This window comes from Bidens hawaiensis, unplaced genomic scaffold, assembly GCF_021521415.1.
Source record: "Bidens hawaiensis isolate Kalapana, Puna unplaced genomic scaffold, B.hawaiensis_p1.1 tig00018836_1, whole genome shotgun sequence".
NCBI classification, from domain to species: Eukaryota; Viridiplantae; Streptophyta; class Magnoliopsida; order Asterales; family Asteraceae; genus Bidens; species Bidens hawaiensis.
In genome coordinates this window covers 318,984-385,132 of record NW_027492860.1, presented here as the reverse complement: position 1 = coordinate 385,132, position 66,149 = coordinate 318,984, and the positions used below count along the sequence as shown (strand labels likewise).

The 66,149-nt window shown below is 34.8% G+C and overlaps 4 protein-coding genes and 3 pseudogenes across 6 annotated transcripts in view; 4 read left to right on the top strand and 3 right to left on the bottom strand.

Annotated features, from left to right (window-relative positions):
- The first annotated feature begins 6,993 nt into the window (after positions 1–6,993).
- LOC143557134 (serine carboxypeptidase 1-like) lies at positions 6,994–12,503 on the top strand. Its single transcript, XM_077046279.1, has 14 exons — positions 6,994–7,187; positions 7,753–7,898; positions 8,490–8,557; positions 8,671–8,793; positions 9,086–9,188; positions 9,265–9,302; positions 9,386–9,487; positions 9,994–10,074; positions 10,168–10,413; positions 11,162–11,227; positions 11,312–11,433; positions 11,640–11,753; positions 11,847–11,892; positions 12,414–12,503. The coding sequence occupies exons 1-14, from the start codon at positions 7,060–7,062 to the stop codon at positions 12,495–12,497; spliced, it is 1,467 nt and encodes a 488-aa protein (XP_076902394.1). The 5' UTR covers positions 6,994–7,059; the 3' UTR covers positions 12,498–12,503.
- A 431-nt stretch (positions 12,504–12,934) lies between these two features.
- On the top strand, positions 12,935–13,402 carry LOC143557124 (calmodulin-like protein 3 pseudogene; annotated as a pseudogene).
- A 2,683-nt stretch (positions 13,403–16,085) lies between these two features.
- Positions 16,086–26,261, bottom strand: LOC143557138 (glutamate receptor 1.2-like; annotated as a pseudogene).
- A 5,398-nt stretch (positions 26,262–31,659) lies between these two features.
- On the bottom strand, positions 31,660–34,930 carry LOC143557137 (glutamate receptor 1.3-like). The gene is made up of 5 exons (XM_077046281.1): positions 34,409–34,930; positions 33,031–34,184; positions 32,658–32,958; positions 32,194–32,579; positions 31,660–31,995 (listed from the first exon to the last, which is right to left on the bottom strand). Exons 1-5 carry the CDS (start codon positions 34,704–34,706, stop codon positions 31,660–31,662), a joined length of 2,475 nt encoding a protein of 824 aa, XP_076902396.1. The 5' UTR covers positions 34,707–34,930.
- Positions 34,931–36,058: 1,128 nt separating this feature from the next.
- LOC143557132 (FRIGIDA-like protein 3) lies at positions 36,059–39,250 on the bottom strand. Its single transcript, XM_077046277.1, has 3 exons — positions 38,221–39,250; positions 37,951–38,123; positions 36,059–36,684 (listed from the first exon to the last, which is right to left on the bottom strand). Exons 1-3 carry the CDS (start codon positions 39,245–39,247, stop codon positions 36,283–36,285), a joined length of 1,602 nt encoding a protein of 533 aa, XP_076902392.1. The 5' UTR covers positions 39,248–39,250; the 3' UTR covers positions 36,059–36,282.
- A 19,341-nt stretch (positions 39,251–58,591) lies between these two features.
- LOC143557131 (probably inactive leucine-rich repeat receptor-like protein kinase At5g48380) lies at positions 58,592–62,331 on the top strand. Of its 2 annotated transcripts, XM_077046276.1 has the most exons (3): positions 58,592–58,732; positions 59,969–60,728; positions 61,249–62,331. In XM_077046276.1, the coding sequence occupies exons 1-3, from the start codon at positions 58,707–58,709 to the stop codon at positions 62,257–62,259; spliced, it is 1,797 nt and encodes a 598-aa protein (XP_076902391.1). In that variant the 5' UTR covers positions 58,592–58,706; the 3' UTR covers positions 62,260–62,331. The 2 variants fall into 2 exon arrangements, with proteins under 2 accessions (XP_076902391.1, XP_076902390.1); XM_077046275.1 differs by lacking the exon at positions 58,592–58,732 and having other exon boundaries at positions 59,868–60,728.
- Positions 62,332–64,076: 1,745 nt separating this feature from the next.
- Positions 64,077–66,149, top strand: part of LOC143557123 (acyl-coenzyme A thioesterase 2, chloroplastic-like) — a 4,396-nt pseudogene continuing 2,323 nt past the window's right edge. Inside the window, exons 1-3 of the transcript XR_013139515.1 lie at positions 64,077–64,474; positions 65,444–65,621; positions 66,062–66,149. The exon at positions 66,062–66,149 is cut by the window's right edge and continues 382 nt beyond it. The product of XR_013139515.1 is annotated as an acyl-coenzyme A thioesterase 2, chloroplastic-like (transcript). The remainder of the gene's footprint in view (positions 64,475–65,443; positions 65,622–66,061) is intronic.

The window sequence follows — 66,149 nt, the reverse complement described above, 5'->3', positions numbered from 1 at the left end:
TTTTGGAGGTTGTATGCATTAAAAATAGACTCTGGGGTACTTTTAACTTGTTTGACATATTCTACTTTCAGCTAATTTTTTTGTTTGATTGATGTGACCTTCAAGTAAAATGGGTCAAAATTGTCATCTTTAGTTATTTTCTTGCAAGCTAATATAGATTTTCTCCATTTATTCACTCCACTCTATGTAAAGTTTCTTGAATTTGACTATCGGAGTCAACTATAGAGTTTGGTGACTTGACTTTGAAACATTAATTTATTATTCACAAAAAAAAATAATAAAAAATTGAATATTTAGTTCTTTACAAAATAAATTAAAAATGAAAGCAACTAATTCGTGTTGGTCTCAATTTGGGAAGCACTAGGTTTGACTTTTGGGACTCGGGTCAAAACAAGCACACGTGACTCGTTATCTTCACATAATCACATTCGATGATAGTTATAATTTAACTCACAATTTTACGTGATTTAACAGGTTTTCCTGAAGCATAGCCGCTATTCTGGTGTATCTTGATAATGCTGGATTATGGAACCTTAGAACACAAAACTTAGAGTCATGGTACCTTGGTCAAGAGTTTATTTGAGTATGGTCATTGGTCAACCTCGAGATTTCTGAAACAACCGCTTCCTTTGCCCGAGAATACCATATACTGTGGACCACTTTCATCCTTACAAAAGTAAGATATTAAAACAAAAATCTTTTTCATAAATGGGCGGGCCGGGTTGGTTTGGTAATGGTAAAAAAAGTACCTTTTTTGGACGGGTTGGGCACTTGGTTGACCGAAAACATTATTTGCATAAAGTTTTGACCTTTTTATAAGTACTTAGTATGCTGAATATAATTATAACTATTATATTTGTATAATTGCTATGAGCTGGTTGGGTTGACGCGAAACATTTTTTGTCCAAAATGATTAAATTTTTATAAATTATTAAGTGTGTTGTATCTGCTCACTATAGTAATATAACTATTTTGCTAAAACATTGTAGTTCACATGTATTAAAGATGGTCTTGGCAACTTTTGACCCCTTTGACCTTATTTTTTTTAACTTGAATTTTATGAATACTTAGTATGTTGAATATAATTACCATATTAGCTAAATTTTTGGAAAATATTTAGTGTGTTAAGTATGATTAGAAATATACTTTGGTCTCCTTTTGACCAATTTTTCTAACCACCTTATGTTTTTTATAAATGGAATACAGGAGCAATGAGTTAATTTTTTCGGGTCATCTTCGGCTTCTGTTTTAAATACAACGGTCTTTATAGCCAAGGGCGAAGCTTTATAGAGACCAGGGGTGACCCCGGTCACTGCCGTTTTTTCGGTTAGTAGGTAAATTTTACGATTTTTGTCCGAAAATTTTTATAGGCATTGAGCGTGGTCACCCCCGAGGTATCTCTCCAAAAAAACTACCGGTCACCACTGAACTTTTTTTTTATAATATCCAAGCGTTTTATTTTTTTTATATATATAAAACCTTGTATTTTTATAAACAAATACTAGTCGAATACTAAAAGGTTTGTTTTTATAAAACTCATTGAAGGGGGATATTAATTTGCAATAATGATACACTTGTTTAAACAATAAAAAAAATGGGATTGTCATTGGGTTAGGGTTTGGAAACCATCTACCATTTATTCAGTTCAGAACTCAAATTCACTGCCTTACCGAGTCATTGGAGACCACCGGCCACCACTAAGCACACACTGTCGTTCGCCGTTGTCGGCCACCATCCTGGAGACCACTAGCCACCACACACAGGACAACGCCTTCAACCTTGGAGACACCACACACGCCGCAACATTGAGCAACCGCACCCTTACTCTCGCATTATCATGAATATTTTAGGTCTTTGCTGGTTATAAAATTATCTAGTTTTATTATTATTTTTTATTATAAGAACAATAATTTGCATGAATGAAGAAAAATTAGATATTTAGATATCATATTGTTTAACCCGACCCAAACCGAATTAACGACCCGAACCAAATCACCACCCGAACCGAACCGAAAATTTTTAGGTCCGTGACTTCGGTCACCGCTGTTACTAAGCTCAAGCTTCGCCACTGTTTATATCATTCATCATCGTGTTCATTGGAGCTTTCACGAGGTGACACATCATCAAGAATTAAGTTTTGGCACATTTATAGGGAAGTTTAGATCAAATTGTTTTATGAATGCTGCAAACTATGTATTCTTTTAATTAGATGATAGAAAGTTCATTTCTTGGTGAGAAGTCATAATTGCCCGTGTAAATAGGGGTGTTTGGCATCGCTATTTGTTCATTGCTCTGTTTGAGTCTTTTTGTGATTTGTGATTTGGCCATGTTTGTGTTGTTAGCAATCTTGGAGTTGTATATTGTGCATTGATATGTGTATGAATAACTTGGTTCACTTAAACTGCATTTGAATGGTTTGCAATAGAAGATAAGTTAATGAATCAAGAAAGCATAGTGCAATCATCATAGAAGAAGAAAAAAGTTGGTCTCTTTTTGGAAAAGAAAAAATAATTGTGGAGATGCATGCTTCTTTAAAAGAAAAGCAACAGCAATATTTGAATATCATTTTCTTCTAAGTGAATTAGGTTACAACTTTGGTGTAAAATATCATGTTTTTAAAGGCTTTTGTTTTTAGTGTGAGGGTATTTTGGTAATTGGACCTCCAATTTATTTATGTAAAGTTATAAATTCAAATATAGTAGGCATAAATATCTTCATTGTATTTGTAAATGCACAAAGAAACCCGTTCCTTAACCCTACCCGAATCAGTTTGAACCCAGTACAATGGAAACCGGTTTTTGACCCAATAGAACCCGTAGGTTCCAAACTAATTTATAATCCTCTTTATTGAAACTTGAAACCGGCTAACTTGAACCGACGTAGTCAAGAACCCGAACTTGTTTTGACTTTTTTGTTGACCAACCAACCTATTTTGAAATTTTTGTTAACTAACTCAAATCAACTTTGGCTTTGGAACTGGTTTTGCGCACCTAATTGTAACGATTTATAGACGAGTGAACATGCTAATTGCAGCGATTTTTAGATATTCACAAGTGAACAACATTGTTCAATCCACAATCACATTTTTGGATTGGATGCATATATGTTTGCAATTACATTTACATGTGTAAATGCTTCAAGTATGCATTACACATATTATGTTTATAAATAATGCATTAAACAATTGTTTCACTAGTAATTAAATCCCAGTAATTAAAATATATACATGTGTATGATCCATATGGGCATGTAAATGAATCCACAAAACAACGAAACTAAACAAATTGTATGTGATGCTAAAGCTTTGTATAAACATATTTTGAATAACATGCGGTGGCGAAGCTTGGATGAAATCGTGGGAGAGGCGGGGCTCAAAATTTCAGACTAGAACATATAAATTTATATTACATATAAAAATTTTCGAACAAAAACGCGTTAATTGTACTACTCAGCAACCAAAGGGGGGGGGGGTTACTTCACATTGATAACATGTGTGAAAAAAAAAAAGGTTTAAGGGGGAACGGGGAACCACGTATATACTTCGCTATTGATATTTGATAACATGCACATGTTTAATAAGATTATACAATTAAGAGCCATACATGTATTTTTCTGCTAATATTCTGTAATCCCTTTATTTGTCACAACATGCAAATGTGTTAAGGCGTATAGCATGAGTCTCCAAATTTGATCTTTGTACGTTTCTATAGGAAATGATATGAAGTGAACTACATGTGAAAACCTTGTAATTTCTTCAAATTGTAGGAATAAGTTAACACATGCAATCCAGTGGGACATTATAAGGCTATTTGTTACAGGGGTATGAAATGAAAATAGAAAAAAAAATAAAATAAAATAAAGTGATGATACGTATATATCATGTATACAAGTGCTGTGGTAATCTGAAACTAGATTAATGTCTTGTGTAACACACCAGTAAAAAATATAAAAATTGTCAAATATACATCTATGAATTACATAATAAATATTATAATTTTATAAATTATAAGGTATTACATAATGAATAGGTAATTACATACTTCCTAAAATACACATATTAGTAAGAATAATTTGTATTTGTATTTTAAAAGAAATCAAAATGGAAAATTGTAAACATATACCTATTAGGAAAAAGAAAAGGTTAGAATCAAGTCATCATTGTTGAGTTGGTAAGTCACAAACATTTTAAAAGTAATGTAGTAAGTTTGAATCCCATTAACAAAATATTTTTCATTTTTACAATTTTACGTTTTAACTAAACCAAAATAAATAATGAAATGAAATTTGTTAAATTGGAAACTTGTAGACTTGGTATCATATGGATGGTCTAGTTGAATGATATGGACATAGGTTTTCTTTTATAATAGTATAAAAAAGGTTAGATTAGATGTGAGCATGTTTTTAATTATTCGTTAACCATTGTTTTTAGTAAAATATTTATTTTATAATATAAGTTATAACTAAATATTTAAAATAATTTTATATGTGATAGGAAAAGAGAATGCTCATTTACTAAATTACAAACATTAAAAAAAACTTACCAAACAAATCCCTAAAATTCCTATACATGGTATTTTAGACGCTATCTCAAATATTTCACAATCAAATGGAGAATTTGATCAGTGTTAGTACTAAGTACTTTCATGTCCGAGTTCCTTTGCCTCTCTTTCTTCATCTCGACAAGTTACGGCATCTTTCCTTTCAGCTTGTTCACGCTTTCTTTTAGTATTCGGTATTGTATGAGTATGGCGTCATATCCGTTATTCCTCCTGCACGAACGAATTGATTCTTGGTCGATTTCAAACTCATCATCGGTGTCAATTGTCATTGAGGCTGATTTGTGCACTGACATCTAAGCTACAACCAAAAGTTACAATCTAGCAACAAGTTCAAAGTTACAATCTAGCAATTAGTACATGTCTGTACCAAAAGGGATCAAAACACATGTATAAATAATTGATTTTTGTAACTAATTATAATTATAGCTGGGTTGGTAATTAAGTTACTACATCGTACCACTTCATTTAAAAAAAAATCCAAAGTTACACATTTATAATGTTCATCTGAAACCAATTTAAATATATAAACTAATACAAACGGTATAAAACACATATAAGATTTGTTTTAAATTAGGAAAAAAAAAATCTCTAGGCTGTCTCTTTTACTCTCCAACTACATATATTAGTATCCAACTTTCTTTTTGAAGTCTCCTAACCTTTTTATTCTCTAACTTCTTGCTGTATGCTAATAAAATTTTTCACGTCTCTCAAAAAGGAAAGAAAACATTTCATAACTCAAGCGCTACACATACCATCTATTTTAATTGGTTGTACCCTTAAATATGTGTTACTTAAATTGGAGGAAAGTTAACGGACAAACTAAAAAAGTGTACCAATTTTACGGAATAAGTAGTGCAACTATGTAATTACATCGTAGCGTAATTACATTACAGTATAATTACATTATGTTGTATATATATATAATTACACTACTTCATTTTTACAATTAGTACGCTAATTTAACTTGTATTTGATCCAAACTCATTTAAATTGTTAGATCCTTTAGATCATTTATTTTGCAACCACAAATACAAAGGAATCATTAAACATAAGGATGGAGGGTGTGGTACTATAAGGTTGTTCACTATGAATGGGGCTTTAAAGCCTCTTTACAGTGTCATGTCATAGCCACGTATTTTTGTTGCCCTTCTCCATAACGTCCCTTTGTGGTTTGTTATCCCATTATACACACACACATACATATATATGTATGTGCTTGTGTGTGTGAGAGAGAGAGAAACGTTGGATGCCCCCCCCCCCCCACTGAAAGTCGCCTGGTCTTCACAACACCCCCTTCTGCCGCCCACCCTTTACCGCCTCTCGGCGGTGCCCCCCCCCCCCCCCCACCCACCCACACACACACACACCCCACCCCCATACAGCCCATAATGAACAGTTTAACGGTACCCAAGGCACCCTAAGCCCAACCAATTCTGTACTGCCATGTCATTGTTACCTTTAACTACCCTGAACTACCCTAAAGGCCGGCGGCACATCATTGAACTACCCTAAAGATTTTTAATTTTAATTATAAATAACTAATAAATTATAAATTTAAAAACTAAAAATTAAATAAAAATGCATACATTATAAATTTAAAAACACATAATAATTAAAACAACATTTTATTCAGTAAAACATAGATAAAAATGTTATTCCCAATTCCATCAGTTTTTGACTTTTGCTATGAGTTCAAACGAGTCGTTATCGCGAGCGTTAATTTATCCAATCATATGTCGCCATTTCGAACACACTTGGTGTTGTGTACGATCGCTTGATCCTCCCTCAGAAACAAAATAGTTCCATACTCGTGGTCGAAAACCCAACGCTCATTGCTCCATGCGGTTCATGTCTTCGGAAACATAGAGCCAAGCCTTAGCTAACGCTACTTCTTCTTCATAGCTCCATCTTCATGACGCAATTCGTTAGGGATTTGGTTGATCCATGTAAAAATTGTTTGAATTTGAAGAGAGTAAAAAACATTGTTGTAAAATAGCGTTTGGTTATTCATAAAGGAGAAAAAGAAAAATCTAGCCGTTCAACGACTAAATAACAACCAAATGGAATAAAAGTTTGGTTATTCATAAAGGAGAAAAAGAAATATCTAGCCGTTCAACGACTAAATAACAATCAAATGGAATAAAAGTACTCGGGGAATACTACCTTTGGGGCTATATCCTCAGAGACAATCTTGGAGTTGGCGGTGTTCCCCTCGGGGGTACCCGCCCCCCCCCCCCCCCCCCCCTTACCCTACTGGGCCCTAAAATGAGGACTATCTTTGAGTAAATTTCAAATTAGTCTTGATGCTAAGAGTCAATGCTTAACCCATTTCTCCACTTAATCCCCTTTTGTCCTTCACTTGGCTTGTAAGCCAACACCAAGACAAATTTCACTCTGTATATATATTCATCAGTCATCACACATTCCCACAACACAGATTCAAGAATCTTTCACCCATCCATTTTTTTCTTGGAACCCCAAAAACCATTATTATCAAAACATGTACAAGATTATTCTTTTAATTTCTTTATCATTAACCCTTTTCTTAGCACACTCCGCCCCTGAAAATGCTGCAATTACTCAACTTCCTGGGTTTAATGGAACTCTGCCCTCCAAACACTATGCTGGGTAACCTTGTTCTTCACTTTCTTCTTGATGTTTTCATGCAAGATTTGATTTTTATTGATGGGTTTGCTCTAATTGTGTGTTATCTTTTCTTCGTTGACTTGCTTGTTGATTGTTTCATGTAAAGATTTGATTTTTATTGATGGGTTTGTTGTAATTATGTATTATCTTCACTTGCTTGTTGATTGTTTCATGTAAAGATTTGATTTTTATTGATGGGTTTGCTGTAATTATGTATTATCTTTACTTTGTTGACTTGCTTGCTGATTGTTTCATGTAATGGTTTGATTTTATTGATGGGCTTGCTGTAATTATGTATTATGTTTACTTTGTTGACTTGCATGTTGATTGTTTCATGTAAAGAATTGATTTTTATTGATGGGCTTGCTGTAATTATGTATTATTTTTACTTTCTTGACTTGCTTGTTGATTATTTCATGAAAAGATTTGATTTGATTTTTATTAATGGGTTTGTAGTTATGAATTATCTTTACTTCCTTGACTTGTTAGATTTTATTTCTATTTATGGGTTTGTTTTAATTTTATATGATCTTTATTGGGTTTGCAGGTATGTGACAATTGATGCAAACCATGGCAAGAAGATGTATTATTATTTTGTTTTGTCGGAAAGAAACCCTTCTCAAGATCCGGTTGTTCTTTGGCTCAATGGTGGTCCTGGTTGCTCTAGTTTTGATGGGTTTGTTTATGAACATGGTATGCTTTAGTTTATGTACTGTTTTATTGAATCTTTTGTGTTTTTCATAAAAATTTTATTAATTTTTTCTTTTTAGTTGGCACCAATTAGGCAAATAACAAAGGGAACTTGCTTGTAATCTTGAATTGATGTCAAAATTGACTTGATTCCGGTATAGAAAATGGTTGAATATAGGGGTATGTGGATGCGCCTTTTGAAAGTGACCGTTGATATTTCAAGAATCAGAATAAGATGATAAGATAATCTGTTGTGGGTTAGGTAGAACATTTTACATTTAGCTCAATAATCAAGTTTAATTAACCAAATCAATCACAAATTTAATATAAATAATAAACTATCAACAATTAGTGGTTTTTATATATTTATGTTAATTATTTATTTTTATTTATTTAATATTATGTAAGGGTAGTTTCGTATTTAATGTCTATTTTATGATTACATATATGTAAATTGGTTAATCAAAGAGGCCCAAATCCATATATAGGATCAGGATATGTGTTTGTGTATATTATTGGGTACCTGCCTATGAGTTGTTCACTTATTCCTGGATTATTTAGTTGGTCTAAGAACAAGTCAATGGTGTTTTGCAGGACCGTTTAATTTTGAAAAAACCGGAGGCTTTCCCAAGCTTCATCTCAATCCATATACATGGACCAAGGTTTATAATTTATATATGATGATATTTTTGAGTTGTTATAACCAGTATTACATAAGTTTGATCATTAGCAAGAATACTAATCTTGGTTGCCATTTATATTCGAATTTGTTTAGGTTTCGAATGTGATATATTTGGACTCTCCAGCAGGAGTTGGAATGTCTTATTCGGAGAATAAAACCGACTATGTAACTAGGGATACACAAACAGCTTTAGACTCGCACAAATTTCTTCTTGAGGTATTCTTGAGAAAAAGGATTAAAATAAATTAAACACAAAATGCACGGATGTTATTTTCTATATCAGTTTTATACCAGTTTTATACCCTTTTAAAATCTAATTTGCAAACATTCGTTTCCATTTTACAAACCATCTCAACAAATTTTTTTAACGGCAAAAATTAAACATTTCAACTTTTTTTTCACCAAAATGTTGTATTTATAGTTTATTTATTAATTATATATGTAATATGTACATGCTAAATCATAATTGTTCAATTAACATATGGGCATTTTGGTTTTTGGATTTTAGTGGTTTAAGTTATATCCCGAATTTCTTTCAAATCCATTTTTCATTGCTGGAGAGTCATATGCTGGAGTTTACGTCCCTACACTATCTTATGAAGTGGTGAAAGGTAAATCATCTCATATTAAACCCGAAGTAACACACATTTGAGAAAATTACTAAAATACCCTTCTTGATATTTTCAGGACTTGATGCTGGTGATAAACCTACTCTTAACTTTAAGGTGCATCCTCAATAAATAAACTGCCTGAATGATTATTTGATTATTACAACTTAAATCAATAGTTTTAATGTAAGAAAATTTAGGGATACATGGTGGGAAATGGAGTTACAGATGAAGTGTTTGATGGCAATGCGCTTGTTCCATTTGCACACGGGATGGGCCTTATTTCAGATGAACTTTATCAGGTACACTTCGACTTTTGAGGTCAAATCTGTTAATTTCCAAGTTCAACATAATCATATCAATATTGTTACATAATGTGATAATCTCAATCCAATTATTCCTTTTTTGGCAAATGGTTTAGAAGTCAATAATTAAATATAGTTCCATTAAGAGTCGTATAGCTTTCATATTAGATTTGAAGCTAAGAAGTGGCCCGTTTGACTTAACTGGTCAATCAGTGTATACTTTTCCTATCCGTTGGATCTTTTACTTTAAAGGTGAAATCTTGTATTTTCAAGATTTTAATTATAATAAAGTACGATCTTTGACTTTCAAGGTAAAATATTTGACCTTTAAGTTTCTACTTCCAAAATGATCTTTGTAAATTTTTGTATATTTCAAACCACAATGATCTTTGTAAATAATTGTCACAAACCTTACGATACCAAATTTTGAGGCTTTTCGTCCATTTGACTTGAAAAGTCAAACTGTATCTTTATGAACAGAGGTTGACCGTAAACACATGCAGGAAGTTACCACAGAGTGCGAAGGCAACTATTACGAGCCCACAAACAGTGATTGTGAAAGCAAGCTTGCGAAAGTCGACGGGGTAATCTTCCTGCCTTTTATTATTTCTCATACAGTTAACTTGAGTTATTAAATTATATCCTTACTTATCTTGAATTTGTTCTTGTAAATCCAGGATGTTGATGGCATAAACATTTATGACATTTTAGAACCATGTTATCATGGTGATAGTTCAAGTAAAATTAGACTTGGAACGCCAAACTTGCCAGCTAGTTTCAGAATATTGGGTGAGACCGAAAGACCCCTTCCGGTTCGAACCAGAATGTTTGGGCGGGCCTGGCCTTTTCGGGCCCCGGTTAAGCCCGGTTATGTGCCTTCTTGGCCCGAGCTTCTCAATAGTGAAGAAAACGTTCCGTGTACAGTAAGTCATTTTTTCCCCAAATCAAGTCAATCTTGATTGTATTTTATTGATAACGAGTCGAACAGTTTAATGGTCACTGAAAGTTGAAATTATATTCAAGCACACAAAAAAAATAATAATAATAGTATCATTTTTTTAACTAATTACAATCTTGATTGTATTTTTATTGATAACAAGTCAAATGGATCAAACGGTTTAAAGGCCATTGAAACTATATTCAAGCACCTTAAAAATAATAATAACATTAATAATATTAATATCATTTTTTTTGAAAGTAAGTCAATCTTGATTGCATTTTAATAATAGCAGGCCAAGCAGTTTAAAGGCCGTTTAAACTATATTCAAGCACATTAAAAATAATAATATTTACGTCATTTAAAAAAAAATTATGTCAATCTTGCTCAAATTTTATCAGTAACAGGTCAAACTGTTTCAAGGTGGTTGAAACTATATTCAAGTGCGTTAAAATTAATAAAATATTACTAGATATATCATTTTCTTTATAACTTATGTAAATCTGGATTGTATTTTATTGATAACTGTTCAAACAGTTTAAAGGTCATTGAAACTATATTCAAGCACTTTAAAAAAATAACAGTAATAATAAAATAATTTATTTTTTAAATTATGCCAATCAACGGATCAAACATTGTTGGCACTTTATTAAAGATTTAGTATTTACAGTCTTGTAAATTGCTTTATTTAATAAAATAAAACCAATCTTATATCTGTATATATATTTTTGTAGGATGATGAAGTGGCAACCATATGGCTAAACAATGAAGCAGTCCGGAAGGCGATTCATGCTGACCCGGTAAGATATAATATATTTCTAATTTTGTGAAGCTATACACCAACTAAATTCTTGACAAAAAATAAAATTTAAATGATTACTCAGATTAGTGTGGCGGGAAATTGGGAGTTATGTACCGATAAGATAAAATATTATAGTGATGCCGGAAGCATGATCCCGTACCATAAAAACCTAACCGCTCGTGGTTATCGGGCCCTTATTTTCAGGTATACTTGTTTATTATTTAATCATAAACACTCTTATTTATAGATTTTTTTTCTGCACTAGCACGTCAACGTTAATTTAAGTAATTGTTGTAGATGTGCCAATTTTGGCCCGTTGACTTATAAACGGGCTGATTTGGTTAATAATATTTGTAACTGGTCAAACGGGTAATAAATAGTTAAATTATAATAATTTTATGCTTGTGCAGTGGGGATCATGATATGTGTGTTCCTTTCACCGGAAGTCAAGCGTGGACACGATCGTTAGGTTATGAAGTTATTGATGAGTGGAGGAAGTGGCTGGTTGATGGTCAAGTCTCGGGGTATGTTTTTATTTTTTTTAAAATAAAAATATAAAAACGTTACTTTTTATTATGATGTCTATATTTATGCACAAATGTTTCTTGTGTTTGTAGATTTATACAAGGATACGACAAGAATCTCACGTTTCTTACTGTTAAGGTATGCCATATGTATGATATCGGATTGATGCTTCAAGACATGCACTTTAATGCGGTTTTATTTGTGTTTTAAGACATTAGCTTGGAAAAGAATTTCCAAGAATGTGGAAATCATTTAAAGTGAATTTTTTGGTGGTGGTGGGGGGGGGGGGGGGTGGCTCTCCATGAAAAAAAAATCCTGGGACTTCTAAAGCATTATTGTATATTGGATTACTAGGATAATCAACGTACATTTAGTGGAGGGGTTTTCAGTACAAAACCAATTTTAAGTAGAGAACTGTGAAAACTACATAAGTACCGTGTACATATTGATTCAAATATGTTACATAAGACATGCTAAGTAAGTCACTATGTACGAGTGTTGATGCAGCTCTTATGGTTTCTACAATTTTGAACTGGTTATGTTTTAAGTACGCCCTATATACATGCATATACTTAAACCTAGGAATTAGGCTATAATACCATTTAAGCTATTTTTTCGTGTGTTTGATAGAATTTGGTTTTATGTTAACGCTGATGTAGGGATCGGGTCATACGGTGCCGGAGTACAAGCCTAAGGAAGCGTTGGTGTTTTACAGTCGTTGGCTGGAGGGAAAGACGATATAAGAAAATAACACGTGTTTGTCACGTTTTATTATGTACTTGTTAATTTAAGAATAATTTTGCCATAGAAATAAGAAAGAAAATGCCATGGTGATAAACTTAAATAGCAAATATGTTGTGGCATTTACATTGTTGCCTTGGTGTTTGGTTCCTTTTTACATTATTAACCAAGTTACTATTTTTAGGAAGTCCACAAATAGTCCCTCATGTATCCTCTCCTAATTTTTCTCCCAACCACAAGCCCCTTCAATTACTCCATTTTCTCCTCAATAAGCCCTCCATTTCACCATTGTTACTATTTTTTGCATATTTCATTTTCTTTCTCATTATGCCTCCATCATGATTTCATAGCCATGTTCTTATATTAATCATTCCATTTTCCTTCCTATCGTACGTAAAAACCACAAAACATTTGATTCGGTTGATTAACATATGTGCTATTTCCGTAAAACATGGATCCAGCAGAGCTACGCCGTGTTTTTCAGATGTTTGATCGCAATGGTGATGGCAAGATCACAAAACAAGAGCTTGCAAAGTCTTTAGAGAACCTTGGTATATACATACCGGATGATGATCTTGCACAAATGATTGAGAAGATAGACGTCAACAAAGACGGGTTTGTGGACATGGAGGAGTTTGGTGAACTTTATCAGACAATATTGGGCGAGAGGGATGAAGAAGAGGATATGAGAGAGGCGTTTAATGTGTTTGACCAAAATAGGGACGGGTTTATCACTGTTGAAGAGTTGAGGTCTGTTTTGGGATCGCTCGGGTTAAGGCAGGGTCGATCCGTTGAGGAGTGTAGGCTTATGATCAAAAAGGTTGATGAAGATGGTGATGGAATGGTGAATTACAAAGAATTCAAGCTAATGATGAAGGCTGGTGGGTTTGCTGGTTTAGAAACTTGATTTTCATTCAAGTCTTATTTCATTTTCTTATTTCATATATTATTTAATTATCCTTCTATTTGAATGTTGCATAGATGCTTAACATCGTTCACAAAGTAGATATTTGGTCTAATGTAGTTTTTGTCTTATTTTGATGTAAATTACACCAGATGTATTCTTTTGTTTTTGTATCACTCATATTTTTCTAAAGTTTTGTGTTATTTTTGTGTAAATTGCACGAAATGTATCGAAAATTTTTTTGTAGTACCCGTGTTTTTATAAATTCTTTAGTAATATATTTAAACAATTTCACTAGTTAATTAATATACTGTCTCAAATTTCAAAATGTTAACGTAGTGACAGTTTTTAAAAAGATTTACCATTTACAAAACCAAACTTATATTTTGATATCAAGTTGTGAGCAAATACACAAACGAAAAGAGCTTTACATATACCAAAAACACAAATAAAATGAGCTTTAATATCAAGCTAATCCATCCTAAGGTTCTATCTATTACACCACATATGCTATGAATGCATAGGTGTTACATTTTTGGGTAGAACATCCATACAACATTAGTCCTCACGAGGACATGTTGATGGTTAAGTGACGTGTCCTGAAATTCTGTATGTGCAGATTGAAATGTATTTATCCTAAAAAATTTAATAATTATCATTAAAATAATAATAATAATAATAATAATAATAATAATAATAAAATCTACACAATATCAAATGCACCGGTTTTTGTGCACTAGCTTTTCAATTGATTCTTTGAACATCTACACAACATCAGAGATTTAATACCGTTGTTAAAATTAACATAACAAACACTACAATAATTTATATCATCTTGAAATATCCGAATGACTAATACGAAAAGTATAAAGGTGACATGAAAGATCTCAATGAGCGGTTATGGTGGAGATCTAAAGTTCAAGGGACAATCTAGTTTTCTTTTTCTTGGAGTTCAAGTTTATTTTGTATTTATCTTAACGTTTAAGATAAACATTGTTTAGTATTTATATTTATAATTAAATAATTTCCTAGTTTGAGTAGGATTAAGATTGTGAGTGCTAAATAAGCCCATCGGTAGTTTTATTTATAATTGTGTTCCGTTCTCGTTTATTATTAATAAAAAGAGTCGCATAAGGTTTATGCAAATCGGGTTTAGGTTTCTTGATTCACTTGATCGAATAAGTTCAACATAACCCACAATGTACTATAGTTTATGTTGGGTAGGCTTGTTCTAGAAGTCACTGATCAGCTTGAGCTCCATCGCCACTTCCTTGCCCTTGGTGCTCAAATAGCTGAAGAGGTACGGGTTCATTCTAATAAATGGGAAACACCAAATCCATTCTTTATGGTAAACAAATCAAGTGCTCTTGGGGCAGTACACCGATTGCTATGCTGTTGGTAGCAAAGACTGATCAAGATTTTGAAGGAATAAATGTGAAACAGCAAGGAGAGGCGTGCAATCAAGATTTTCAAGTTTGTGAAGAAAAATGAAAAGAATAACAAGACAAAACAATACAAATGAAATTAGCTCATTAATCTTAGAGCATCCAATATCTTAAGGTTTAGATAATAGATCCATGTAACTGAAAAAAACGCCATGCAATTTACATCCATAAGTTGATAGATTTGATCTAAAAGGATCCGCTACACGTTAAACAAATAAATTGGTCTCTATATCATAATGACATTTCGAAATAATATATTCCTCAAAGTGGCCACTAAATTTCGTTGCATGACGAAAGCAATGATCCAATCGACCTCCAGTTTTGCACGAAGTAAGTAAATCTCGGATATCAATAGGGCCAACGCTGAAGAGCTTCCACTAACAATAGATGATATAGTGACAACTCCATCAATCACATTCCCTCCACCCATGGCTATAAATACCTTGATCATCACTATGAGGTATTCATTCACACTTCACATAATACATCAATCACTTCTGTATTTTCTCTCTTTATAAGACTGTACTTATTTTTACGCCGGAGGGTGGTTACGGGAAGACCCCTCATCTTGTCCGTCCCGTAAAGAGACTCACGGTGGTCGGTTTTGCAGGAGTTTATCAGGATCCAATTGGAGATTTGATTCAGCCTTACGTCAGATTCATTTCATAACCCGTACTTGATGGAAATATAGATCCGATCCTTACGGGATTAAATCCGTGTTTCTTCAATGATGCATTGTTTTTGTTATACTTTCAGTATGTATCCAAAAGATATTTTGCTTATATGTTTATATGCATCTTTTACATATGGTCTGTTGTGTTTATAAATGCTTGATGGGCTAAGGCTAAGGTGAAAGAAGGATAGTTGGGCTTATGCATGGTATGGGCTTATGGTTCCGTTGGATTGAGCTGAAGATTCGTGTGATGGGCCACAACTTAATAAAAAGATACTTCGACTAATTCATTTAACCAGAGCGTTACAAGAACACTTGATTTGCTGCTTTCATCTTCTACCTTTTTTCAGGGTTTCAACATTCTTAATGAAACTCATCTTAGTAGCACTCGTTTTTGTGTAATTGATGTTCGCATTAGTTTCGAGATTATTTGTTGATTGAATCTGTAATTCGCAATATACCATTTGTATTCATTGATTCTTGTTAGTTGATGAATAAACGTTTTTCGGTTTGCGGTCATACAGTGTCATTTACTGTTTGTGACAAGTTATATATAATCTAGGGTGGATCAAGTTAGGATATAGTATATGAGTAATACATATGGGAACACAAAGCGAAGTAAGTATACGAGAGGTATGAAAGCCAAGACAGCCACACCAAGATAATATAAACCACGGAAATTGTGAAGGGTTAGAACCGTTAGTTTCCCTAAGTGAGAATCTTCAGGTACAAAAGATGAATCTTTCTTGAACCATTTCTGCTCCAACTTCTTCAGTTCCCCTTCTTCTCTTAGTTTTGAAATTTCCCTTGATATATCTGGCACCAATGGTGATCCTTTTGGAAAGACCTGAAATAAATTAAAGAAAGGATAACTAGTAATTTTATTTTACTGTCTAATATGCAAATGCTTGTTTATTTAAACATTAAAAGTTGATTACAAGATAATCAACTCAAATTTTTTATAATAAGAAATATATCGATCATGATCAATATTGTAGCAATGAAACGGACTTACAAAGCCAAGCCCATTAGTGCTGGGTTCATAAGAGACCATACGGTAGGCACTACCATACTTGTGAGGAATAGCTTAATATATGGGAACTCGTCCATAATAGCAGCAACGCCATCTCTTTCTAACGCCCTTGCGTATTCTTGTAATGAGTTGTAGGGTAGAAGAGAAGGGTCCTTAAAATTCGAGTTGTTAACAATAACTCCTTCAATGAAAGAACCAGCATGGTATCCTATCTCAATCCCTCTTCGTGTTAACTGAATTTGCTCAACAGTTAACATGGAACTCAAAGCCGCGTTATAGCATGTAACCATCATAAGGACTATGAATAGCCACACGATAACCAAAAGCCTTGACAAATTACTTGAAAACTCCGCTCCTGGGAATCAGATGATAAATGTTAAAGAAGGGTACCCGAGGTCCATGGCATGCGATATTGAAATTTTAGAAACAGAGAGAGAGAGAGTTTACTATGACTAAAGGTAAGAGTAGAGAAAGAGAGCCAGAGGACTGGTCCAACAACTTCTTGCCATGGACCTCGGAATGCTGGGTTTATAGGATATTCTATAATCCATATTGTAGCTCCGATTATGAAAAAGGAGCAAGTAGTTGCAATCCACATACGTGCATCCAAGGGCTCCAAAAACCACCACATTTTTCTCAGATTGGGTTCATCTCTAGCTACCGTCGCAACGCCTAACTCAGTGTAAGGAATTGTGCAGTCAACATATAAGGATCTATTGGCAGTAATCGTGGTATCCCCTACAACTGCATCGTAATTCTGAAGACAAAGATCAACTAGTTATTCCTTTTCTCCAAGTGTATGGAACAATATGCTTGTAAATTTTATAATTGACTGTTCGATGTCTCTACCTAATTAAGGTGATATATTATGCATTATTTACTCTACAAAGTTTGATTATCAACTATAATAAAACTCGTAGATAGATTAACTTAAGTAAGATGCCATTTTGATGGTTAAACTCCTACCAATCACATAATTAACGAACTGTTGAGTAGTTGACATTTGACAAACTAATTCAAAGAATTTATATATAAAATTAATAAAAACATTAACTTGCAAAAATTTGGATTGTTAATATCTTGAATTTGTAAATCATGTTCTAATTTCTTGCTTATGGACCAAAAATTTGGTGGCAAATTATAGATTTAGGGGGTTTCCATGGTGGGCCAGATGATATCAAGAAAGCCAGATTTGATATTTTTATGGCTGCATTTTGGAGAATATGGAAGTACCAGAATGACAACGTCGGGGTTTCAGAATTGTAGAAGACATTAAGGAGAGGAGTCTTTTCTTTGGGTGACTAATAAGTGGAACTCAAAATGTATGGATTGGGATAGGTGGCGTGCATTCTCATTATTCTGGTAATTATCATGTTTGTTGTTTTTGGCTGTGCCTAGCATTTTTGCTCGTGTTTTGTCGTTTGTGTTTATATATAATTTTCAGTTAAAAAATGAATCATACCTGAAGATAGACCTCATATATAAGTTGATTATAAGTTTCTGAATTCGGTCTTTTATTTGCGACGGAAAATGGAACAAACTCGTATGGTACTTTATATGAATAACGCTTTAATGGCAGCATCAAAGACGTCTATGCAGAACCCCTTGGCAAGCGTTGCATTGGTTTGAGGATCGTTTTCTACAGTTAAGAATTCTTCAAATCCAACAAGTATCGGAACACCAATTCGTAGCTTTTTGCGTGTTTGCAACATTCGACGTCTTGGAGGGATCAGAGATCCTCCAGGCCAGATTATGCCTTCAAGACCATTTATGGAATACGGTTGTTGATGAGTTGGTTTAGACTTTAGATACACGGTGATGCCATCGTCTTCCGTCCAAAACCCGACTCTTTTCTCTCCTTTCCCAATCACATTTACTATTTCCAATAGCTTAGCAACGGATTTCCTGTTTACAAGATGAAACTCACCACTCAACCCCTTGAATTTAACATTAAGCAACTCTTTTAGAAATCGCATTCCACTTTCTGTTGCTTGGATATTTGTGAAATCCATTGCCTTCATTACATCAACCTTCTTTCCATCTTTATAAGGTCTAATTTCAGCTCTTTCAACAGCGGTTGCTAGTGCAATAGTTGCATCATATGCCAATACGTTCAAGATATTGGGGCTGCTTAAGATAGATTCTTTCCTCAATCTTCTGGAAAAGTTACGAAGTTGATTTGATGTAGAAAGGAATAATTCGTTGCCCTTCATTCTGTCAAACCATTTACATAAATACAGGATATGTCCCATCTATTTAGGGAAAATACTAACTAATCAATATTCTCTATAATTAGCCGATTTACATTCTAATTATACATATATCAATTAGATCCCCCGCAGTCGAAGATGGAGGTTCACGAAGGCTGAGACTGGTACGAAAATCTTCAAATAGGACTTTTGGAAGACCCTTCGTAAAGATGTCGGCAATCTGGTAACGAGACGGGACATGTAAAACGCGCACGAGACCTCGTTGAACTTGTTCACGAACGAAATGGATATCAAGCTCTATGTGTTTAGTTCTTTGATGCTGAACTGGGCTACCCGATAGATAAATGGAACTCAAGTTATCACAATACACTAAGGAAGCATATGTAAGAGGGCGATGTAGTTCCAGAAGAAGGTTCCGAATCCAGCAGATTTCGGCAACTACATTTGCAATACCCCTGTATTCGGCTTCGGCACTCGATCGCGAGATGGTTGATTGGCGTTTCGAGGACCAAGCTAGCAAGTTATTGCCGAAGTATACGCAATATCCCGATGTCAATCTACGAGTGTCGGGACACCCTGCCCAGTCGGCATCAGTGTAGGCCCGTAAAGAGGTCGATGTGAGCAGTCCAAGAGTGAGCCCGAGATGAGAAGTGCCCCGAAGATATCGTACGATACGTTTCAAACTGTCCCAATGCGGAAGGCGTGGGGAATACATATGCATGCAAACCTGTTGAACCGCGTAAGAGACGTCCAGTCTCGTGAAGGTGAGATACTGGAGTGCTCCGGCCAAGCTTCTGTATAGAGACGGGTCTTCGAACTCAGGTCCGGTTGCCGGAAGCTTTCCTTTAGTGTCAACCGGGGTCGTAACTGGTCTGCATGAGGTCATGTCGGCTCGATTTATTATGTCTTGTGCATAGTTCTGCTGTGAAAGGAACATTGTGTTACCCGTTCGTTTTACCGATATCCCCAAAAAGTAGCTGAGCGGTCCCAAATCTTTCATTGCAAATTCCGAGCTCAGATGATCCATTAGGTTCAGACGGAGTTTCTTAGACGATGTCGTGAGAAGAATGTCGTCGACATATAGTAATAAATATGCGGTGTCGGAACCATGATGGTAAGTGAAAAGCGAGTTGTCACTTCGGCTTTGGTTGAATCCCAACTTGAGAACAAATTCGGTGAACCGTTGATACCAAGCTCGGGGGCCTGTTTCAGCCCGTATAGAGACTTTTTAAGCAAGCAAACATGATCTGGGAACCTGTTATCTCGAAAACCCATAGGTTGGTGCATATACACCGTTTTGTTTAAGTTCCCGTGAAGAAATGCATTGGTGACATTGAGTTGGTGCATAGCCCACGACTGAGATAATGCAATAGAAAGAACCGTGCCCATAGTGGCCGGTTTGATAACCGGGCTAAATGTTTCACCGCAATCGATACCAACCTGCTGACTCCGTCCATCACACACCAAGCGCGCCTTGTAGCGCTCCAATGACCCGTCTGATCTAAATTTATGCGTGAATAACCACATGCATCGTATAATGTTCATGTTTGGTTGGTGTGGGACTAACTCCCACGTCTTGTTTTTAATAAGGGCATCGTACTCGTTGTGCATGGCGTTTCGCCAAACTGGTGTAGACAAGGCAATTTTCGGTGATTTGGGCAGGGGTTCGATGTGAGTGGAGTGAAGGTTGAAATGGGTTTTTGGTTTAGAGATCCCATCCATGGCTCGCATGCGCATGGTGTGAGTAGGAGGGGGGCGTAGGAGGTGTTGGGGAGTGCGGGTATATGGGTTGGCTGGGTACGGTGTTGGTGGGTACGGGTTTGGAGCGGCGGGAGTAAGTAAGGATGGGTGGGGATGGAGTAACCGATTGAGGGTTTGTGACGTGTGGACCCTGATCATTTGGATTGTGAACGGGGGTCCGAGGAGGATGGTGATGGGCAGATGGCAGGTTGTTAGAGTGTGGGCTGGGAGTGGGACCGTGTGTTGGGGTGATGGGTGGGGTTGGTGGGTCGGCTGAATCAGCAGGAGGTAGCGTTTGAGAGGGTGGTGTGTGAGGAGTGTTATCGATGTTTGACCATATGGTGGGGTGTGGTGGTTCGGACAGGAAGGTGTATGGATCCGATGTCGTGTTAGGAGTTTTGCCGTAAGGGAAGACGACTTCATCAAAGATTACATGACGGGACGTAATCACTTGACGGGTTTTGAGATCAAGACATCGGTACCCGCGATGATTGGGTGGATAACCAAGGAACACACATGCATTCGACCGGTGTTCAAGTTTATGTATCGCGGTGGATGGTGTGAGTGGGTAGCAAAGACACCCAAACACTCGAAGATGAGTGTAAGATGGCTGACGGTTATATAGGACATTGGTGGGGTTGTTGAGATTATTAGGTTTTTTTGGTAGAATATTTAGGAGATATGTGGTTGTTTCAAGAGCATAATTCCAATAGGTGTTGGGTAGGTTGGATTGTACAAGAAGGGTGCGAACCATGTTGTTGATGGTGCGGATTTTGCGTTCCGCTTTACCATTTTGTGAAGATGTGTGAGGGCACGATAGACGAAATGTCATACCGTGTAGGTTAAAGAATTGATGAAACGGATTATTGATGTATTCTTTTCCATTATCGCATTGTAATTGCTTGATGCGTTTGTTGAATTGTGTGTTAATCAGGTTATAAAAGTGTTGAAATATTGAGAAAACCTATGATTTCCTACTTATTGGGAATGTCCGTAGAAAATCCGAAAAATCATCAATAAATAAAACATAGTAGCGGTGACCCCCGGAACTCAAGATTGGTGAGGTCCAAAGATCACTGTGAACAATCTCAAATGGCAAATAAGTACGATTGCAAGAATTAATAAAAGGGAGTTTGACACTTTTCCCAAAAACACACAGTTCGCAGACACGTTTATTAGACTTTGAAAAAGAAATAAAGGAGGATTTCTTGAGAGACTGCAAAGGACATGAGCCAGGGTGACCAAGACGTTGATGCCACAGTGTTTGTGTGATCGCCACATTTGCTGATGGAGACTTGATTTTCGATAGCATTTGTGGCGTCAGAAGATACAAATCACCGGTACTGTTGCATCGGAGGATAGGGGTCCGCGTCTTGAGGTCCTTCACAGAAAAACCAAAAGGGTCAAATGTAACAGAAACCCAATTATCTGTGATTAAACGTCTAACAGATAAGAGATTATGGATTAAATTAGGTGCGTAAAGTACATTGGTTAATTTGAGGGGCGGAAACGGTGGGGTAATGTTTGATTGCCTTGTCCAACAACAGGAACCGTAGTCCCGTTTCCAACGATAATATTACGATGATTGCCATTATTAAAGTAAGACGTGAAGTTACCTGGTTGGTTAGTTATGTGGGTAGTTGCTCCGCTATCCATGGCCCATGGAGTATCCGGTGGATTGAGTGACATTGTATATAGGGCCTGTTCAATGTCGGTCGGGGCATAACTCGCTGCGTAGGCCTGATTAGGTCGTGGACCGAGGATACCCGGGTTTTGATTAGCAGTGGACCGAGGGGTGGTTGGATACGGGCATGGTGGTTGGGCAGACCATTGATTTGCTTGTGAACCTTGTCCCCAAGAAGGCTGAAACACCCATTGACCTTGAACCGAAGAGAAAGGATTTGAAGGCTGTTGAGGGTTGCGGCTAGGTGGCCCACGGCTGCCATAGCGGCCACGGCCACGACCACGGGACCTGCCTCGGCCTCTGCCGCGGTCAGCATGAGAGTCAGCCGTGGATTGCTGGTCCGACCGGTGGTTTTGGGTCTCGAGTTTCTGAGACGTTGTGGCGTGAAGAGCAGCCCCGGCAGTCTGTGATGCGTGCAGTGTCATGTTGGTCTTCCGATCGTATTCACGCATGAGCTTGGAGCGTGCCTCGTGGAACGAGGGTAGTGGCTGAAGGTTGGAGATCAACATAGCAATCCCTTCGTATTGCTCGTTAACCCGGTGACGAGTTGTTGTACCATCTTTTCATCCGTGAGGGGTGCCTGCACGTTAGCAAGTTGGTCACATATTACCTTAACCTCCTGGCAATAGGCTACCATGCTATCAAATTTGTCTAGACGGGTATTGTTGAGTTTTTGGTTAAGGTAGATGGCTCTAGATGATTTGTTGTCTTGGAATAAAGTCTTGAGGGTGGTCCAAGCTTCGCGGGCAGTAGTGTTCGGCTTAAGAATGGTGTTGAGAAGGTCAAGGAGATGGTGCCATAGATCCATTGAAGGACTATGGCATCCAACCGATCCCAAAGATCAGCAGCCGCGACTTCGTCGGGTTTTGCAGGTGAGGATGTGGCGGCAGGGGTGGGTTTTGGGAGGAGGTGATCGTAGACTTGATAAGCCCGGCAGTATATCTTGAACAATTCCGACCACGATGTATATTGGCCGGTTTCGTTGTCGAGGATGATCGGGACGACGTTTTTGATGTTGGAAACGGTGATTGCGGGGTGTAATTTAGAATCCATTGCAGATGCTTTAGAGGGAGGATCGTGATAATAGTGGTGGTATACCGCCAGCGAGAGAGATGGGCGGCGGTGTATTTAGGCTAATGATACCATGTAGAATGGAATAATTCGTTGTCCTTCGTTCTGTCAAACCATTTACATAAATACAGGATATGTCCCATCTATTTAGGGAAAATACTAACTAATCAATATTCTCTATAATTAGCCGATTTACATTCTAATTATACATATATCTATTAGGATAAGGCATCTCAAACCTAGAACTCCTTGAAATGATTCAAGAACCTCCTCGTCTAACTCCACAGGATCAAAGAAGTTCATAGTCTTATCTGTTACTATCCAAGCATATCCTGTGGTCATCAGTCCCACTCTTTTTGCATACGTCAATATGCGAAACGCTAACAAATGAGAGACGTAAATGATAAACACCATTTCTTGCAAGTTCGATAGCTTACGAAACTATTTGATCACTGGTTGCTAATGAAGAAATTGCACTCTTATAAGATATCTGAACATTTTTTTCTTGGAAAGAATCAATAATATATGGCACGCTTTCTCTTGCAAATTCACTGTCCTCATGAACAAGGATGACATCAGCCCATCTAAATGATTCAGCAATCGTTGCTAGACCCTTCCACTGGATGGTCTCATCTTGTGCCGTTTGAAGCAAGTAATGATGTGCAGCTGAGTTCAATGACGGGCTTGCAGTTAATGAAATAACTGGAACTTTGGTTTTGTCTCCCAAAATGCTAAAGAACTTTCCTTGGAGTGGTGTTTCTGGTCCAATGATTGCTTGCACTTTAAGATTTTCGAGAAGATCAAATGCTGTAATGTGCAAATGAGCAAGCTCAGATACAAAGAAATGTGTAGAGTTCAGTTGCTATTACTATTAGGATGTAGGCTTCAAAAATGGTTGTGACATTAAATAATAATAATTAGTAGTTGTCAAAAAACCTACCACAAAATATAGTGTTTGGATGTGCTTACTATTCTTGAAGTGTTACAATGTGTATAGTGTTTGACATATCAAATTTCGATTATATACCATGGGAAATAAACATGAATAAATTAAAGGTGACTAATTAATTTTACACTATACCATGTGATAATTAGCGTTGTTGCAGCTAATACCAAACAAATTATTCAGATAAAAGCATGTTACCTAAACTCAAAACCTATGCAGTTAATGCGGAAAAATAATGGATATCGGTTGAGGACCGATACATGAGATATCGGTTTTCACGGTGAGATATCGGTAATTTTAATATCATGCATAATTTTTTATATATATAATTTTTATAAGCAGATAATGTTAATTTTATACTTTTTTATGTTAAAATATATAAGTTTGAAGGCAAAAATGTAAACTAGTGAAGATAGAGGGGTTAATTATTATGAGACACAAACTAATTATATATCTTTTATGTAAACTAGAGAAAGAGAGAGGGGTTAAATGTCAAATTCTAAACTTATTTTAACCTAAAAACTAAAAATCTATGTTCTTAGTAATTGCAGCGCCTCTCTCAATTTTTTTCATCCATCCTGGCCAACTTCTTCATTGTTTCCGGCAGATTTTGCAGCGCCGACGTCGGAATTTGCCGTCTAAATCCCCGTGTTGCGGATATCTAGTCACCAAGACCAACCTTATAGGGGAAATCGTAGCCATACCAATGAACCATGTAAGTAAAAACATCGAAAATGGCCTAACCGAGAAACTCGGTGATATAACCGATATTATGAAGCAAAATATCGGCGATATATCGGTCATTATCGCCGATATTATCGGAACCAATATTACAACCGATATCTTGCACCGATATTATAGTAGAGGTTCGATAACCGATATATCAACAATATATCACCGATATATCGCCGATATTAACTGCATAGCTCAAAACTAGCATTTTTTTTTAGTAGTAGGGGTTTGTAGAAAAGCAAAGTGTTTCTAGGCATGGGCATTGGAAAACTAATCAAATATATGTAGCTGGTCTGCTATCTTAAGTATGGACTTTAACCCTCACCATTTAAAAGATGAAATATTATCCAATATCTTGGTACCGTTAGCCTAAAGGACCTTTGGTATTCAATTTCTGAATTATATCCCTTTTGTAAATATTTTATTTAACACGACTTATATTTTTAATTTAGATAATCATTTACATTTTGCCGTATAAGTTGATATTCAATTCCATTTTGCAATGTTTCTAGGCACCACTTTGTAAGCGGAATGAAATTTTCAATTACTAAAATAGCCTACACAAAGAGTCACATTTTTAATAGTTAGAAAACAACTTTGATATTGATATATGTGGTTTTAACCTGTTTCTCGTTTCTCAGTTTCTGTGAGCCAAGAAGCAGGTCCAAAAGCACATTTTTGAGGTATATATATAAAACTAAAAAAAAAGAAGTTAAGATATTAGATTGTTATTGCAATAATATAAATTTTGTAATCAAGTTATAGCCCATTTCCCTTTAGAAAAAAAAACATCTCTTTTTAAAAGAATGAAAACCCTTTAAATGAAAGGAGTTTCATTATTTAAGTAATAATCCATTCCATTAATACATGATAGCCAAACATATTTTAATTTATTCCTTTAGAATGATTCATTTCATTTCATCTCTCATTTTTTTATACCAAACGCTACCTAATACTTGTTATAATCAAGTGTAATTATAAGATGGAATGAGAATTAAATTAAGAAATAATTGGGAAGTGTGGTGGCCTAGCACACAAGAAAGTCGTTCCAAAAAAATTGTAAGAGAACTGACCATCTGATATAGCGCGTAAATCATTTCCTATCGAATCTCTTGTGTGCAACACTAACCTCGTCTTGTACTCGTCGTGTAAAGAGTAAAAATCTGAAATTGCCATGCGAATGCTGCTATGAACCATCTGCCCAAACAATGATGTCATATCAAGAATGACCCCTATAGGTATCTCATGCTTACTGCTAGAACTCATATTGACTACTGGTGATGGATTTGAAACCCGTGTAATTGATAGGGTATGTTTATAATGAGCATTACAAATGAAAAACTTATATGTTTTCTGTAACTCATGAGCTCCATTCTATGAAAATGTGTTTCTCGAACTGCAGCTAACCTATCATTAAAGTCAATCTACAAAAAGTCAACTAGCCATGCTAACAACTCAGACGTGAACAACAAACATGCATGACCGCTCATTACAAAGCTTTGACTTTTATAACGTGAATCCATTATAATAAGAAACTAGATCACGTACAATTTGCTTGACTTAATCACACAAATCAAATAACATTGAGTAGATTATGGTTTTGTTCATTGTGTTTTGCCGTCTTTTACCAATTGATATAGTCCGAGAAAAAATTTTGATCCCTAGTTCTAACTCAATTTCATTTTTTAGTTAAATAAGGCTATGTGTCTCTCGTATATATTAGGGCATTGTATTTCTTTTTTTAGTTTTCTTCAATCAATCCATTGTGTATATATTCTTTTTCATTTTTCAAAAATACTATACTTGATGTATAATTTTAGTATTTTTATATTCTTCAAAATATTTAGCTATTATAAATACTATATATGCTTATAAGATATATATTTCGATGTCAATGGATCCTTTTATTTTACAATAAAAATATAAATCTTAAAAAAAAATTATGAGTACTAAGTAATTTGTTTAAAAAAAACACCTCTTGTTGATGATATTTTCTTGAAACACTACATCATCAACACTAAAATAGTTGTCTTGAATAATTACTTATTATCAACATCAAGATTATCACCATGACCACCATCGAAATCATGATAAACATTGTCATAAATATAATCTTGAACTGAATCAATGTTGTCAGCGATATCAACAACATTATCTTGAGCAACGTTTAAATCACTTTGAGCAAACTTGTCATGACGATCAAATTCATTATCCCCCTTTTTAGTAGCATCTCCTTAAGAGTGGGTTGGTTGTCGGGTACACGGTGCAGGGTTGTTTGTGGACTTGTTTAATTTACATCATATTATTGGGTCTAATACCTGCGAGCTTACTAGCTAACTTAATAGTTGACGCATTTAAGCTTGCTTTTTAGGCACAAGTTAAATGTGGCACATGGATAGGATTAGGCTTGATGCATATTTTGAAGACTGTTTTTCGCATTAATTAGACCAAGACCGCATTTGTTATGTTGTTTGTCATGGCATTAATTAGTTTTACTCTTCTTTTATATGCTTTCCAGGCTCCTATATATGCATAGGAGGCTTTGAATTGTGTTCACTTTATAAATCCTAGTGTGATCATCAATTTACACATATCTTGATTAACAATATACATGCTTTGATAGAATTCTAAAAGCACGGAATGCACATTAAAATAAATAAACTGATCAATAAGTTTTCCAAATAGTTCTCCATATCCTAATGGCATCTCCACGTAGGAAAGTAGCCACTAAATTTGGTCGCATGACGATGGAAATGGTTCTATGGACATCCAGTTTTGCATAAAGAAAAGAAATTACATGAATCATAAGGGCCAGAGATAAAGAGATCCCGTTAATAATGAGCATGTAAAACTTGAAGCAACACCAAAGTATTATTTTCGTTCTTGCAGTTTGACAAATAACGCGAATTCTTGCAAATTACATCCAAATCACTAACTCCGTTAAATTGAATCGTTAAATCAGAGGTAGACATGTCTTTTCATTCTTTCTTTATTATATGAGTACAGTGCCAAAACTATCCTTGAAGTTTGGTCACATTTGCGAATTTGGTTCAAAATTTTTTTTTTCGCAATTAGACCCTCGATGTTTTCTAACCGTTGCCAATTTCGTCCAAATTGTTAACTCAATCTAAATTCAACGTTAACTCAGGGGTGTTACTGTCCTTTTACATGTTTGTTTACATTATTATTATTATTATTATTATTATTATTATTATTACTACTACACTGCGCTAAACTCATATGACTAAAAATAAAGAAGAATAAACAAAAGGATACTATATTAAATTCAAACATAGGAATCGCGAGATGCTATATGTGTCATCAAACAAACACATAATAATAATAATAATAATAATAATAATAATAATAATAATAATAATAATCTAAACAAACAAGTAAAAGGAAAGTAACATCTGAGTTAACGTTGAATTTAAACCGAGTTAACAATTTGAAAGACATTGGCAACTATTGGGAAAAATCGAGGGTCTAATTGCGAAAAAAAATATTTTTGGCCAAAATTCGCAAATGAGACGAAACCTTGGGGACGATTTTGGCACTTTACTCATATAATAAAGAAAGAGTGAAAAGACATGTCTACCCCTGACTTAACGATTAAATTTAACAGGGTAAGTGATTTGGATGTAATTGACAAAAATTGGAAAAGCGTGGATGGTCCATATGCAAAAAATAAACTTTTTGGAGTAAATTCACATTATTTATCAAACCACAAGAACGAAAATGACATTTTACTCGAAAAGAAATGACAGGAATCATAAGGGCCAGAGATAAAGAGATCCCGCTAATAATGAACATGTAAAACTTGGAGCAACACCAACTTTTAATTTAGCAATTAAAAACTAAATTAACAATTAAAAACGATAATCTTATAATTTAGCAAGAGCATTGACTTCCAAGAATCTACAACAAATATGACAGCATTTAAAGTCAAATAACCGAAACTAATTTAGCTAGGGCTCCTTTTGGCAGCTACAAGTGATTCAAATTCGCTTTCAATTCGACAAGAACATCTATAATCGAAAGATCATGCCTTTTACAAGCATTCCTCTAACATGACCGTACATGTTACAAGTTTCCGTTGGTAGTCCATGGGTAGCTTAGAGAACAATAAAATTAAATTAATCTTTTTGTATTAGCGGCGGATTTTTGTTCGCTAATTTAGAAGGGAAAAACATATTTTTTTATTTTTGAATTACAGATGGATTTTCTATAGGTAAATTTGTAGTCCGTAATTACTGACTGATATTTCTAGTCGATAGTTTTCGGTCGGCACAATTTTCTTGCAGTGTGAGCTTCCTTAATCTTTAAATGATCAGAAGATGTGGAAGATTTGAACTATGTTTGTTAGGTCAAAGTTACCTATGCTCACCATCATCGCAGGCCAAACAATAATTGAACCAAGCACTGGCACAATAAAGGAGGCGAAGGCCTTTCCATTTTTACAAATTCATTTTATGAATGATAAAAAAAATATATGTTGTTGGTGAGAACCAAACGCATTACTTAATCTTTAAATGATCAGATGATGTGAAAGATTTGAACTATGTTTGTTAGGTCAAAGTTACCTATGCTCACCATCATCGCAGGCCAAACAATAATTGAACCAAGCACTGGCGCAATAAAGGAGGCGAAGGCCTTCCATTTTTACAAATTCATTTTATGAATGATAAAAAAAAATATATATGTTGCTGGTGAGAATCAAACGCGTTACTTTGTTTTTAAATTAGATGTCTATGCCTTACCAACTCAACTATGATGAATTGATGGTAACCTTCTTTTTTTCTTAATTGGTATAGATTCACAACCTTTCATTTTGATTTCTAATACAAATACAAATTATTTTTACTAATCTATGTATTTTAGAAAATTATTTGTATATTATGAATTCTTAAGGTATGTTATTATACATGTTATTAAATTTACCTTTTTGGTTGTATTTTTTAACCTCCCGTGTATCACACGGGCTCTATCCTATTTGACACTATATCCAAGCCAGGAGACGACGAAGTAGAAGAAGAACTAGATGTCATTCCAAATAGAACTTGATTGAACAAAAGTAAACTGAATAAAATAAATACCAACTGGTATAATACTTGATTATATGATCGAACGCTTCAATTGATATAAGTAACTTCAAATGCACTTAAGCATAGATGTCTCAACATTACATAAACAAGTTAATCGTTTCCTATTTATTGATATCGAACCGGCATCATCAAAGGGATGTGACATTTCAAACTCATCCGCTTAAGCGCTTGATATGAGGTAGCTCGAATTCAATAAAATTCAGATAGACTTAATTCGGTTGACCCAGTTCGTTTGTTGCCGCCCCCCCCCCCCCCCCCCACGAAAAAAAAATACAGTATAATGTTTTACCTATGCTCACCATCATCGCAGGCCAAACAATAATTGAACCAAGCACTGGCGCAATAAAGGAGGTGAAGGCCTTTCCATTTTTACAAATTCATTTTATGAATGATAAAAAAAATATATGTTGTTGGTGAGAACCAAACGCATTACTTAATCTTTAAATGATCAGATGATGTGAAAGATTTGAACCATGTTTGTTAGGTCAAAGTTACCTATGCTCACCATCATCGCAGGCCAAACAATAATTGAACCAAGCACTGGCGCAATAAAGGAGGCGAAGGCCTTCCATTTTTACAAATTCATTTTATGAATGATAAAAAAAAAATATATGTTGCTGGTGAGAATCAAACGCGTTACTTTGTTTTTAAATTAGATGTCTATGCCTTACCAACTCAACTATGATGAATTGATGGTAACCTTCTTTTTTTCTTAATTGGTATAGATTCACAACCTTTCATTTTGATTCTAATACAAATACAAATTATTTTTACTAATCTATGTATTTTAGAAAATTATTTGTATATTATGAATTCTTAAGGTATGTTATTATACATGTTATTAAATTTACCTTTTTGGTTGTATTTTTTAACCTCCCGTGTATCACACGGGCTCTATCCTATTGACACTATATCCAAGCCAGGAGACGACGAAGTAGAAGAAGAACTAGATGTCATTCCAAATAGAACTTGATTGAACAAAAGTAAACTGAATAAAATAAATACCAACTGGTATAATACTTGATTATATGATCGAACGCTTCAATTGATATAAGTAACTTCAAATGCACTTAAGCATAGATGTCTCAACATTACATAAACAAGTTAATCGTTTCCTATTTATTGATATCGAACCGGCATCATCAAAGGGATGTGACATTTCAAACTCATCCGCTTAAGCGCTTGATATGAGGTAGCTCGAATTCAATAAAATTCAGATAGACTTAATTCGGTTGACCCAGTTCGTTTGTTGCCCCCCCCCCCCCCCCCCCACGAAAAAAAAATACAGTATAATGTTTTACAAGCATAAAAACCCAACAGCAATAGCTAGTTTGAGCCATTGACCAAAAAAACATTAAAACATAAGCGAACTTAAACATGATTAAAAGAATTATCTTTGGATCAATAAATTTCATAACATTCATTTTATATATACAATTCTTCTTCTTGATAAGACCAGTCCTCTCCTCTCTCTGATAATATCATCCAACAAAAGGAACCCGTCGAATCATCTACTTAGGCTACATCCATATATACTTAATTTGGTAGAACTCTTAAGAGGATTAAATACATATATAAAACAATAAGTTGATCAATGAGTTTAGAGTTTTCCAATAACTTATTATATCCTAATGGCATTTCTGTACAAGAGATCCCTCAAACTAGCCACCAAATCTTGATTCAGGATGAAGGAAATGATTCTATGGACCTCCAGTTTTGCACGAAGCAAGAAAATCAAAGATATCATGAGAGCTAAAGTTGAGGACATTCCACTTATAAGAAACAAACCTCGAAACCTATTGGAATTTAAGGTTTTCGGCTTTGATGGAGAATCTTTGGATGATGCTGATTGCTTCTCAAACCACTTCTTTTCTAAAACTCCAAGAGTTCCATCTTCTCTAATTTTTGCAATTTGTCTGGACATATCTGTTGCCAAAGGCGATCCCTTTTGAAATATCTATTAAGAAATAAATGTACGTTAGATCAACTGCTAAATTTTTGTTACTATCGAGCAGTTTCATTATTCGTCCAATACATTTACTCCAATTTAAGGGCAAAGATGTTAGAGGTGTTCTAGAAATGTCTGTGATCGAGTAAAAAGCCCTACGAACGAAGGGATTGGATCGAGTTCGAAAATGGAAAGAAAGATACTTACAAAGCCCAAACCGGAAGTAGTAGGTTCTGATGAAATCATTGCGTAATCACCCGAGTACAAGCCAAGAAACATTTTGATATAAGGGATTTCATCAATGATAGCATCAGCACCACCATGCTTTCCACCTTTTGTTAATGCCTTGGCATAATCATCATACGAATAGTACGGTCTACGCCTATAATCCTCAAAATTCAAGTTGTTAACGGTCCTTCCTCCCACAAAAGAGCCACCGTGAAACCCCACGGTTCCGCCCTTTGATGCTAACTCAAACTGTTCAACAGTTAGAAGTGAGGTCAATACTGCAGTGTAACTCGAGATCAGAATAAGTACGACAAGTAACCAAACAAACACCACGAACTTTGACAGATTACTTGACAGCTTCTCTCCTACATCACAAATTTTCTGTTAATTAGTAAATGCGATCGCAATCCATTTATACTTTACAAGATAGAAAGAGAGAGAACTTTGAGCAAAAAATAGTGTCATTAGGATGAACCAAAAGGTTTTTCCAATTTGCTGAGCAGGGGTATTTTGGGACCTTTGATCCATGGACTCAATTGCCCAAACCACAAAGCCAGTGAGGATAGCGAAAATAGCGGTGACTAGCCATAGATCCGCATCGAGTGGCTTCAAGAAGATCCACATGTCATTATGGTTGATTCTTGCCAGTGTTCCTATGCCCATTTCAGTGTAAGTCGATGTAAAGTCAACAAACTCAGATCTATTGGCAAGAATTGTAGAATCACCCAAGATAGCATCAATTTCCTGAAATACACAAATTACATGAATTTCTATGCATGAAAGCAGTATTATTTCTCATAAGGAGAAGTAACATACATTTGCAGTAACTTTCTTTATAAGTTCATCATAAGTTTCATTGGCAAATGGAATTAACTCATATTGTACTTCATATGGCAATGCACCAATGCAAGCATTAAACACATCCACCGAGAAACCGGTGGCTGTTGTTACATTTTTCTGAATGTCATGATCTGCATCTATGAAATATGTGAACTTTCTTCGTGTTAGAACGCCAATTCTCAGCTTTTTAGGATCACTCGTTTGCAGCATCCGACGTTTTGGAGTGACTCTAGACCCTCTTCTTTCCCCATTGTGTATCACATTTGCAATCTTGAATCCATTAGAGACTAGCTTTCCATCATTAAGTTGAAACTCACCACTTACACCCGTAAATCTTGTTTTCGAAAGCTCATATTGAAGCATCAAATTCATTTCAGTGACAGCAAATGAAAACTGAACCCCGAGCCTTTGAACTGACTCGGCTAGTGCCCAAATTGTGTCATATGCCCATATCGAAAGCACACTTACCTCTCTTGATGCTAAACTAGGGTACTTAATATTGCATTCATTGTACCATCTTGTGGTTAAGTTTAGCAACTTTCCTGATGATGGTATATAAGACCTTACACTTATCACTCCTGGATGTGACGCAATAACTTCATAATCCATTGGTTGTAGGATGCCAATGGTTTTGTGTGTCACAATCCAAACATAATCTTCATTTATCATTCCCAACCTTTTGCCAATTAAGAGAATTCTAGATGTTAATAAAGATGACATATGTACAACAATTACCTTTGTCTGACTAATCTTGATCTTTTCCAACTGTTGAGCGATTTGATCATCTGTGGACAAAGCTGGAACTGCACATCGGTGACTAACACTGATGCTTTTGTCATGAAACGATTCAAGAAAATATGATAAGATTTCCCGCCCACAGTCAATGTCCTCGTATAAAAATATAACATCCCTCCAACCGAAAGAATCCACGAGGGCAGTAATGCTTTTTGACATAGCCGATTCGTCTTCGTTGATTTGAAACAAGAATGGATATTCCATGGAAGAGGAACCCGCGAAGGAGAATATAGGGACTTTAGCTTTATCAGCGATTGGGACCAATAACTTGGATTCAAGATATGTCTCTGGGCCTATGATTGCTTGCACCTTGATGTTATTCAGAAGATCATGCACTACCAAGGAAAATTAAAAACAAGTGTGAAATGAAATCATATAGAGTTCCTTTTTGAAATAATTAGAATTACAATAAGTAATAGTTAATTAACTGATTTTAATTATATCTTTTTTTCTATTTTATTTTTGTATAAAACTAAAAGAAGTAACACAATGAATTCTAACAGTATCAGCTAGCAATATGAAAGGAGAACACCCGAGGACCATGAAAAAGAGATCATACCAGCTGACAGAGCTTGTAAAGGGTCACCTTTCAAGTCCCTCGTGTGGAGAACGATCCTCGTTCTGTAGTTGTTGTTACGTGCATAAAAATCAGAGATTGCATAAGTCACCATGCTGTGAATTGACTTCCCAATCCATGACTCCATGTCAAGAATGACGCCAACTCGTATTATAACTTGTTCATGCAAAACGATTCTACTGTTTTCGGGTGAAAATGAATGTGTGATTAATCCATGGTTTAAAAAGCCCAAGAATAAAAGAAGCAAATGGCTTATTTTGCTAAGATTCTGAAGGTTCATATTTGGAAAAGAAATATACTCACAAAACAGATTCTAATGCTCAAATAAACTCTTAAATTATTAATACTTTAAATTTACTTCTATGTGAAGCAAGTCAACCATCCATCTTTTGACTAAGGAAATTAGAAACAGTATGACTTTTCAAATGTCAATCCGCGAAACATGAAAGTAATGGAAGTAGGTAAACTGAAATGCTAAGATATCGTACGAATTAAGCACAAGAAACTACCTGGAAACCTGTCGATTAGCGTCACTGAATTCACAATTTGGATAGGGGACTTCTTGACAATCTACTAAAAATCTTCTTTGAGAAAATAGATTGATTGAATGACTTGGAACAGTTTGATAGTTACTTCTATGATACATTGCTCACTTGAGTGATTGAATGAGTATAACTTGGTAATAAAAAAAGGCCAACTAGTATGACTTGGATGTACCAATAAAACCTTTGAACAAATTATATTATGACTTGGTCATGAACAGAAACAAAGTCAGCCTTGAAAACTTGCATTCAGAATAATGTTCTTAGTCAAAGTTTTGTTTAAATCAAATGAAACCCTTTTTTTCGTCCTAAACTTATTTATATTTTTTATCACTAGACTTGTTTTAGACAAATCTCATTGAATATATTGCATACGAAATGGTTTCAATGTATGTGTGTCTCACTATTTACAACAAAATGGTATTTTTAACAGTTTATAAACATTGAATATTAAAGCCTCTTATGAAAACATAAACACATGTAACCGTGGATAATAAAATCTGACCTAGTGGTCCACTGGCACTGGCGAAGCTTGGACGAAAACACCGAAGGGGTGGAAAAAAATACGTATAAAAATGTTCATAAACAGAGGGGCCAGACTTAGATTTCGGATGAAAATGGGACTTATCCCAGACTAGACCCTGTTTTCAGCCTTGGCACCGGGTCCTGATCGAGGTGCACCTCCCAAAATCAACTACACAAATAAATGTCTCAGTGCACCCCTTGCTCATGTCTTCGTATTATGGTGGTTCTGTTTGGATCTGTATGTATAATGGGAAAATCTAAATACCTCACTGATTGTATTATGTATAGAGAGAGATTCACCATAGGGTCTAGTCTGGGATAAGACCCTAGTACATAGGGTCCGGCCAAGGATAAGGCCCTATTACAAAGGGTCCAGCCCTAATGCATAAGGTCTAGCCCTGAATAAGACCCTTGCACATAGGGTCATGTCCGGGATGAGGCCATAATGCATAAGGTCAGGGCCCAGATAATGTCTTGGAAAATAAAGCCTCAGATTGTACACAAGGCCTTAACCAAAGCACATATGATTAACAAAACATAACAACAGCCGACAACACGAAGTCACAAATTAAGCTAACACTGATAATACGTGTATTGGGAAATTACAACATCAACTTATACAAACAAATTACAAAGTCAACAAGACTAACATACATTTTTTTTCCTTCGATTTTCAGCGGGTTTTTTTTTTTCCAAATTGAGTTCATCATACGAATAACTCAAAAGGGTTAAAAGACCTAGAAGTTAAAATAACATCATGATCAAAGTTTCTCATCATGACTCATAAACTTAGTGAAGATAAGGAGCTTGGTAATGAAAGCCATTACCAAAGTAGGGTCCATGGTTCGGAGCCATATTGTAGGTGGTTCCTACAAACGAGTGAGCATGGTTCTCGGGTGGTCCAGGGTAGTACATGTACTGAGCTGGTGGCGCATACCTGGTGGCATAGAAGTTTTTGTCAGCGGTGACGGTGGTGTTGCGGGGTCCGTATCCTGCAACACCATTGGCTCGGGGTCTCTTGGATTGAGGTTTCACAACTTCAGTTGCTTGTTTTTTGTCTGCCTTGGCTTTCTCTAGTTGCAGGATCCGTTTTTGAAGCGGGTCTAATGGGTACTCGTTTTCAAGCTTGTGTTCTTCAATGCATTTGATGACGGATTTCAGTGCTGATAGTTCTTTTTCGCCGACATCATTCTGGAATTTGACAACCGCAAGATGTAAATAGAAACATAAAGGATAAAAATATTTAAGTTGAATATATGAATATAGAATGAAAACAAAACATGATTTGAAAGAGAGAGCAAAAATAGAAATGCTAGGTAAAGGATCCGAACGGATAACTTTTTAGTGTGGATCAAACGTGGGGATGTGTACAGGTCGGTTTTAGGCTCAAACCAACAAAACCGAAAATTCAGTTTATAGTTTTTGAAAACTGTTCGGTTTCGTCTTTTTCAGTTTTCTCTTTTCACAATGGGTTTTGGTTTGGGTTTAGTTTTAACATTTTGGCTTGAAAATTTTGGACTGTAAAAACACCCAAAACAATGAAACTGGACCTGAAACTTTGGGCCTAATTCTTATTCTTAATTAAATTTGAACCTAAATTTATTAGTGACAGTTTATTAATTTCTTATAAATTACTTAAAATGGGTTTCTTCAATTCAGTTTTTGGTTGATAACAAAACCGAACTAAAAATTTAGTTTTTTTAAAAAACAAAAACCAACCTGCCAAGTCTTTTATTTGGGTTGGTGCGGTTATTTCGATTTCATGTACACCCCTTGTCAAACGGGTCAGGCCAGCCCACAAGCCCATTTTGTGTTTCTTTTCTTGAGCTTTTTAAATAGTTAATATGTTTCATATGATTTTTATATAGCGAATTATTAGGCTATGATCTAATTGTTGTAATAAAACAATTTAAGAGGTTTTATGCACTCTGAATACGCTTCAGATGACTCACAAGACCAATTCAGCCCTTTTTTCCATTTAACTGTATTTTAAAATTTACTCATTTGACCCGTTAGAGATGAAAAGATAAACCAAATCAAAATTTACTTATTTCACCTGTTGTATAACTCGAAGCAAAAGTTACTACTTACTAGTTTGACCCGCTAGAGACAAAGTATAACCTAAATCCAAAATTTACTCATTTGACCCATTAGAAACGAAGTAAAACCAAAATCAAAATTTACTCATTTGACCCGTTAGAGACAAAGTATAACCCGAATCCAAAATTTACTCATTTGACACGTTAGAGACAAAGTATAACCCAAATCCAAAGTTTACTCATTTGACCCATTAGAGACAAAGTAAAACCATAATCAAAATTTACTCATTTGACCCGTTAGAGACAAAGTATAACCCGTATCCAAAATTTACTCATGTGACCCAGAGACAAAGTATAAACCGAATAGGAATTTACTCATTTGAGTTAAGAGACGACGTAGAGAGTGAACAAGGGTAACCTGGGCAGTTGGAGAAGCATTTCCTGCTTTGACAGTTGAAGGAACTATAACTGCTTCTGCCAGGTAGGACTTCAGTAACACAACAGGAGAAAACTGCTCAGTGAGTTCAAATGCAAAAGCAAGGTTAACAGCATCAATATGTCTTCCATTGTTTACCAACACCTCAATCACCCCTGACAAAACCAACAGTCAGAAACAAAATTACAGTTAGCGCTTGCATAGAAGCAAAAGATATCATTTTTTTTCTTAAGCGTGTCAAAAAATAGCCACCTGGCATCTTGTCAGACAACCCGAGAAACCGACAAAGATCAGCAGCCTGGTGACGCCTAGAAACCATTGGTATCAACTTGACCAAATCTTCATGGACAAAATCAGAATCAATACCAAAAGTAGCAACAAGTTGCAAGAAAGCATGAGCCTCCAATGAGTTCCCGTTACTAGCATCCAAATCAAGATCATCCAACTTAGGTTTCCATTCGTGTGCAATAGCCTTTGCTCTGTTCTTCACATCTTCAGTGATCTTACAAACAGTACTCGCATCAAGATTTGCAAGCAGAACACTTAAACATTCCATTAACATTATACACGTCCGCCTCAAACCTAAGAGATTTGAATCTTTTTTCACATCTGCATTTGACCCTTCTGGAATATAGAACCCGTTAAGTGAATCTAGAACTAGACCACCAGGGTCACCTGCAACCTTCAGTGCAATTGGTAGTTCTTGCTTTATAGAAGCAAGATTCTTGCGGTTATCTGATATGAATTTGTGAAGCCCGCTTGCATCCATCTCTTCACATAACTTAACAAGTTCTGGATTCGATAGCAGTTTGACATCATCTTTTTCAAATAACGTTTTCATACTAATAACTTCACATTCAGAAGCCACTGCATCAAGTGGCTTCTCAGTATTAACAGCTACAGCTTCAGACTCAGATTCTGCATGTGTGTTTTTGTTCTTTTTGAGGGCGTTTGAGATGGCAACAACCGCAACGTCTCGTTTCTCTTGAAGTCTAACCAATGAAGCTTCTTCTTTAGCCATAACAGCAGCACGTCGTTTCTCCAAAACCTTTTGGGCTTGAGCAGTTTTCATTTCAAACTCTTTTTCTTGGTCTTCCAGCTCGGTAAAACGCCTCTTCAAGGACTTCTCGAGCCCATGAAAGTGTTCCTCAATCTGTTTCCATTTCAGGTTTAGGGTGACAGCGCGGTGACTTTCCAGCTCAGCAAATGCTTTCTGAAGTTGCTGTATTTTGGAGGTTGTGGACTCCAAGAGTGTAGCAACTGAATCCGTATCTTCCATGGCAGATAAACCTTCAAATATAGCGAAAAACATGATTGATATTTGAAACAAATGAAATTGCAGATAACCTGAGTTAATTCTAGAGCCACAAATGAATTAGAGTTTCTTAATTCACAAACCCTAGATTCATATCAAAACAAGAACTCAAACTCATCTTCAAGTTAATTAGAAGCAAAATTAGGGGTCAAAGACATTGAAAGTACACAATTTCTGAAAACTCAAATAAACACTAGGTTGAAACAAAATCAATTGAGTGATTTGTAGAACCACAGATGAAATTAATGCACGAAAATCCTAGAAATCAAACCCTAGCTAGCATATATAAAAGACGTAGACGATTGAGTTACGAAACATAAACTACTACCTACCGAATGAATTGACTTTCCAGCTAGCTAGATCAACAAACCGACAATGAAATGACTTTATTTACAACACAAAATCAAAACTATTATGAATTGAATTGAATTGAAATAAATAGTAATCAGTTGACGAAAGAAACTTACGGAAGGCGGCGAATTCCGATCAAGCCATTGTCTCTGTGTGTGTGTGTGTGTGTGTGTGGAGATGATAATAATAATAATAATAATATTCAATGAAAGAGGAAAGTGAGAGAGTGATGAGTTCTGACACAATTTTGCTTTGTTGTGTGTTTGCAAGACTTCAGTTAATGCACGCGCTTTTGGTTAGTGGATTGATGGATGGAAGGATGGGTGGTTGGATTTTATTTTATCTTTTATATAAATTAATAAATATTATTATTTTGTGTAATAAACTATGGGTGTGAAAGAATAATTTAGTTATTATATATATAGTTACCATATAGTGGAATTTGAAACTGATTCTTGGATCAAAATTCAAGATTTAATATTAACCATCTGATAAGTGCATCCAAGATTGAATATTAACCGTCCGATAAAAAGATTGAATATTGACCGTTTGATAAGGATTAAAAACTAACTTTTTTCCACACATGTTCATTTGTTGTATACAAAACCGTTTCATCCTCTTCTTCTTCCTTAATTGTAGCATACTAAACCGAAACACCAAAAATTGTTATCGCAAGGACGACGAACCCAAACATTGATATCACAATTCGCAAGGACGACGAACCAGAACTTTCCCCTAATCTGAGCCCCCTTAATTTCATTTCACTTACGCCATCCGGCTCACAGCTCGCGGTGTGTCGGCCTGAGATGGATGACATCTCGCTTCTCACGGTTAATAACAGCCGGTAAGTTGTTGATTTGACTGGTTTATGTTTGATTTGGGTGATTGATTTGTGTGAATTTGGTTTGAATATGTGTTGAGGAAATTATGGCTAACTGGTTTTCTGTAAAATTTAAATAATTTTGATAAAAAGTTGTTCTGGTCAACCCAATCTAGCATGTTTCAATCTGGGTACATAGCTGTTTTGACCTGCTATCCTAAGTTATTAGTAAAATTCAATCTATTTTTGCCATTTTTACATTTTTTGTTTGTTAATTTGTGCTTTCATTGTGCTTTATTTCTCATTAACTTGGTGTCAGGGAACAAAGAAAACTTTGATTTTGAGGGAAATACCCGAAGGGAAAATTGCTCGTCAATAAGGATGCTTTGGCAGCCTGTGACATTACAGTCTTTGTCTATGACAGGTAACTAACTGCTGTCACTATCCTTTAAATATGGTAGTTTGAGTCTTTGAGACTTATTCATTTATTTATTTATTATCTTAAATTTGTAGCTCAAACGCGTCTTCATGGACAAGAGCAACAGAGTTACTAAACGAACCGAAATGGGGGCATTTAAGGAATTTACATGCATAAAGATACGGAGAATCCCTATGGCATAAAGATTTCTCTCTTACTTACTGATGATCATGATATACGAAGACTGCTATCCCAAAGGTTGTGTACCCTTGATTGTCAAATTAGGTGACTTTGGATCTTGTGATTTATGTGAAAATAGTTATATATAGCAATTTCTGTAAGTTTAAAAGACCCTGTAAGGCACTAGATCCTCAAAAAAAAAAAAAATTCAGGGACATGCACCCTCAACCGAAGTCTTGAAAAGACAAAAAGGAAATTATGCATGAAAGTGTGCAGTTTACGTGTCCTGTATACAAATTAGTAATATAAATGCCCCTAAATCATATGAAGTGTGCCTTTACATAAGTGAACAGGTATCATAAATTTATATGAAGTCGATTGCCTTTTGGATGATTGACTGGGTTGAAGTGAAGTGTATGTTAAAAAAATAATTTTCATAATTTGGAGAACAAACACATAGTGTTGATAAGTATATGGTAGAATTGTGTTTAAATCTTATATTACACTTGGGCCTTGATTGGACTTTTAAGAAAAACATGAAATTAAGGGCTTATTGGATACATGTTTTAAAAAAAAATTAAAGTGTTTCACATATTAATTTATTCAGTTGCTTTTGACAGATTCAATCTTATTTCCTGAAATGCCTATTGTATTGCGGTTGTCCAGTCATCTTTTGCTCGGTGTGGTTAGGATTTACTCAAAAAAGGTCAATTACTTTTTTGATGACTGCAGTGAGGCTTTGCTTAAAGTCAAACAAGTTTTTGTATTATTGTGAAAACAGAAATAATAAACATAGACTGATTGAATTATATTTAAATATGCTTATTGTTATTTAAGTTTTAATTAAAAACATTTGGTTTTGAAGATGTTTATTAGTAACGTGCTTTATAAATGGTTAATGAGAAATATGAGGTGATCATGGGTAGTGGTAAGTTACCACTAACTTAGTTGCATACCCTTTTTTAGGTGGTTCATTTTGATTTAATTTTATAGTTTTACTTTCATCATTTGCATTTAGGAGGAAAATTTAAACCTTTTTTATAAATGGTTATGAGATACATAATTTTCAATTGTTATGAAATTTAAATATATAATAATAATAATAATATGAATAACGATAATAATATTTTTTTAACAGTATGATTTAATTATGGATTTGGTCCTAATTTGAAACGGTTAGTTAAATGAAGTAATTACTAGCTTTTATAATTTTATGATATTTTATAATCATATGGATCCGGTAAAATCCTAAATATATGCATTACCATTAATTATATGATAAGTTATGCTGCAACTAATAATTGTTTAATGAATAGTAAGGTGACTTAGGGTATAGTAACTCAAAATTTTTGGTTCATTTGCAAGTAACATTTACGTATTAACACATTTTATTTATTGTGAAGATTTAATCTAAATTTGTTTCAAAACTATGTTGCAAAGTTAAGGGGTGGTTATTGTCCACTAAAGATATATAACACTTGAGGATGTGGGTTAGTGGGGTTATGGTTTATGAGAGGCAACAGGTTTTTAAACAACATTTTCAAAATTTATACTACTTATAATTGCTTTATTTTCATTTATATATAAGGTAGTAAACTATTCTTTTACACATATTTTCAACACAAACAAAGATACAGAAAACCATGGAAGACATCTTAATCTCAAGAGATTTCCTTCATGACAATGTAAATGTATGAATGTTTCATTTTTCCGTTATAGTTTCTATACCACCATTCTTATTAAAAGATATCAATATCTTTAATTGTATGACATGTTCAACCGAAAATTATGCCAGCTACTGATAAACCACAGGTTTTTTCATCTATACATTATCCTAAATTCGTCACTACAAACTTTTATTACCAAATCATAGCTAAAATTATAAATTTTGTACTTACCACTTAGACGGTGAACTTAAATACCAAACATGATGAAACTGAGTATGAGAAAACATCACATTCTCTTGATGACAGCAAGGTATCTATAACTTAAGTCAATTTCAATCAAATCAATTGTTTATTAGTTTAAAATACACTAATCCTATTACATTTGTTAATATCAGGAAAATAGTGATAGTGTTCAGATTATTGACTTCAGTCCACACTTTAGTCCATACAAATCTCAACTTCAACGTGAATTCAGCGAAGAGGTACATTCGTATTTTTGTCTTAAATTTAATGTTCTTCACTAGACTAACTTATTTTTTTTAATAGGATCGCGAATTTGAAAAACAAAGCAAAAGGAGAAGAGCACTTATTCAATGGAAATGGGATGAGGTAATTGATGTTTCGAGTTCCGAGGATGAAAACCAGCACGAGATAATTGAAGTGCCTAGAGATGACGAGGAGAATGAAGAAGATGATACCGGAGACTCAGATTCAAGTTCCCCTCCAAATTCCAATATTCCAAGAATTAGGGTCCTCAGCTGCAACCGGGTTGTTCGGGTTTGACTGGTTTTTATAATAAGTCGTAGAACGCATGCATGTTTGGATTAAGTCTATGCTACGCTTTTTAAGTTTTTTATTTCAAGTCTATGTTACGCTTTTTATGTTTGTTATTTCAAGTTTTATCTAAACGTGTGTTACAATTGTTTTGATATATATATATATATATATATATATATATATTAAGGTTTAAACATGTTACGAGTAGTTAAACGAGTGTATTAATTTCGTGTCATATACTAATGTAAAATATATTTATGCGTATTTACATGAATATCTTAATGTGAAACATAGGTTGACAAATGTCTAATTAAATCGGTGTATCAAAAAATGTGGGCGCTCTTTTGTTCCAACACATAAATATATACATAGGCATGAAGTAATACACTTCTATTTGAAAGTCCTGTGAATCCGTATCTCTCAAAATATATTATACCACAACCAAACCGTTGCATATGTTATTGACTTAATGATAGTATCACATTACTGCGTTTATATTTCCGTCCATCAGACGGGTAAACTGCTAGTTAGAATGGATAAAATTGGTTGAGTAGTAGTACAGAATATATCTAAGCAAGTTGTTAGTTGTAATTTTGTGTGCACTCATGGTTGTCAAAATCTCCATTACACAATGATGAATCGTCATTTTATTCCGATTAATCATAGTTAATATCAATTAATCTCTAGTCTCTGCTTTACTGTTCAACTAATGACTTATCATAACTACAACACTAACGATTTGTAAAGAGAGAATAAATAAAGTTATAGATGATTAATAATTTATCAATTTCATATTCTCGTTTTGTCTAAACTTTAAAGTAATATCAATAACTTTTTAATAATCATAGAAGCAGTGGCGGAGGCACCTTAGTGATAGGGGGTCGGCTGATCCCTGTGAGAAAAAATTTTTTAGTGTTATATATGTGTTAAAACTCCGGTTGACCTCTATAAAATTTTGACACCGATCCCTGTGGATTTGAGAACGACGACCAACAAAGAGAACTTGAGATGAAAATAAAAGAGTGAGCCAACCATATTTTCCGACAGCCGGCGCACAGAAGTATTCCCATGTTGCAGTTAAAGAAGAAAAGAAAGAAGATGACCTAATTTAACATTTTAAAAATGTAATGAGCCTTTATTAACTCTCTTTCACAGCCCATTATTTTACCAAAATTTAATAGAACATGTGAAAATAAAGATAATGTCAACAAACACATTTATTTATTTCCGAGTAAGTTTACTTATAACCTAATATATAATAGAAGTCCGTATGTTTTTTTTTCCAAAATTACTTGCTCATTTATTTCGGTTATGATTAATTAACTTTTTAACTTTTAAAAAATATTTGTTTTGCTTTTATATGCTTTTAATATATGAATATCGAACGAATGGTGTTATGATTAGATACCAAAAAATAAAAACTCGTAGAAAACAACTATAAATATATTGTATTTTAATTATGCATAACTAATGATGTATCATGTATTTTTTTTGGTTATATGGTAATATGATATGTTGTGTGATTATCTTTTTTTATATGACCCGCCCCGACTTAAACGACCAAAGCAGATCGAAAAATAAATTATATATCGATATGACCCGACCCGTACAACCGAACCGGACCGAAGAAAAATTTATATAGCGATAAGCAACTAAGTACTGACCCAAAAAATTTTCCGACCCTTGCAAGAAAATTTTCTGGATCCGCCACTGCATAGAAGTTAATTGCGAGCTTTACTCCACAATATACGACTTCTTTTACCATTTGTTCTTTTATTAATTGAATAATGATCCTTATTGTGTTAATATGGTGTTTTATTTGAAGTAATGCTGGGTAATGATAATTTAGTGTTTTATTTGAAGTAACATTAATGGGTTATCGAGACAAGGATGAGAAACAAACTTGAGGTGCAAACTAGATAACAAGATTTTTCCTTGCTAAATTGTTCTGTCAGATGCATTACTTACTTGCTAATTCGATTACACACTTAAGCATCCTATCTCACATTTAATGTTTGGTTACTTGATTATTCTTGTGTAATTTTTGATCAAAACACTTGTATGTGTTGGGGCTTTTACGGTTTACAAGTGGTTTCCTTTTTCTTTTTATAACATTGAACCTTTAAAAAGAGGAAACATACTTGAAGCCACTAGAGTAGAAACTTTAGAACATTCCGAATGAGTGTTTGGCTATTAATTAGTTTCAAAACATTATTGGGGGGGGGGGGGGGGGGACGAGTGGTGTTAGACGTTATCCGTTCAATCAATTACCTTATTTCATTTACCCACATTGATACCGAAGTTATTAATATAGTTTACAATGTATAATAAATTGTATGCTTAATATGTTAAAAACATGAGATTATTAAAATTATAGAATTATTATAAAAGTAGATGAATATTTTATACTGTTTTCTCAAATGAGTTGAATGTTATATTTCGAGTCATCTTGCCACAAAGGGTAAGTTTTAATCAAATAAGATCATAAATAATTAAATATTATGCGTGATCCGTGATTCAGTAAGTGACGATATAAGACATCTTTATAACCGGGAATGAAATACTTTTCATAATTGGATGAGCTAATTATTGTAACTTAGTATAAAGCAGAAATTATTAAAATAGTTATTCCTTAAAAGTCTCAAATCCATTAACAACTTACAACCGTAGGCTCTTGCCTTATAAACAACAGCAAAAAAAGTGTCTAGAACAATGATATATGTATCCAGCGAGATTTTTGCAAGTTTTAAATTACAAAAATAAAACTACAAGCACTATAAACAAATAGACAAGTGTGACATATCATCATCGTACTCAGTATATCCCACCAATAGCAAAGCTATGGTAGGGTTTGAGGAGGGTAAAATGTAGACAGCCTTACCTCTAATCTGTAGGAATAGAGAGGCTGTTTCTGGTGAGACCCCCAGCTCGATAGTAGTTTTGCATCAAGCCTTGGACATAAGGCGCATAACACTCAACCATCGGCATACCGGTCGATTGGTGCATGTACCCTTGTCTTTCAGCTATCAACACCACCACATGATGCCTGATTAACCTTCCGCCACTTTTAACATTATTTTCACGAGATTAGTAAAATAACATCAAAATTAGTGCAATTTCACTTTTGCCCACCCGAAGGTTCACACATATATATATTATATGCGCGCACCGCAAGGAAGGCGTTAAGTTAAGTTTGACATATGTGAAACATAAATATTGATAAGCAATTGCTCTTTCTCTGTCTCTTTCTTTGTCTTCTTTCCCCATGTTATATGATCCGAAAAACAAAGATTTAACAACAAATGACAACTTAGTATATCCCTAGACTTTTAGAACCAAGCTAAAATAGTTCATTTCAGCAGAAACTATTACCGCCGAGCATCCAAGCGCTACCAGCCACAGACAATGACTAGCCATATTTCCAGTCTGGGCACGTTTTTTTTCTAGGGCGATAGATTTATATATGTTCTTTATAAAATATGAAACCGGAAAACTTATTTAGCCCTCTATAAAAATATTAAAACGTCAAAACTAATACTATGATTTTGATATATTTACTGCTATAATGTTAATTGTCGTTTAGAAATAATTAGTTTATATAATTCGTTAGGGCATTTTTCAGATCATATAGGGCACTTGAATCATCAGGTTCAGCTTTGCTACCTACTGTAATTGCTACCAAACATCTCAATAGAAGCTTTCTTAAGAGTATGTTGACTGAAATAAGGGACTTATGCAAGATATTCTAACAAGTTGATTAAGATAAAATATATATCAACTTCATTTGTTCATTTTCTAATACCCCTATTTCAAAGATAATTGACTCATAAGCTCAATCTAACTAGGAGTTCTAAATCATTACTCGGCTGCATAAAACACTAAAATAACTTCAAACTATCATAATCTAGAGTTTTCAAAAGGTAAAATTATTTGGTCCTAGTGGCATTAAGATGTTGGATAAGTATGTCCTTACCTAAGAGGTAATAGTCCAAGACTCCAAGCCCAATGATAAATAAAAATATGACACCCACGTACAAATATTAGCATGTAGTATAATATAATGGTCAAATGTTTTGTCGTTGGGCACAAACTAATTTTATTTAATATTAATAATATTTAAACAGTTTTAAGATATATTAGGAGGAAAAATGTAGTTATTGGAATCTATGTTCATGTATTAACAAAGATCATAATCGAGCACAAACAAATTTATTTTAAAAACAAACAAGATTCATTCAGATAGTATGATTTCACATATGAAAGTAGAAAGCATTGTTACTTCACCGCTAAGGTTTGCAATAGTTTTACACTAAAAGTAAATAAGGGAACAAGAAAGTGTTTAAAAAGAAGTCTTGAAGTGTGTGAATGTGTTTGGTCTAGGGGTGCAAACGAGCTGAGCTGCTCGCGAGCTACTTGAGATCGGCTCGTTAAAAAGCTCGATCGAGCTGAGCTTAATCAAGCCCAAGCCTGAGCTCAAGCCTAAAAGTAAGCTCGTTTAATAAACGAGCCCGAGCCCGAGCTTCACTTATCGAGCTCGACCCGGCTCGCGAGCCTAAACGAGCTTGCCATTTATATATATTTTTAAAATATATATTTAATAATTATTAATTAATATATATAATGTTATGAAAAAATAATTAAAAATTACTAAATAATATATATTATTTTATACATAAATTTATAATAAAAAATATATAAAAATTATTATAATTATATAAAAAATAAATGATATATAGTAAACGAGCCGAGCTCGAGCTTGAAAATCTACTCACGAGCCGAGCTCGAGCTTTGAAAATAGAGCTCGAAACGAGCCGAGCTCGAGCTCGAGCCCTGTACAAGTTAAACGAGCCGAGCTCGGGCTCGGCTCGGCTCGTTTGCACCCCTAGTTTCGTCCATGGAAAAATAAATAAACAAACATACTCACTAAAATATAAATAAACTAGTTTTAGAGCCCGTGTCACACACGGGATAATTCAAATTATAAAATAATAAGTAAAAAAAATAATTACATAGCGTATATGAAAAAAAATATATATTACATCTATGCTTGTATCAATACAATGTGTATATAAATTGATTTTATTTATATCACAAAATGATTTTTTAAATGAACTTAATAAAAAAATGCCCCTGTAAAAACGTACCCAAGAATGCTTCTTTTTATTGAAAAATTTATTCTCGGTGCCATATATGTATAATTGAAAGACTTTTGGTTATGAACCAATTTCGGAAATAAAGCTTCTCATACGATAGTAGTTCTAACCACTCAGCCTAAATACAAAAGGAGCGATATTTTTATTGATATATTTATCAATTTACCACTCATCAAAGGAAAGTAGAACATTAAATTGTAACAATTGATGCTCTTCAAGAGCTATGTTTTTCTAAGCTACACCATGAAAAAGATTTTGATAAGTTTCAGAGGGCTTCTCGACTTTGTCATAATGACAACATAAAAAGTAACATGTTAACTCATTCAATTTTGTGAATATTCATTTGATTATAGTTTTGCATAACATGTTTCCCATACAACGTTCTGATCACCATTGAAGGAAAAATTAATGTTGACATAAATATTTCAAATTTGATAAAAGTTAGAAGTATTGATAGGCATGAGGGTGGCACGTCGAAAGTGTTCGCAATCTTTTCTTATATTTTAATAGTTGAGGGAAAAAATAGTCAGTTTACCAAATCCCGAACCTTTTAATTATTTCAAAAAATGTCCTTAAAATTAAATTTGAAACCCGAATCATGTTTAAACTTCTAACTTTCATACTTTTGATATTTTAAAGTCAACACTTTGAACCCATAACAAATTTGACGATAAATCTATTTTTGCATTCTAAAACTTTTAAAAATACTCAAAATTTTCATTTTTGACCCGTTACAAATTTTAACCTAAATGCAGTTAACTTGTACCAAACAATCTATTTAACAACTTTTGACCCATAAAATCAAATTTAAGTTCCACAAAAAACACGAAACAATTTTCATTTGAGAAATATGATTTATTGTTGATTTTTGAAATTCACCAAGTATTTTGAAATACATAGTAAAATAATATGTTAATATTTATATTTATTAAAATGTATAGATATTATATAAATATAGTGTAAATGGAAAGTGAATCATTATTAATTTATTACATATTTTAGGGTATATTAGTTTTGGAGGGAAAAAAAATTATAAGAGTTAATCAAAACCTAACAAGTGTTTACATTTATTTTACTTTATTAGAAAAAGTAGATTAAATATATTTATGTCCATTTACTAGAATATCCATCACATTTCAAATAATATCATCTCTCATTTTCAAGATGGGTGTGAACATATACAACCTTTTATAAAAACGAATCTCAAATTTCATGTGAATGTTTTCTTTTACTATATTTACAAGCACCTTAAACCTAAGATGTGATGAAGAAAATAAACGTGAAAAAAAAGGTTAAAAATCTGCTTCATTCATTGTACATAAGGCCATATATAAGGGAAATAACTATACTATTAGCTACATATATTGTTATGAGTTTGATTATGGAATACAAAATTAAACCAAAAAAAAAAAAACAAATTCAAAATCAAAACTAAAGTACCCACAACTCTATTATTGAACAGGTATCAACTCCCTAGTTGAAAACAAGTTAAATCAAGTTTGAATTTCACCAATATTATGCTAAACAGGTAAAATATTATAAAATGCAAACATGCTTAGTAGAAACTCACACGGATAGCTAAGTAGGAACCAAATAGTAGCAATTGTTTATCCACACATCACACCATTAGTGAGAACAAGCAAAGAGAACTTCCAACTACTAAGAGCATTCCTAACCTATTCTCTATCATATATTCATATATATCATATAATAACACTAAAAATCACTATTTTTTCTCTCTGTTGTTTAATTAAATAATACTTTTTATACATTTATCATTATCTTTGATTCTTTTCTCTTTCCTCCACTCACAACCACTTTTAGAAAATATTAAAAAATTATACGGTATGAACAGTAAAACCCCAAATTTAACTTTCCCCTATAACATTTTCTCTCTCCTTTATTCACAACCATTCATAACCATACCATATAATTTACAAATCCCCTCACATATTTTAAGGGAATTGACTGAGAATGCTCTAAGTCATAAATGCTTAGTAGCAACCCAAGTAGCAGAAATTTCCTAATGCTCACTCGAACCCAACAATAGGAACGAGCCCTCACCATTAGCAGCCAAGGAAGTGAAAGCGTACCATTAAAGTGTCACTTCCCACGCCGCACACTCACATGTACAATGGCGCCCTAAAGGTGCCCATTTTTTCTTATAACCATGGAAACAATATTTTTAGAAGACTCCCGCTTAAATAGCATTCCAAGTTTATACTCTCTGATAATATTCTTCTTGTTTTCGTAACTTTATACATTTCGAAACTTTAAACATCGACATCTTGTTTATTTTATATCTTGATTTTTGACACTTTTTAGTCCATTATGTAGCTTTTGTTAGAGGAGAATGCAAAAATATAGACATGAATGCAAAAATATAGATTTTTGACACTTTTTAGTCCATTAGTATTTTTATATTTGGGATGTCGATTGGTTTAAATATGGCAAACTCTAGAAGTTGGAAACTTGTTACGGACAGATTTGAATCTAGATTGACTTCTTGGAAAGCTTCACATCTTTCTATTGGTGCTAGATCTTTGTTGATAAAAACGGTAGGGATTTATTATATGTCTGTTTTTCTCACTCCGGTGGGTGTCTTGAAAAGCTTGGAACAAATTCGGTTCAGGTTTTTTTGGGGTGGTAGTCAGGTGGGAAAAAATGCATTGAGCCCCGTGGAAGTTGGTTTGATGATGTTACTTACTTCGCTTTCCTTTGGTATTCGAGTAGAAAGAGTAACTGTAAAGTTAATTGGTTATAGTAGTTAAACAACTCTCTTTTATTCATGTAATTTTCCTTCCTTGTTTTCGCCTGACTAGTTTCTTGCTAGTTGGTGCTTTATACAATATCCGCCGTTAAAAAAAATTGCATTAGTATTAATTACATATAATTATTTGTGTGTAAATTTTGATGAAAACCCATTTTTTTTCACCAAGTAAACAAACCATTTTTATTATTCTTGCAACATTATGTTCGTGTATTAACAGTTTAAGAAAGTTCATTTTCTCAAGGATAACCTTATACAAGAAGATTTATTTGTTTAGGGAATATTTGTTTTAAATAATTTTGACTATGCTCTATTGGTAAATATCAAGGTTGCAAAAGTCGCTAGGCGGACCCTAGGCGGCCGACAGGGGAGTTGGGTGTACTCGGATTACTCGGGGAGTACTCGAAGAGTACTCAGACGTGGTAAATATAAAGAAAAATTTATTTTTGGATATTATATATATGTCAAGTATCATAAGTTTATAAATATTTATAACAAAATATGTGAATACCAATATAAATAAAAGAACTGTATTCTTAAATAATAAATTATTCTAAAAATTGCTAATCATTAATTAGGAAAATGATATTTGTTCTTTAATATTATAGAAATACGAATTATGTTCTATTTTTTTTATAAGTCAAAATCGGCCCAAGTTCATCTACTAGATGTAATTCTGGCTAAGCTTGACCAACTTTGATCGATTCTTAGTAACTAGGCGGAGTTACAGAAACTCGCCTCGGTGAAATACCTTGTAGTGAGTATTCATAGAGTACTCGGCCTTGTAAACCTACTTTTACAACATTGGTAAATATCAGTCCCAACTTTACACTTGTCTGCTGACAGTCTCAATTATTAGTGTATTTGTTATTAATGGGTCGCGACTAACGGACTGCTAACTCCATTAGTCCATTGCTGAGTTGGCATGCATGCGTGTCAAAATACGTGGCATTTGATGCTGAGTAGGCTACCTTGTTGGATCCACCACTAAATACAAACTTATCATCATCTTCGTCAAATCCACTCTTTGCAACCCAGCACCATCCCACCACCCCTGCAACCAATAACCATCGCCGGAACACACGACCACCACCATGTCCATCCCCTGCAACCACCACCAACACCCATGACCACAACCATGTCCATTCCCAATAACCACCACAGGAACCCACAATCCTCACCATTATTGTGACATCCGTGGCAAAACCGAGTACACCTTAGTACTTACAAACTCGAATAAGCGTTTAACCGCTTATTGCGTAACGAACAAACGAATAACCAAACGAGTCTGGTTATGGTCCGGATTTCCCGGGGTGCCATCTATAAGTGATATACGATCTATGCAAGCTAAAATATTAGTAATATGGCCTTAGTTCTATAGCAAACAAGTTAAACGAAAACATGCTCGTTTAACTACCCGCTATAAATTTAAACGCGAAAGATAGTTACAAACCAAGCATTGTATCATCCGTTAAGCCGAAAAAGACTTACCAAACACTTATTGGAAATGTTTTAAGCGATCCGTGAAAATATTTTTTATTTTTACAAACATATAGTATGTTTTTATAAATTTACACAAAAATAGCCGAAAAACGCTCGTTTTCGCTCCGTTTGTCGCACCCGATATATTTTTGTCGCCAAAAACCGAACCCGAAATAAATTTGGACTTGGCATTTCACGTTCGGGCACGTAAATCGAGAAAAGTGGGCCAAATGGGCCCAAAAGGGGGCCTAACAAGCCCAACCCGCCAAAAAAGACTTTTTTACCCTTGGTTTTCCTTTAAATATTAAACAAGTTTAAGATATTTTGTGAAATCATTTTCATGAGAATTCTGGTCAAAAGCAGCTCTCCATCAAAAACCAGCAAGAAACTAGGTAAAAATGTCATAAATAATCGATTTTCGGCTCGTTTAAACTCGATTAATATCATATAAACATAACTTGATTGCCAAAAATCATTCCTAACCATGTAAAAACCCTAAAAATGGTCCATAAACATGTTTTGATCATACACATGGTGAGTAACCTGGTATAATAGTTTTTTTGGCCATAAACACGGATTAAAGGGTTGAAACGGCGTTTTTACGGTTCAAAAGTTCGTTTTTGTGCACTAGCCGAAACCCTAAGTTAAGGGCTGTTATGTTGATGAAAAATTGCTTGGTTTGTGATATAGGACTTGTATCTAGCTTGCATAGAAGCACAGGAACCTGAAAACTTGGTTAGAAAGTCGGAAACGAGCCAAACCCGCTAAGGTAATGTCGAAACACTCGCTTACGGGCTGTTTAGGTTAAGGTTGTGATGTGCATATTGTTAGGCCTTGAAATTTTTCAGGACCATCAAGGACCATGTCAATAAGTCCCTGTTTAAATTTGGTAATTTTTCGACCATCCGATAATATTTGGCGAATTTATTACCGAATTGGGACATTTATTTGGGAAAAATAGCTAAAATACTTCAAAAACTATGAATTTTTTCTGGGAACTCATATTTGATGTATTTTAATTACATATGAATTTTGGGATCATTTGGAGAAGTCTAAAGGTATTTTGTGTATATGCGTTCGTGTGAATTTTTATAGCCGAATTTGGGTCGAAAAGAATATCGCACAAGATTTTTACATTCTGGAAATGATACAGGTTATTTTGGGACATGATTTGAGAATTCAGGAATTTTTGTGGAATTTTTGAAAATTGTTTGGGGTAAACGGACGATTTTCAGGCGAAACATAGCTGACAAAATGAATTTTTATAAATTAATAAATCAGTAAATAATTCAAGAAATATTTTTATAAAAATCTACATATTTTAATTGATAAGTGGTTAAATTTTCATAATTTAATGATTAACAGTTAATTAATTATGCTAATTTAAAGATTAAACAAATTCAGTTTTTATAAAAACCGGCAAGTTCGCGACTAGCGAACCTGCGGGAATATCAAAACACCAAGAGTGATCAAAAATCATATTTTCAGATTAATTAAGTAAAAACTAACTTTTCTATGAGAAACCTGGACAATCCGGGTAGATTGTGTGCGTTTCTTCTCAAATCAAACTGAATAAATGGAAACGGGCCACGTGGCTAATCCGGGACCCCAGTATGTAATCCTTCTTTATAACTTAATCATTTTATTAACCAATACATTTACCCAAGCTTATTTTCCCATAACTGTTTTCTGAACGCGTAAACGAACAACTTGGCCCGGTTGGGAAAACGGGAATCTGAGCCAAGTTCGGTTTTAAGTATTAGACATTAAACAACATCACAACCTAAGCCTATTGCCATTTTCTGGGTGTTCCAGCTATACCCAGATTAGTTATACAGCCCAGTTTAGTACTGAGATTATAATAATATTAAAATATTAATATTATTATAATATGGACTATAGGGACTAAGTGATAGCAAGGGAAACGAACCCCGAGCTGACCTCGCACTGAGTGCCTACAAAACTGTGAGTTTCATGACCCCACTCTTTAAACTATTTTACGACTTTTGGGGTGGAAAGCATGTTTATACACGTTACTATCTAAAAATGGATCAGGATATAAAATATCTGAACATTTGTATATGAAAAGTCCCTACAAACATAATGATTGACTACGTGCTGATGAAAGATGATTATTATCGTTGATTGATATATTGAGTGGAGATAATACGAATTGCAAAACATAATGAAATTACACGTGACAGCATGTTTATACAAACACGCTATGTAATGTTAAACATAACTAATTTGGGTGACAACATGGTCTGTAATGGCCATGGGGATAACGTGGTATGTGATGATTATGGGGCTATTGTGGGCGGAAGGGGGGCCACAATAGTAACAAACTAAAGTTGAGTATGACCTATGAGCCAAGTTCTGCTGCAACTTACTAAACTAAAGTTGAGTATGGCCTATGAGCCAAGTTCTGCTGCAACTTATAAACTAAAGTTGAGTATGGCCTATGAGCCAAGTTCTGTTGCAACTTACTAAACTAAAGTTGAGTATGGCCTATGAGCCAAGTTCTGCTGCAACTTACTAAACTAAAGTTGAGTATGGCCTATGAGCCAAGTTCTGCTGCAACTTATAAACTAAAGTTGAGTATGGCCTATGAGCCAAGTTCTGCTGCAACTTATAAACTAAAGTTGAGTATGGCCTATGAGCCAATTTCTGTTGCAACTTATTAAACGAACTAACTTGATTATGACATGAATGTTAAGAAAATAATGTGATTATGCGTATTGTGGGCGGATGGGGAGCCACAGTATTTGGTGATACGTGATAAATACTATATGTGTATATGTGTCTATATACATGCTATGTGATTAGCCGTAGGAAATACTATGTGTAGAATATACTAATTATTTGCGTGTACACTATATAATGTTTGAGTTTACGTGGAATCATTGTGGGTGGAAGGGGGACTACATTGGTTGATGTTAACGCGGAACCGTTATGGGCGGAAGGGGGGCCACAGTGGTTGAGTTTATCTGGAACCGTTGTGGGAGGAAGGAGGTCCACAGTGGTTGGTTAAACACGGAATTTGGAAACAGGTAGTACGAACAAACAATCACGATTTTACCGAAATTTCGAATTTATATTATAAACTTACATGTGTGCATATGCACACACAAGGATATGACTGTACATATTTATACAAACGTAAATACATATTTTTACATACGCGCGTACATACAAACTATGATTGTGTGGTACGCAGAACTGATTTCGTTAAACTTATGAAACTCACCAACTATTCGTAGTTGACCTGTTTTAACATGCTTTTCAGGTAATCAGATATGAGAAGTAATTTCCTGTGCGTTACGTGTCTGATTGGTGATTGATGTCATGGGCATTTGAGTTAGAAGTAAAGTAATTGAAGAACTGGTTTGATTGTATCACCTAGTTTGTAAAAGATGTTAGAACGATATAATATATTGTAAATTAGTTAGTAATGTTTTTTTACGAACAATGTATTTGATACCAGTTGTATACATTGCATTTCCGTTTTACGCTTCCGCAATTCGCTTAACGGGGTGTGACAATTATCTTATACTGTGGCCACTAGAGGTGGAGATCAAACAGAAATTGTCAGCGACCACCATGTTCTCCGGCCACCACCTGCAACTTTTGCTCGGCTTCTATACCTGCAACTTCCGGTCGATCTCTGTACCGCCACCACGTTGGCACTCCGCTGCCACCGCCTCGTCTGCAACCGTCGCCGGAAACACCACCCTCTCCTACCCTTTCAACAGAATCTCAAAATTAGACTAAACTGGTTGCTTCTCACTGTTCTATTCGAAGATCACAGAGAAAGCGACAATTAGATCCAAAATTAGTTTGACAGGAACCTGTTACCAATTAGGGTTAAAAGAGGGGAAATGAGTGTCGATCTTGAAAGAGACAAGATCCAAACCTAAATTAGTATGTAGATGTATGATCTGGGGGTTGATTTGATTATTGCAGTAGGTTGATAACGATCTGATGAAGGTGATGATAAGTTTGTGTTTAGTGGTGGGTCCAACAAAGCAGCCTACTCAGCATAAGATGCCACGTAATGTTGCCATGTAGAATTTTTTGACAACTAGGCGTGCCACGTAAGCATTAGACTAACGGAGTTAGTCATCCATTAGTCGCGGCCTGTAAAAAACAGATACATCAATAGTTGGGACCATCAGCACACAAATGTAAAATTAGGACTGATATTTACCAATAGAGTATAGCTGGGATTATTTAAAACCAATATTCCTTTGTTTAGTGACCACCTTCCTATTCCTATGTCAAAACAAGTTAAATCAAGTTAGAATTTATCAATATATGTCAAACGTGTGAAAAGTATTTGAAAACTAGTAAATTTGAAAAGAATAAGAAAAGTTAAAGATAGTTGAGTATCTCCAAAGTTTTGTTAAAATTTTCACAACTTGATTGTTTTGATTAGATTCTAATAACAGATTTTTATTAATATTTTAATGTTATAACATTATGTCGTTATATACCAATTATTCTGTATCACTCAAATGACGTTTGACCTAACATTAAAATCTTATTGTGGGTGAAATAAATATTGTGTAATTTAAGCTGTTTAAATCAAATAAAAAAGAAAAAAAAAAAGCAAAAACGTAAACGTGATTAGCATTTTTCTTACCATAACCCTTCTAGCATTTAAACCATATGGATTAGGCTCTTTTTAAGTTTTAGCATTTCTATCACACTATTGATATCATATTACATGATGGTTGATGTAGTGGTAGGTGTTAAAAGTTCGGTTATTTTTTTTAAAAAATCGCTTATATGATACTTAGTCTTCTTCAATCATTAATACAACTTTTTTCTTACTAGTAAGTGTTAAAACTTTGTTAAGTTTCTTATAACAAGCATTATGTCCCTTAAACATGTTATAAGTTCTATTTCCCATCCGCCCCTTCAACACACGAAAAAGTGAAACCAACATAAAAGGTTGTAGCAAACTTAGATTAAAACATACCATATCAATTGTAAATGACATATTTATCTTCATCAATCGAATCCTAGATGTGTTTGAAACATTAACCTACGTCAAAATTGGATAGAGGAGCCTATCAAAAGTGTCATCAAGATGGAGGAACCGTAGCAAAAACGATACAGATAGATGACCAAAATCAACACCAGTGAACAGAGGTCCGGAGGACGAGATGTTGCAAAGATGGTGGTAATGCATAAATAGTGAAAGATGCATTTCAAAGATAAAAGTTACCACTTATAACGCTTAAGCATCGCGGAATAGGTTTATTTTTTAACACCGTTTGTTTTAACCGAAAGGTAAAATGATTATTTTACATTTACTTTTTAACATCAGTAGTAAAAAACATCAAACACGTTACTATATATAATTTAAACAATAATCCACCATACAAACACAAATATAATAATTAACACATAATAATATTATTATAACTTTTAAACCCACTTTAAAAACCAAAATGATCAAAATCTTTGAAAAATAATTATGTATCAAAATCCCATCCAATCCAATACAACGTCACCCACAAAGAATTGCCCATTTTTTGGTCCAAAATTCTTCCTTTCATCAATTCTCCAAAAGTCACCACTTGACACGCCTCTCACTTTCCTCACACACACACACACACACACACACACACAATGAAAATAGTAACAAAACTGATCGAAGCAGCAAGTCAAGCGTACCCATTATTAGTCGTCGCTTGAACCTTCTTCATGGCTTTTCCTTCTTTGACCCGATTGCCAACAATTTTCTCTTCCATCCATTAAACCCCATCTCCTCCTTTTCTCTTCTCTTCTCATCCATACATGTTCAAGATCTCCAATCGCTCACTGTAAGCTCTTCAATTTATGAAGTATTTGATCTTGATTTCATGGAATTGATCTGGGTTTTTGGTTATTTAACTTCTTGTTCATGTTTTGGCTTCTGGGTATGTGCTAATTTTGCTGATTTCAGTGTTATTTGATTTGGCTTTTTGGTTATTTGAGTTCTTGATCATGTTTTGGCTTCTGGGTGTGTGCTAATTTTGCTGGTATCAGTGTTATTTCATCTGGGTTTTTGGTTATTTGAGTTCTTGATCATGTTTTGGCTTCTGGGTATGTGCTAATTTTGCTGATTTCAGTGTTATTTGATTAGGATTTTTTTGGTTATTTGAGTTCTTGATCATGTTTTGGTTTATGGGTATGTGCTAATTTTGCTGGAAACTTACTAATTTGATAAGGATTTTTGATATTTTAATTGGGTTATTATAATCTTTAATTGTTATATAAAAAAAGGTGACTTTTTTTACATTAGTTTTGGGTTTAGGTTGATGATGATTGGTAAAGTTTGGATTTTGGGTAAAAATTAGGTCTTTAATTTTATGGGATTTTTGGTATTTCAATTGGGTTTTTATAATATTGAATTGTTATTGGAAAAAGGTGACCTTTTTTGTCATGAATTTTAGGTTTAGGCTCATGATGATTGGGGAATTTTGGATTTTGGTTAAAAATTAGGTCTTTGATTTTTGAGATGTTTGATACTTATTGTTGTTTATGAGTTATTGACTTTTTGAAATATATTAATTGACCTTTTTGTTCTTAAATAATTCACCTTTTAAGCTACTCTTCACAGATATACTTTAGACAAAAGTTTTATACATAGTTTTCTCCTAATGATGGATCCTTTAAAGTTTTCATGGTGTTTGGTTCTTAATTAGGTGTTTAACACCATTAAAATTCAAACTCGTCTAGATATCGTCGCGCACTGCTTTGTTATGGCGGGTTACTTGATTTTGATTCACTTAGCCACACTTCATTTGGCAAATGAAATTTGTTTAACAAAATTGGAGCCGGGGGTGTAATTGGGAGCATATGAGTGAGATTTTACGGGGCATGTTTTTTTGTTTGGTAGTTTGTTACTTGGTTTTCATTATTTGCTATCTTTTCAGGCTTCTTTCTTGAAACCAAAGGTTCTTGTACCTGAAGTTTCAATCCTTATGCACAATGGCTCCTATACAAACGATGGCAACGCTCAATACGCGAACGGTAATGTTTGTATGTGTTTGGATACTAATATCCACTACTTACAGCAACGCGGTCCAAAGTGACATTGACTGCTTAAGATCGATTAAAGATTCACTTCAAGATCCCGAGCATCTACTTTCTTCATGGATGTTCAATAACAATACCGAAGGGTTCATATGTCGGTTCACAGGCATCGAATGTTGGCATCCGGACGAATCTAAAGTTCTAAATATTCGTCTTTCTGACATGGGTTTAAAGGGCCGGTTTCCACTCGGGCTCAAAAACTGCACCTCGTTAACGGGCCTGGATCTTTCAAGTAACAAACTTGACGGGCCTTTACCGGACAACATGACTGATTATATTAATTTTGTAACGACTCTCGATCTTTCTTCAAACAACTTATCAGGCGAGATCCCGGTGAGCATTGCAAACTGCTCGTTTCTTAATGTTATTAGGCTCGATAACAACCGGTTTACGGGCCGGATTCCGTTAGAATTGCGCCAGCTTAGTCGGATTAAGGAGTTTAGTGTTGCTAATAACGGTTTGACCGGTCAAGTTCCGTATTTTCAAAATGCTCCACAATTGAACTATGCGAGGAATCCTGGATTATGTGGTGCAGTCAGCTTGCGTGCGTGTCAAGGAAGTACTAAGAAAACACACATGGGTGTGATTATTGGGGCGGCGATTGGCGGTGCTACTCTGGCGGCCTTGGTTGTTGGTGGCGGGATGATGTTCTTTATGCGAAAGGTTGTTAGAAAGAAAAAGGAAGAAGATCCAGATCAAAATAAATGGGCCCGGAGTATCAAAGGAACTAAAAAGATTAAGGTAGGATGATTCAATCCTTAAGTTAATGTTGATAACTTTGTGGGTCAAAATCGGTCAAGTTGGTTTGACTTGCAGGATTTTTTGTTCTGATAAAGTGATTAAAAATAACTAAATATTGTGTCAAATATGATTACAAAAGTTTTATACTTTCTATAATAAAATGGGTTTTCAGATAGATTTGACAGTCAAGTTTTTTGTTGTACCCATTTGGCAAAATGAGTGGGTCGGGCAGGTGGAGCAAGGTCAAAGCATGTACTTTTTGGTATGGGTCTGGTCAAATGGGGCTGACCCGAAACTCTGTATCGAACATACTTTATAATTATTTAATGTGTCAAATATGATTACATGCGTTTTATAGTCTTAGCGTTAAGTTTTTTCTTGAACAAAATGGCTTTTGATGATGATATATGCTTTAAATGGGCCAAAATTGTCACATCTATGATCTACCTATAATTGTTGATTCATCTGTTCATTTTCATTTCTGTAGCTCTAAATTTACTAACTTTCAATGGAATTACAGCTCTCAATGTTTGAAAATCCGGTATCAAAGATGCGATTAAGTGATTTAATGAAAGCAACCAACAGTTTCAGCAAAGAAAATATTATCGGGTCAGGAAGAACTGGGTCTTTATACAAAGCAACACTAGAGGACGGAAGTTCACTCATGATAAAACGATTACACGACACCCAACACTCGGAAAAAGAATTCGCGTCTGAAATGGCAACGCTCGGGAACATTAAGCACCGCAACCTCGTACCACTTTTAGGCTTTTGTGTAACAAAACAAGAACGGTTTTTAGTATACAAGTACATGCCAAACGGCACCCTACACGATAACCTTCACCCCGTTGGTGATAATGCCCCCCATATGGAATGGTGGGCCCGGTTAAAGGTTGCTCTCGGTGCAGCCAAAGGGTTTGCATGGTTGCATCATAACTGCAACCCCCGAATCCTTCACCGAAACATAAGCTCGAAATGCATATTATTGGATCAAGAATTCGAGCCCAAGATTTCAGATTTCGGGCTGGCCCGGCTCATGAACCCGGTTGACACGCATTTAAGCACGTTCGTTAACGGTGAGTTCGGTGACATCGGTTATGTGGCACCCGAATATGCGCGTACGTTAGTAGCCACACCAAAAGGTGATGTTTATAGCTTCGGTGTGGTGCTTTTAGAGATTGTAACAGGGGAGAAACCGACCTACGTGGCGAAGGCACCCGAGACGTTCAAGGGTAATTTGGTCGAATGGATTTCTGACTTATCAGGCCAGTCAAAGCTTCACGATTCAATAGACGAGTCGTTAGTCGGGAAAGGATATGATAATGAGGTTTTCCAGGTTTTAAAGATCGCGTGTAGTTGTGTATTGCCAGCTCATAAAGAACGGCCCACGATGTTTGAAGTGTACCAGTTTTTGCGCTCGATTGGTGAAAAATATAATTTTACCACGGATGATGAGCTTTTGATGCCGACTGAGTCGGGCGATGGGGATATAGAACTTATTGTGGCCCGGGAGACGAAAGGGCGGAAGTGATTGGCGACGCGTAAGCGATTTTAAGTAAGGTGTATGTATTAAATGGTGGTTTGTGTTTGAATAAATGTTATAGCGAATATATATATATGTTTTGGTTTCAAGTATTATAGTTTAAAGGGGTTTTGGAATTATTGTATGCAAGTGAATTTTCCTAGATATGAATGTGTATTTGAAGTAAGGTTAAAGAGGACAGTACTTGTGTCACTAAAACTTGTTAGATGTCTTGTTATTATAGGTATACATATGTGTATATAATCATAAATCGTGTGTACAAAATGTATATGGGGCTATAGGCGTTATATGTAAGGTGAGTGTAGTTGTATAGAGAATTAGATCTTCAGGAGAACTTGAAACCCAAAATATTTGAACAAGTATTCATGTAGGGGATTAGTTTTAAAAAGTTTGGCCGGTGTCTAGCACGTATGGTCTTGGTTGATGCCTGTATAATTACCATAATGTAAAATGGATTTGTTAATGAAATTGTAATAACTTGTATGCTGATGTAGTTGGCTACAAATTATTAAAACTTAAGAAACGTAGTTAAAAATTTTATATTTAAAGTCGGCTTTTTAGGTGAGTTTAAGATCTTATTTCAAGTAAAATAGGCAATCAACGCCTCAAGGGGTAGCTGTTAACCGAATAAACCATAAACAGCAAAGACCCAAGAGTATTTTCTCTTTCAGGTATCGTAGATCGGTTAGAACATATATAAAATAATAATAATAGTAACTAAAATAATAAGGTTGGTGGTAACTTTATGTTGGAATAAGTCAAAAAGGTTATATAAGTTTCTATTTCAAGGGACCAATTTACATGTTGCACATGGCCAATTTACATGTTGCACACGGCTTTTTAAAACTCTTCGAGACGCCTTGTTTACGAACCTAATTGGTATTTAGTAGTAGGAAGCTGACATGTAAAAAACATGTTCTTATAGTCGAGTATGAGAACGAGGTTAGCGATATTTATTTCATAATCTCTCCAGATCCTATCAATAGTTTTACAATTTATGAAATTTATTGGGTACAACTGAGACAAACCTAATGAGTTAACTTTATATTAGATCCAAGATTTTTTTTTTTTCAAATGATTCATTGTTTTTAGATGCTCAAAATTTCATAGAGTCAAACATAAAAAAAATTCGGATTGTTTCGATGGTTCGTGTCGGGTAACGTTCATCACATAATAAAAATACAAGTCGGTTTGGGTCGGATACAAAGGCTATTTTGTATTTTTAACATCTACTTCACGTTTCTAACAAATCAACAATTTAACATCTAATTCAAGTTTATAAGTTATAACAAATCAACAAACTAACATCTAATTCAAACTTCAAACAAATCAACAAACTAACATCTAATTCAAACCTCTAACAAATCAACAAATTAACATCTAATTCAAACCTCAACAAATTCAATTTCAGCATGATCAATCTATTTAAACCCGACGACAACAAGTGATTACGGTAACTCAGTGAGGACTAAGGACAAGGTTGAGGGACGGTTAGTGTGAGTATCCATGGGAGTGTGATTGCAACAACGTGGCAGATTAAACCAGAATCTCCTTGTTAGAACATAAACCAGTCAACATCACTTCTTCAGTTTGTTAAAAACTTCACCCTATACATTACATATTAACATTATCTAATCATATTTTGTATATACATCCTACTAAAATTTTGAAACTCAAGGGGTTCTGGGAGACCCGATCTTTGCACCTATACCCATCCTTGGGTATCATCTACCAATAAAAAATTAATTTATATTTTATATGTAACCGCCAATTTAACACCTTCCAAATAGTAGTTAGAGAGATCATCAATATAACATGATCACAAAACCCCCAAATTCACCCAAACCCTAACCCTAATCACACCACCAAAATGGACTTCAACCCAATCACCATCAAATCAACCTTCACCTCACCATTCGAGGCCTCCCCGACGGCACCCATTCGTTCCGAAAGCCGCTCAGTCTATGGCCCGGGATGTACCATTCACCTGTCACAGCTGCTTTGTGGGAGACCAGGTCACAAATCTTCGAACGGCTTCTCGATCCGCCAGTTGATGCTCCGCCGCAAAGCGAATTGCTCACGAGGACCCCCTTTTGAGACGGATTATATATTGAGGGAACAGTACAGGGATCCGTGGAATGAGGTCAGGATTGGGAAGTTGCTGGAGGATCTTGATGCGTTGGCTGGGACTATTTCGGTTAAGGTTGTTGATGTGTTTTAGTTCAAGTTTCGGTTTTTATGTTTTGTTTCTAGTTTTTACATGGTGTGTGGATATTAGAAAGTAGTATTAGGGGTGTGTATGGGTTGGGTTGGTTCTGTTTTGGGCTAAAACTGAACCAAAAACTGAAATGCCAATTTTCTGAAATGCCAGTTTTGAATATTTGGAAAACGTCCGCTTTTGGATTTTGGTTTGGGTTTCATTTGATTCGGTTTTTGATTTGGGTTCAGTTCGGTTTTGTTTGGGTTAGGTTAGGTTCGAATTTAGTTTTGGCTTTGGTTTTGGTTTTGTTTTGGGTTAGGCTCAGTATCGGTTTTGGTTTTGGTTTTGGTTTGGGTTAGGTTCAGTATCGGTTTTGGTTTTGGTTTGGATTTGGTTTCGGGTTTTTCGGTTAGGTTCAGTTTCAGTTTGGGTTAGGTTTCAGGTTTTGGTTCCGGTTCAGTTTCGGGGGTTTTTTTTGGTTTTTGGTTCCTGTTCGGTTTCACCTTTTCAGTTTGGGTTCGGTTTCGGTTTTTTCGGTTGTTGGTTTGGGTTCAATTAAGTTTCGCCTTTCTCAGTTTGACTTTTGAGCTTGAAATTTTTGGGCAGAAAAAAAGATGTTGGCTGAAAATAATGAATTTGGGCCTAAATGTTTTTGTTAGTTAATAATTAGTTGTATACATCTGGGCTAATATAGTTGGGGTAAACTGTATGTTAAAGTATTATATTTTACTTCAAATTTATATATATATATATATATATATATATATATAATAAAAAATCTATAAGTTTGGTTCAGTTTTGTCGGTTTTAGTTACACGTAAATCGGAAACCAAATCGAAAGGTCGGTTTTATGAAAACATAAAATCAAACCGTTGATTTTTGTTTTAGTTTGGTTAATTTGGTTTGATTTCGGGTTGGTTTTTTCTGTTTCATGCACATTCCTATCAGAAACTCATTTGTGTGTGAATGCAGCATTGCTCTGATGATGATAGTATGACAAGGCCCTTATTGTTGGTAACTGCATCTGTTGATAAAATGGTCTTGAAGAAAACAATTAAAGTTGATTGTGATTTGAAAATGGCTGGTGCGGTTATATGGGTCGGTCGGTCCTCCATTGAAGTTCAACTTGAAGTCACTCAGTTATTAAGTGGTACGTTTAGGTCGATAATAATAATAATCAAATTGCTTAAAGTAGAGAATTGTTAGGTTATTTGGAGATGGAAATTTTAACCCGCTTCAGGTTCTTGTTTTGTCTCTAACGGGTCGAATAGCATTATATGAAACCGGTCAAAAGTCACAGAAAGTTACATTATTTTGTCAGTTTTGACATACAAATACTTCTAAACAAGTTAAAGGATTTAAATAAAACTGATTGGACCCGTTTCAGGATCCGGTTTATATTTAGCGGGTCAAATAGCATAGCATGAAACTGGTCCAAAATCACCCAAAATTACATTATTTTGTCACTTTTGAGTTTTAACACTATTATTTCGAAAAAAGTTAAGAATTTGAATAGAACTGTTTTGGGTCAACCTGTTTTGACCATATCGAAAGTCAACAGGTGCTGACATGGCAATCTTGGATTTGCAGATAGTGCTGAAATTATAGAAACCGTAGCTCTAACGGCTAACTTCATATTCGTGGCCCGTGATTCCAAAACTGGGAAAGCAGCACCTGT

Bases quoted from the DNA above. Each gene is read 5' to 3' on its own strand.
- LOC143557134 (XM_077046279.1), top strand. From the start codon at position 7,060: ATGTACAAGATTATTCTTTTAATTTCTTTATCATTAACCCTTTTCTTA. The intron at 9,488-9,993 runs GTACACTTCGAC...AAACACATGCAG, and splicing joins TTTCAGATGAACTTTATCAG to GAAGTTACCACAGAGTGCGA. The intron at 11,228-11,311 runs GTAAGATATAAT...ATGATTACTCAG, and splicing joins AGGCGATTCATGCTGACCCG to ATTAGTGTGGCGGGAAATTG.
- LOC143557137 (XM_077046281.1), bottom strand. From the start codon at position 34,706: ATGAACCTTCAGAATCTTAGCAAAATAAGCCATTTGCTTCTTTTATTC. The intron at 32,959-33,030 runs GTATGTTACTTC...TGTGTATTTCAG, and splicing joins TAAAGAAAGTTACTGCAAAT to GAAATTGATGCTATCTTGGG. The intron at 32,580-32,657 runs GTTCTCTCTCTT...TTTGTGATGTAG, and splicing joins GACACTATTTTTTGCTCAAA to GAGAGAAGCTGTCAAGTAAT.
- LOC143557132 (XM_077046277.1), bottom strand. From the start codon at position 39,247: ATGGAAGATACGGATTCAGTTGCTACACTCTTGGAGTCCACAACCTCC. The intron at 38,124-38,220 runs GTGGCTATTTTT...TGGTTTTGTCAG, and splicing joins GTTGTCTGACAAGATGCCAG to GGGTGATTGAGGTGTTGGTA. The intron at 36,685-37,950 runs GTTACCCTTGTT...GTCAAATTCCAG, and splicing joins ATGCTTCTCCAACTGCCCAG to AATGATGTCGGCGAAAAAGA.
- LOC143557131 (XM_077046275.1), top strand. From the start codon at position 59,883: ATGGCTCCTATACAAACGATGGCAACGCTCAATACGCGAACGGTAATG. The intron at 60,729-61,248 runs GTAGGATGATTC...ATGGAATTACAG, and splicing joins AAGGAACTAAAAAGATTAAG to CTCTCAATGTTTGAAAATCC.